General features: G+C 39.3%; 1 protein-coding gene across 1 annotated transcript; it reads right to left on the bottom strand.

Moving 5' to 3' along the window:
- Nucleotides 1–29,761: 29,761 nt before the first annotated feature.
- Nucleotides 29,762–65,304, bottom strand: HPRT1 (hypoxanthine phosphoribosyltransferase 1). Its single transcript, XM_012764782.2, has 9 exons — nucleotides 65,109–65,304; nucleotides 55,304–55,410; nucleotides 53,594–53,777; nucleotides 45,622–45,687; nucleotides 41,647–41,664; nucleotides 38,744–38,826; nucleotides 31,487–31,533; nucleotides 31,279–31,355; nucleotides 29,762–30,398 (listed from the first exon to the last, which is right to left on the bottom strand). The coding sequence occupies exons 1-9, from the start codon at nucleotides 65,133–65,135 to the stop codon at nucleotides 30,351–30,353; spliced, it is 657 nt and encodes a 218-aa protein (XP_012620236.1). The 5' UTR covers nucleotides 65,136–65,304; the 3' UTR covers nucleotides 29,762–30,350.
- Between the last annotated feature and the right edge of the window lie 6,785 nt (nucleotides 65,305–72,089).

The raw sequence follows: 72,089 nt of genomic DNA, 5'->3' as shown, positions 1-72,089 counted from the left end.
AAAATAAAGTGTTTCCAGGATGTGTTCCAGGCCCAACTCCTCCGGCCCTGCTGCCCTCCCCTCATCGGGTCCTTCGGTTCAGCCTTCCCAACTTGCTCAATTTTCTCACCCTATGCCTGTGTGTAGCGCTGCTGCTTGGTTTGGGGGCCCACCCATTCCTCGGGCCTGTCTGTACATGGAGTCCATATGCCACGGAGAGTGACATGTTAGCTGAAGAGAAGGCTTCCCTCTCCCTGCCCCAATCCACCTATCTTTTAAGACCCATTCCAAGTGCCTCCTTCTTTGGAGGACGTCCTTGACAACCCCACCCATGCTGAACCTCCTCTGAATTCCTGCCATGCCCAATGTCCAGGCCCTTGCTTCTGGGATGTAGATTTTTTCAGGTGTGTCTCCTACAATTCAGCAGGAAGCTGCAAGAGGCCAAGAACCAGACCAGGCTCTCCTTCTTTCCTGAATTCCCCCTGGAGCTTAGCGCTGTGCCTGGTGGATTGATGGGAGTGAGCATAGAGTTGGCTCAGGGATAAGACTACCCTAGTCCTTTGCCTGGGACAGTTCAGATTTAGGCCTATTGTACTGTCATAATTATTAGCTGCATCTTCTTTCACTCGTAAAAAGTGTCCCATGATAAAATAATTGTCACCATATTTATTTCGAGAATACCTAAGAGGCTGTTGTCACAGCAGAGTCTAAGTGGCTCCTGATATAGGACAAAATATTTATACAACCAAAACAGCATAATATTGCAATTCCATGCTCTGTCGCTTGGAACTGAACATGCTCCTTACAGAACTCTGGAAAGTCTTGCCTGCTCGAGTGCATCTGGCTCCCACACTCTCTAGCACATGAAGCATTAAAGCCACAGTCCAGCCTGTCACAAGACACAGGTATTGTTTCTGCTTATTTCACGCCCTGAGTATGTAAAATAGCACCGTTATGCCCCACAAAGACTGGGAAAGCACACAGGCTCAGTCCAGGACCAGAAAAAACCTGCAGGCAAGCACGAACAAACCAGGAGTCCAGTGGATGGGGCAAACTGCTGCTTCGTGGTTCTTTTCAGAGTTATTTAGTTTGTGAAAGTCTGCCTCACAGGGGCAACCAGAAAAAAAAGAAAAAACACCCTAATCTCATCACCCTCCCATCTCTCTCTTCTACCTCTGTCTTCCCAGAGTCATGGCTTCATCCTGCCACTGTTCCTGGCACTTAAAATGGGCAACTCTGCCTGGGATACTCACATTCTTCAGAGCAGAGTGCCTGCAAGACAAACACATCTCCCTCTGGTAGATTAAACATGGCCACAAACTCTTTGATATTCCTCCCGTTGAGATATGTCCCTCCCCTTAAATCTAGGCTGGCCTCAGTGACTTGTTGCCCAGTGTGGCTGCAGTGGCCTTGCAGTTTCCACGGGGTTTCTTGGAGCCTCGAGCTTCCATGTAGGAGTCTGCCTACTCTGAGGGCACTGCCCTGGAGAAGCCACATGGAGAGATGGCACGGACAGGTCCTGAGACTACAGTAAGAACAGAAAGATACTGGGCAGCCCTAATTGTTCCAGCCTCCAGTGGTTCAGGTCATTCCAGTTGAGTCCCCAGATATCCCAAGTCATCCCCACCACACTGCAGATTGATGAGCAAAATAAATGATTGCTGTCTTTTTTAAGAGACTAGGGTTTGGTATGGTTTGTTATGTCATAATTGATAAGCAGAACATTCCCTCTTGCCAGTATTGATTTATTTTTATTTTTGAGCTTTATTGAGGTATAATCCATATGCAAAAATCACATATATTTAATGTATACATTTTGGTGAGTTTTTGCCAATATTGATTTATCATTTCTTGTAGCATAAGTGTGATGCTATATTAAGCTCTATACAGATGTTTGTATACCAGTGTTCATAGCAGCATTATGTACAATAGCCAAAAGGTGGAAATGACCCAAATGTCCATATCAATGGGTGAATGGATGAACAAAATACCCATACAATGGAATATTTTTTTTAACTTTGAAGAGATACAGAAAAGAAATAATACAATGGAATATTGTTCAGCCTTTAAAAGGAAGGAAATTCTGACACGTGCTACATGGTTGAAACTTAAAGAGATTATGCTGAGTGAAATAAGCCAGAAACAACATGACAACTATTGTATGATTACACTTACACGAGTATGTCTCCATGTGAGTAGTCCGACTCATGGAGACAGGAAGTAGAACGGGGCCTGTCAGGGGAAAGGGGCGGAAGGCGAAGGGAAGTTAGTGTTTAAGATACAGAGTTTGAGGCCGGGCACGGTGGCTCGTGCCTGTAATCCTAGCACTTTGGGAGGCCGAGGCAGGTGGATCATTTGAGCTCAGGAGTTCAAGAGCAGCCTGAGCAAGAGCAAGACGCTGTCTCTACCAAAAATAGAAAAAAAAGCCAGGTATGGTGGCGCATGCCTGCAGTCCCAGCTACTTGGGAGGCTGAGGCAGGAGGATCACTTGAGCCCAGGAGTTTGAGGTTGCTGTGAGCTAGGCTGACACCACGACACTTTAGCCCAGGCAACAGAGTGAGACTCTGTCTCAAAAAAAAAAAAAAAAAAAAAAAAGATACAGAGTTTGAGTTTGGGATGATATAAAGGTTCTGGAGATGGATGGTGTCACTGGTTGCACAATGATGTGAATGTACTTAATGCCAGTGACCCATACACTTAAAAATGGTTAAAATGGTCAATATTATGCTGTGTATTTTTTTTACTGCATTAAGAAGAAATAGGGAAAAATAAATTTATGTTAGAAAGGTCAATTAATTTAAGAAAAAATATTAAATAAATAACAGCCTAGATGATATTCGACTGAAACAACCTGTTACCACCAGTATACTGCCCCAGTCTGTTTTGTTGTAGAGACCAAAAAAAATTAATCATTCAATCACCCAATCAGTGCACATGAATTCTAAGGATTCACTTGTCTGGATGGTCTTTAAAAAGGCTACTTTAGTGGGCAATATATTTAATTAAATATATCAGGTTCAGATGTCACATTTCGCCTAAATGATCTCAGCCATCATGGGCCAGGAAAGCACTTAGGGGAGCAGCCTGGGTAGGGTGTCACAGGTCACAAAAAGGGGGGAGGGTGTCCACACAGCACAGTGCCACATTGCAGGGTATTAGAAACTGAACTGGATGAGGAGGCTGTCCCTGCGGGAGAGACAGCACAAGGCAGGCTGACAGAACCTAGACAAAAAGTCGGCATCAATGCTAGGGGCGGCACGGCACGAGGTGCCACAGTCCAAGTACAGTGAGGAGGGTGTCTAGGCAGGGGAGTGGCCTGTCGAGGGGTTCAGATCCCTAGCAGGGTGAGGAATGTGTAAACACATGGGGTAGGTTTAGCACTGGGTGTCAGACCCCAAATAAGATGCAGAGGGTGTGCACTGACAGTGCCAGCCCAAGGGAGAGACCTAGTCCAAGTGAGGTGTGGAGGGTGTCCACGGAGATGTCCATCAGCCAAGGGGGGTCTGAGCCTGAGTGTGGTGAGGATGGGATCCCTGGAGAGGGATGACCCTGCTGAGGACCCTCCACAATGGGGGCAGGGCCACCGTGGGGCGTCAGAACCCAAGCGGGAAGAGGAAGGTAACACGCAAGGTGCTTTTCCAACATAAGGAGTCAGGGTAGGCAGCGTGAGGTGTGTTTCTTTGCAGAGGAGCAGCCTGGCAGGGGGTCAGAGCCCACCTAATGAAGAGGGAGTCTAAGCACAGCCAGGCAGAGGGAGGCAGAGGCCACGTGAGTAGGAGTGAGTAGGACGTCCACGTGGAGACCAGCCTGTCCTGAGGAGTCAGAAGCCAAGCAGGCTGAGGAGAGCATCTCCCCAGAGGGACAGATTAGCACGTGGTGTCAGAGCTGCTTAGCACAGAGAGCCAGAACCCAAGTGGAGTAAGGAGGGGGTTCACCCAGTATGGGATGGCCTCCCATGGGATCTCCAAGCCTAAAGAAAATGGGGACGGCATCCACTGGGGACTGGCTGGCATGGGGAGTTGGAGCCTGAGTGAGTTCATGTGAGGGGAAGGCCCAGTGTGGGCTATCAGGGGCTGAGGAGGACATCCTACCCTGCTGGGGTAGGATGTCAGAGCTCAAGCAGGTGAGTGAGATCGTCCCTGTAGGGAGAAGCAGGGTAACCTGGCATAGGGTGTCAGAGCCTGAGCAGGATATCTATGCCATGGAGTGGCCAAGAATATTGTTTCAGAGCCCAAGCAGGGTTAAGAGGGCAACTATGTGGAGGGCAGCCTGGCATGGCCCAAACCTTGGCCCAAGTGGGCTGAGGAAGGCATTACTATGTGCAGTGGGTGGGACTGGCATGCATTCTAGAAGATCTGATCTTAGTAACAACGCAGTTGAAGATGGGAGTGATGTGCCAAATCCAAACCAGAATAGTTAAGTGAAATTCTAGATAAATGACAATGCCACCACCCCACCCCCGCCTCCTTTCCCTACTGAGCTCCCAGAAGCCCACTTCACATCCCCCAGGGAGGAGACCGAATTTTACTCTATGTAGCAGACAACTCTAGTGCCTCTTGTCTCCTCCCCTTGGGCCACTGCTGATCTCAGTTGCTTAAGTGCACGGTTTCCTACAAGATCAGCCTGACCTCTCGCTGGCAGCGTTTGCCCTCTAGGGAGCATTAGGTCTCTTCTGCTTTCAGTTTCAAAGCCTTCTCTTAACTTTTAAGAGCAGGCTGAAAGAGTGGTCAATTAACCAATTAACACCCCACAGCGGACCTTCCACAATGGGGGTGGGAGCCAGCCTTTAAATGCTCTGGCTTCCTGCTCTTCCGTGGGAAATTCTGGGAGGCTTCTCAGTGCTTCTAAGGAAGCTCTGGTGGGCGCAAATCCCTCCTTCCCACAGGGCTGACCTAAATAATACCCCTTTATCTTGGCCCTTCCTCTTTCCCTGTGTCCCTCTCTCGGCTCCCTCACTGCAACTTCGTGGGACCAACTCCCAAATAAACTACCTGCTCTCAAATCCTTTTCTCAGCCTCTGCTTTTAAAGGACCCCAAATTAAGATACTCTACATTTGGAGATGCCATCATGAAATGGCTGTGTTCTGGTCCTATCATTGTAGAGTGAAGCCAGTGGGCAGGTCCCATCCATGCCATGGAGCCTCCCATCAGCATTTTAGCGTCTCAGCCCTAAATATGGACAGTCAAGATCAGAGCCCAGAGCTGGGACGACAGCAAAGTGAGCAATGTGCTCTGGCTGCAAAATGTAAGAAGGCCCTCACCCTCAGGTGCCAACCCTGCAAACTTGTGCAGTCCTGAGAGTTAAGGCCTCCCTACATTTCGCACCCTGGGTGCCCTGCCTGCCTCACCACAGTTCTAACTCTGGCCAAGCTGTTAGTAAGAAGCCTGTTAAAATAAACAAATAGAAAACAGAAACTCAAATGAAAAGGAAACAATGCAAACAACAAAAAACAACTTTTAAAAACCCACAATCTCCTCAGAGACACAGGATGATTTATGTATTCATCAAGAAGAAAAAAAGGGGGCATTTAAAGAACAAGAAAGAACTCTTGGAAATTAAAAGTTCAGGAGATCTCTCAGAGAGTAGAACAAAAAGGCAAAGAGTAGGAAAATAGACCAGAAAAGAAAAAGGACGGTAGGAAAGTTGAACAGAAAAGAAAAGGACATTAGAGAATTGTTCCAGGAAATGTGACTAATAATAGTGCTGGAAAGGGGGCACGCAAAAAGGTGAGAAGATATTATCAAAGAAATAATATATAAAAATATCCAGAACTGAAGAACATCAATTTCCAGTTTGAATGAATAAATACCCAGCATAGTGAATAAGAAAAGCCCCACATCAAGTCACTTCTGTGAAAAATTTAAAAACAAGGATAAAGAGAAGATTCTAGGAGCTTCCAGAAGAAAAAATAGATTACATACAAAGCATAAGGAATCAGAATGACTTTTGGATTTTTCCAGAGAAATACTGTACTGGCAGCTAGAAGATAAGGAAGCAATGCTTTCAGTATTCTGAAAAAAAAATTAATATCCAATCTAGAATTCTATACCCAGCCAAATCAACAATTAAGTGTGAGGCTAGAATATAAATATTTTCAGACATGCAGGGTCTCAAAAAATTACTTCTTATGCACTTTTTCTCAGGAAGCGACTGGAGGATGTATGACCCCCAAATGGGGGAGAGAGACTTCAGCTTCTGTCGATGGCAGGCTAGGTAATTTGGACTAACACTACTGCCAAAGACATCAAAGAGAGTGGACAAAATAATTTTAAAATACACTCAAAAGTATAAAATACTTAACAAGTATTTTTATGGTCTTGAGGTGTCCCTGGGGCAATTCCGGACCCACCCACACCAACTTCATCTAAATGTCATTTGCTCAACAATGTGACACTACCAACTGATGGAAATAAAAATGAAAATATTTCCTCTGAAAAAATCAGATCTTAAACTGGTCAAATCCTTTTATTTTCCATATTTGTGGAGGGGAAAACCATTGGATTCAAATCACCCTTAGTGTGTGGGGAGAGAGAGAGTAAGGAAGAGAAAGAGAGAGACAGAGGGAGAAAAGGGACACTCTAATCTCTTCTTATAACTACACTAATTCCATCATGGGGACCCCACCCTCATGACCTCATCTAAACTTAATTACCTCCTATCTTACAGCCCTCATGACTTAAACACTCACAAAAGGCTCTACTTCCAACACTGTTGCATTGGAGAACAGGTTTTCAACACATGAATCTGGGAGGACAAATTCAGACCACAGCACTTCTCAATGGCCCTACCTTCTAATGCCACCCCATTGGGGGTTAGGGTATCAATATATGAACGCTAAGGGGGATACAAACATGCAATCCATTTCAGACACTACAAGCAAGAGTCAGTAGAAATAACAGCTAATAGAAATAAATGCAGAACTCCAGATACCAGAATTTTCAAGCATGATTGTAAAATAATGATGCTTATTTTGTTGAAGGAGAAAAAAGCCAAGCTTCACAATTGTGCAGGAAACTGAAAACTATAGAATGAGGCATACAAGATTTGAAAAGAAAGAAAAGGGAAGGAACGAATGAATGAAAATGTGAGGATAAAACCAATTAAGAGGAAGATATGGGATACATCAAATAGGGAATGCAACACAGGAGAAGTTCCCAAGATGATGAGGAAAGAAGATACCAGCATGACTCCTGTGCACTAGACTGAGTGGGGGATGGAAGGCCTCAAGAAGGTTGTTTTCCAGGAGGAAAAAAAGCAGAACCAATGGATTATCTAATGTGTTTCCTTTATGAAAAACTGGATTAAAAGTTGTTTTGCAAAGTTATTGGGCATTATGGAAAAATTTAGCCAAGGATTTAATGATACTCTAAAAGGATAGCAAGAGAAAGTAAAAAATAGAGAGAAGGAAAACGAAATATTGTACAACATAGGATATATAATCATAGTGTACTACCTCACTGAGCAGTGAACAATATTTATATAGTCAGGGTTTTTTTTTTTCTTTCTTTTTTTTTTTTTTTTTTTGAGACAGAGTCTTGGTCTGTCACTCTGGGTAGAGTGCAGTGGCATCATCATATCTCACTGCAACCTCAAACTCCTGGGCTCAAGCCATCCTTCTGCCTCAGCCTCAAAAGTACCTGGGACTACAGTGTGTGCCACCATGCCCAGATAATTTTTCTATTTTTTGTAGAGACAAGGGCTCGCTCTTGCTCAGGCTGGTCTCCAACTCCTAAGCTCAAGCAATCCTCCCACCTTGGCCTCCCAGGGTGCTAGGATTATAGGTGTGAGCCACTGCAGCTGGCCTGCTTTTTGTTTGTTTGTTGTATTTTTAAAATGTATTGCTATTATTATTTCAATAGATTTAGAAGGCACAGCGTTTTTTGTTACATGGATGAACTGTGTAATGGTAAAATCAGGGCTTTTAGTGTACCCATTACCAGACTAGTGTACATTGTACCCAATAAGTAAATATTGATCTCACACCCCCCCAAAACCACCAAATATAAAGTACACAAAACTTTTAAAAGAAAAGTACGTAACCAAAACCTGTGTACCCCTGTAAAACTCTTAAATAAAATTAAAAAATAAAAATAAAGAAGATATGCATATACAAAAACTTCATTAGAAGGACAGAGTAAAAATAAATGTGTGTGTGTATAAAATAGTGAAATCTTACCTTCAATAGTAGCTAGTCAATAGAAATATTTAAAATGTAAAACCAGGAAATATTAATAGCAGCATAAGCACAGCATTTTATTTGTTTGTAAATCTAATTCCTCATTTAATTTCTTCTTTGCCCCATGGGTTATTTAGAAGTGTTAATTAGTTAATTTACTAAAATTGGGGTATTTTTAAACATTTTACTGGTTTCTAATTTAATTTCATTGGGGTCAGAGAACATGCTCCAGAAGATTTCAATCTTTTTAAATTTTTTAAGATTTATTTTATTGCCCCGAATATGGTCTATCTTCATGAACATTCCATGTGCACTTGAAAAGAATGTGTGCATTCTACTGTTGTTGGGTATACTGTTCTGTAAATGTAAATTCCATCCAGTTGGTTGATAGTAAATTTCAGATCCCATTACATCCTTACAGATTTTTTTTGTCTCCTTGTTCTATCAGTTGCTGAGAGATTGGTGTTAAAATATCTATGATTGTGGATATGTCTATTTCTTTAGTGCTGTCAGTTTTTGTGCATGAACTTTTTTGCTCTGTTATTAGGTGCATACATATTTAGGATTGTCATGTCCCTAGTGAGTTGCTTCTTTTATCATTATATATCTTTGTCTCTGGTAATTCTCTTTGTCTTGAAGTTACTTTCTCTCATATTAATATAACCATACCAGCTTTCTTATACTTAGTCTTTGCACTGTACATCTTTTTCCATCCTTTTACTTTTAACTTCTCTGTGTCTTTATAGTCAAAATGAGGTGGGTTGGGCAGGGCAGCTCATGCCTGTAATTCTAACACTTTGGGAGGCCGAAGGGGGAGAATGCTTGAAGCCAGGAGTTCAGGACTAGCCTGGGCAACATAGGGAGACCCTAAAAAATTACAAAATAAAAATTTAGCCAGGCATGGTGACATGCATCTGTAGTTCCAGCTACTCGGGAGACTGAGGCAGGAGGATCGCTTAAGCCCAGGAGTTCAGGCTTCAGTGAGTTATGATTGCTCCACTGCACTCCAGCCTGGGCAATATAGTGAGACCCTGCCTCAAAACAAACAAACAAACAACAAAAAAACCCACCCATCACCCAGCTTCAAAAATGATCAGTTCATGGTCCATCTTGTTACAGCCATATCCCCATCTACTTCTCCTGGCTCTTGTATTATTTTGAAACAAATCCCAGACATCAGGCCATTTTATCTGTAGATTTAGTATGTCTCTAAAAGATAGGGACTCTTTTTGTAAAACATAGCCATAATACTATTATTCTACATTTTAGAAAACACAATAATCCCTTCAATCAATATTCAAGGCGGTGTTCAAATTTCCACTTGTCTCATAAGTGTCATAAATGTATGTATATTTTAAGGTTTGTTTGAATTGGGATCCAAATGAGGTCCAGACATCGCTACTGGTTAAAATTCCTTTAAGTCTCTTTTAATCTATAGATTCCTCCTTCATGTCTTTATTCCCTGCAGTTGATCTGTTGAAGATGCCAGGTTGTTTGTCCTGTAGTTTCCCATAGTCTGCAGTTGGCTAATTGCATCTCTGTGAAGTCATTTAACATGTTACTTGGTCTCCTGTATTTCCTGTAAATTTTTAGTTGATTTTAGAGGCTTGAACACATTCAGATTTGATTTTTTTTTGTCAAGAATACTTCATAGGTGGTTGAATACTGTACCCCAGAATTCATGCCCATCTGGAACCTGTGAATGTGACATTTGGAAATAGGTTCTTTGCAAATATAATCAAGTTGAAATTAGGTCATACTTGTTTTTGACCCTGATCAAAAATGTGACTAGTGTCCTTATAAGAGGAGAGAAATTTGGACATATATACACATGGAGGAAAGATGGCCACGAGATGATGAAGGCAGAGACTATAGTTTTGCTGGAAGCTAGGAAGAGGCAAGGAAGAATCCTCCCTTCAAGCCCTAGGAGGGACCATGGCCCTGCCGACATCTTGATTTTGGACTTTTAGTCTCCAGAACTTTGAGACAATAAATTTGTTGTTTTAAGACACCCAATACTTTGTTACTGTAGTCCTGGGAAATTAATGTGGGTGGTGGTCTGTTTCTCCATCAAGAAACACAAAATATCTAGTTTTATCTCCTTTTGTGATGCTGGCAACCACTAGTAAGGAATTCTGTTATTCTTTTCTTATTTATTAGCCAGAATTCTTCCATAAAAAGAAATAGCCCCTCATGTACTATTCCAGTATTCAGTGGTACAGTTTGTACAAAAACAATATAAATGCTTGATTGTTTCTTTTTATTTTTCTGTCTTTATCTTTCTTTTTTTTATCAATAATGAATTGGTTTGCTAGCATCTTCCAACAGTGACTAATTAACTGAATTTTGTTTTTATTTTATCCTTTTGGTGCAACACAATGTTCCGGGCTCTTCTTGTATACTTCTTGACCCAGACCTTGAATTAGGCATTTCTCTAAGGAGCCCTGTTCCTTTCAGTGGGAACTGTTGTTTCAAGGCCACACTCTGGACCTTGCATACCCTACTTTAAATTACAGCCTGGCCCTTCCTTCCCTTTATACTGCTATGATTTTACAAAGTACTATTCTCCTAACATAGTGTATCACGTATACATTATGTTAACTGCATATTGTAAGCACTGCAAGAGTAGAGATTTTGTCTTGCATGTTGTCGCTGTTGTTGCTCACTGATGTATCCCGAGTACCTGAAACAGTGCCTGCCCGTGTTGGTATTCGTTAGATATCTGTTGAATGACTGAATGGATTGCACAAGCTTAGGCTGGACTGGACCATACATTTGAACTCATGGATGCCAAAGGTACCTGCCATAGTAGGTCTTTCGTGAGGATAGACTCAAATATCAATTCAATCTCTTTGATGATTATTGTATTTTTTTTCAGATTTCCAGTTTTTTCTTGGTTCAATTCTAGTAATTTATTCATTTTATTTAAGTTTTCAAATTTATTTCCATAAAATCTCCACAATATTCTCTTAGAAAATTTTTATTATAAAAAATATCAAAAATACATGGATGTAAGGGAGAGTACTATAATGAACCCCATGTACCCAGCATCAACATATGGACATTCTAGTTTCTTCTATACCTGCCCAATTTTTCCTACCTCCCATCCCACTGAATTATTCTCAAGGAAATCCCACCATTTTATAACAAATATTTCAGTATGTATCTCCCAAAGATAAAGACTAATTTCTACTGTTTTTCTTATGATCTTTAAAATCTCTATTATATCTACAGTTATGTTCCTTTTCTATTAATATTTTGAACATTTTTATGTCTTTTCTCTTATTTCCTTTTTAAACTTTTAATTTTGATATAAGTTTAAACCTACAGAAAAGTCTTGCAACTAGTATGAAGAATTCCTGAATACCCTTTACCTAGATTTGCCAGTTTTTTAAAAATCTTGCTTCATTTGCTTTCTCTCTCTCTCTCTCCTCTCCCCTCCCATATAGCAATATATTTGGGGCTTTTTCTTCAACCATTTGCGAGTAAGTTGGAGATATGGTGCTCCTTCCCCTGTGAATACTTCAGTTTGCATTTAACCTTGATTTATTACTATTATCTAATTTATAGTCCATACTCAAATCTTAACAATTGTCTGAATGCTGTCCTTTATAGTCATTTTTTTCACAGTTCAGGATCACACATTGCATTTAATTGTCTCCTGAATCAGGAAGAGTTCTTCAGACTTTGTCTTTCATGACACTGACGTTTTTGAAGCTTATATAGGCCATTTGTTTTATAGAAGGTCCCTCCAGTTGGGTTTGTGTCATGCTTCCCCAGGAATAGACTCAGGTTGTGCATTTTTTGGAGAACTGCCATAGAAATGGTGCTTCTTGTTCTTTGGGCAGCATAGCAGGAGGCACATACTGTCACTTTGTCCTATCATTGTTGATGTTCTTTGATTATCTGGTTACAATGGTGTCTTGCCATTGTAAAGTTACTGCTTTCCCTTGTAATTAATAATTTGTGGGTGACAATTTGGAACTATATAACTATCCTGTTTTTCACTGAGCCTTCATCCACTACTTTTAGTACCCACTGATGATTCTTGCCCCAAACAGTTAACTACGACTATAGTGGTTGCCAAATGGTGATTCTCTAATTCCATTTCTTAGCTGGCTTTCTATTGTAAGAAAGATCTTTTTCTTCTCCATTTATTTGTTTGTTTCAGTACAAATTCATGAATTCTTATTCAATGGGTTATAATCCTTTCCTATCATTACTTGATGTTCAACTTGTCACAGATTTGGCCAATGGATGCCCGTTCAAGCTACCTCCTGTGTCCTCTTGTCATGTTCCCATTCTTTTGTAAGCACCTCCTTACTTTCTGAAACCATAAGACATTCCATGCTCATACTGTATTTTCCTTGCTTCACAGCTGGAATTAACCATTTCTCTAAAGAACCTAGGTTCCTCTTAATAGAGAATGGTATCTAGAAACCAAGATCTGGGAGCTAGGTGTGTTTATTGCTACTAGGCTCACTGATTCTAGGTCTTCTCAGAGGACAGAGCTAGAAAAAAAAAGACAAGCATACATAAATGTGTGCATACACACATATGTGCATATCCATACATACATCCATATCAATTTATACATCTATCTAGATTTATAAAAACTCATGAGTTCACAGTGGTGTCCTATTCCAATTCAACACCACAAAGTTCATTCCATCTTTCCTCCTTTTTGTAATTGTAACTCCCTTCTCTAACAGTAAGAAACCCAGCTCCCTTTGTCCATGAGATAGTTACTTAATCCTAGAATGTATACAAAGTATTTCAGAATTGCTGACTCGTGCCTCTGCAAAAAAGAAGTCTGTATCTATTTAGAATTATTATTATTATTATTATTATTTTAGACAGAGTCTCAGTTTGTTGCCCAGGCTAGAGTGAGTGCCGTGGCGTCAGCCTAGCTCACAGCAACCTCAATCTCCTGGGCTCAAGCAATCCTGCTGCCTCAGCCTCCCGAGTAGCTGGGACTACAGGCATGCGCCACCATGCCCAGCTAATTTTTTCTATATATATTAGTTGGCCAATTAATTTATTTCTATTTATAGTAGAGACGGGGGTCTCGCTCTTGCTCAGGCTGGTTTCGAACTCCTGACCTTGAGCAATCCGCCCGCCTCGGCCTCCCAGAGTGCTAGGATTACAGGCGTGAGCCACCGTGCCCGGCCTAGAATTATTTTTGTTTCTATGCTGAGGACATAGAGTCCAAGTATGGTATTTAAAACTTACTTGGGCTAGTTCATTTATTCTATTTGTATTCCATATTAGGATTCCACCCATCCTTGTTTCCTTTCTTTCTTTTTTTAATGTGTATATGAAAATATTAACATTGTCCCAAAGGTCAGAGCTATACAAAAGCAGATACTTTCAGAAGTGTCATTAGTACCCCAAATTCTCTCTATGTTTTTCACTCTATCACCACCCATGCCTGCATGTATCAAACTCATTAGTTTATCTTTCATATGTTTTCACTCACATAAACAGATTTACACATATTTATTTCTCATTCTTTCTTATATATAAGGTAGCATATTATATGTGTGTACGTATATATTCTTCTGAACTTTTGTTCTTTCACTTAGCAATGAATGCTAAAAATCCCTCCACATCTGTTCATAGAGATCTTCCTCATTCTTTTCCACAGCTGCATAGTACTCCGTCATTGAACCACTTTTCTATGCTATGTTTGAGTATTTAGGTTATTTGTAATATTTTGTGTAATTACAAGTAATGCTTCAATGAATAACTGTGGATATGTATCTTTGTATTCTTATGGAAGTATCTTTGGGGTAAATTCCAGGAAGTGGAAATCACTTGATCAAAAGGTAAACACATACATAGTTTTGTTGGATGTGCCAATTTTGTACCAACTGACATTACCAATAAAAATGCATGCGAATAGCCCTTTCCTTGCAGTCTCAACAGAATTTTATTGATCTTCTCAAAGAATCAGCTTTTGGTTTCCTTTATTTTCTCTATTGTTTTCCTGTTTTATATTTCATTGGTTTCTATATTTTTTTATCCCATACTTCATTTCAATATGTCCTTATTTTCACTATTTCCTTCCTTCTGGTTATCTGCATTTTTTTTTTAAGTTCCCTAAGATCAAAGCTGAGATCATTGATTTAACACCTTTCTTCTCTTCTAATATAACACTTAGTGCTATAAATTTCCCTCTAAGTACTAGTTTAGCTGTATCCCACAGCTTTTGTTATTGTTCTGTTTTCATTTTTCACTCAGTCCATAACCTTTCTATCCCTTTTGATTTATTCTTTTTTTTTTTTTTTTTTTTTTTTTTTTTTTTGAGACAGAGTCTCACTTTGTTTGTTGCCCAGGCTAGAGTGAGTGCCGTGGCGTCAGCCTAGCTCACAGCAACCTCAATCTCCGGGGCTCAGCGATCCTCCTGCCTCAGCCTCTCGAGTAGCTGGGACTACAGGCATGAGCCACCATGCCCGGCTAATTTTTTTTTTTTTGTATGTATTTTTAGTTGGTCAATTAATTTATTTCTATTTTTGGTAGAGATGGGGTCTCGCTCAGGCTGGTTTCGAACTCCTGACCTTGAGCAATCCGCCCGCCTCGGCCTCCCAGAGAGCTAGGATTACAGGCGTGAGCCACCGCGCCCGGCCTCCTTTTGATTTATTCTTTTTTTTTTTTTTTTTTTTTTTTTTTTTTTGAGACAGAGTCTCGCTTTGTTGCCCAGGCTAGAGTGAGTGCCGTGGCGTCAGCCTAGCTCACAGCAACCTCAAACTCCTGGGCTCGAGTGATCCTTCTGCCTCAGCCTCCCGGGTAGCTGGGACTACAGGCATGCGCCACCATGCCCGGCTAATTTTTTATATATATATCAGTTGGCCAATTAATTTCTTTCTATTTATAGTAGAGACGGGGTCTCGCTCTTGCTCAGGCTGGTTTCGAACTCCTGACCTTGATGATTTATTCTTGATGCATAAATTATTCAGAAGCTATGTTAGTTCCATACATTTGTGGATTTTCCAGAGATCTATTATTGATTTCTAATTCAATTTTATTGTGGTCACAGAGCATACTTTGTATGATCTGAATCCTTTAAATTTATTGAGTCTTGTTTTATGATCCAAAATATGGTCTATCTTGGTAAATGTTCCATGTGCACTTGAAAAGAGTTTTCTGGTATTGTTAGTTGGAGTATTCTATACATGAAAATTAGGTCAATTTGGCTGATAATGTTCAAGTCACATATCCTTACCAATTTTCTATCTACTTATACTATCCAGTTAGTTATTCAGAGAGGGATATTGAAATCTTTAACTACGGTTGTTGATTTGTCTACTTTTCCTCACAGTTCTATGATTTATGCTTTGTGTATTTTGATGCTCTGTTAAGTACATAAATGTTTAGGATTATTATGTCTTCCTGATGAGTTGACTTCTCTTATCAATGTAAAATGACCTTTTTTCCTAGCAGTATTCATTGCTGTGAAATCTATATCAGTTATTAACAATGTCACTCCTGTTTTCTTTTGATCATTGTTAGCATACATCTTTTCCTACCCTTTTACTTTTAATATTCTTTTTTTTTTTTCTTGAGACAGAGTCTTGCTCTGTCACCCCAGCTAGAGTGCAGTGGCATCATCATAGCTGACTGCAACCTGAAACTCCTGGGCTCAAGCAATCCTCCTGCCTCAGCCTCCCAAGTAGCTGGGACTATAGGCATGAACCACCATTCCTGGCTAATTTCTCTATTTTTTTGTAGAGATGGGGTCTTGCTCTTGCTCAGGCTGGTCTCAAATTCCTAAGCTCAAGCTATCCTCATGTCTCACCCTCCCAGAATGCTAGGATTACAGGCCTGAGCCACCGTGCCTGGCCTTACTTTTAATATTCTTAACCAGAAAAAAAGAGGAAGCAGAGCAGTTGTACAGTATGCTATTATTTGCATTTAAAAGGCAGAAATATCTATGTATATATTTGTTTGTATATACATAAAATAGCTGTGCAAGTGAGAAAAACTAAGTTTATTGGTTAAGTGTTGAAAAGTGCACTGGTTAAATGGGAAAAAGAGATGGGAAGGAAACTTCACTTTATATCTTTTTACACTTTAAAAATTTTGAATTATGCAAAAACATTACCCATTCACAAATTGAATTTAAAAATAAACAAGAGAAACAAACATACAGTTCTCTCATAAAAAGCATATCAGAAAAAGGAAAACAACCAAGTAAATAGCAGATGGAAAAGACACACTTCATCTGGTGAGTGGATTAGTTGCTAGGGCTGCCATAGCAAGTACCGCAGACTGGATACTGGCTTAAACAAGAGACATTTAGTTTCTCACAGTTCTGGAGAATAGAATTCTGAGATCAAGGTGTAAGCAGGGTTGGTTTTGTCTGAAATTTCTCTGCTAGGCTTGTAGAAGACTAACTGTCTTCTTCTGTCTTCACAAGGTCTTCCTTCTGTGTGTATCTGTGTCCTAATTTCCTCTTCTTATAAGGACACCAGTCATGTTGGATTAGACTCCACCCTAATGACCTCATTAATTAAATGACTTCATTGATTAATGATCTCCTTAATTAAGTTATAATTACTTCTTTAAAGACCCTATCTTCAAATATAGTCACTTTCTGAGATACTGTGGGTTAGGACCTCCACATATAAATTTTTGAGGGGACACAATTCATCCCCCAACAGTGAGTCACCAGAAAGATTTACACAACTCAATAGCAGATTATACTATTAATATTAGCTAAGATTTATTACAGCAAAGGATATAGGGGGGAAAAGCAGCGGGAAAGAGACACATCAGAGGAGTCCAGAGAACCCCAGCACAGGTTTGCAGTGTCTCTCTTCATCTGAGGTGAAGCCACACAGGATGTGCTGTCTTCCTGTCTAGCAGCAAACCACAGGACACACACATAATGTCTCTGTTCAGGGAAGCCTGATTTGAGTCTCAGGGTCTGAGGCTCACATGGGGGCTTGTCACGTATATATTAATACATCCTGTTGGCAAATGGTCATGGCAACTGCAACTCAGGACCCCAACAATGAAACCAGGTTCACACACATCGTCAATCCTCACTGTGTGCAAAGGAGCCCTGACAAGCTGGTATGGTATGGTTTATTGCTCCAGGTGTACACAACAAAATCACTAGTGACAAAAAGAACACTCTGAGGGCCACGTTCCAAGTGGATAGCTAGGGATCAATCATGGTTCCCTTGGAGACACACAAGAAACGTGGCAGCAGACATACTATGTTAACTCTTTCCTCACAACACCCAAACATAAGATTTCTCTATTCCTACCCCCCACCACTTGCAAATTGGAGCGGAGGTACAGGATTTAGGGATGGGGAGTGGGAGAGCTAGGGATGGGGCACCATTTGGCCTGCAGATTATATATATATATGCAGGAATCATTTGTTTTAATGGAAAGTATTACCTTTACCATTAAAAATTATGAAGAATGGATACCTCTACTTTTATAGGCTTTCTTCCTAATTATGTCAACCTTTCCTGTGCTTAGAATAGAATCCAAAGTCCTTTGCATGACACACCGAACACTATGTGATCTCCCCCCCCCCTTACCTCCACAACTTCATCTCCTACTGCTCTCTTCCCTCATCCCTCTGCTCCAGCCACGTTGGTGACCTTGAGGTTCCTCACACACCTCCGCCCTGTCCTGCTTCAAGGCCTTTGCTGTGGCTGTTCTTTTTGCCTGGAGTGTTCTGGGAGGTTTTCAGCATGCACCTCCTCACCTCCTGCATGCCTGTCCTCAAGATCAAGTCCTGGGAGGCTCCCTGGGCACTGCATCTAAAACAGCAGCTCCCCCGCTGTTCTCCACCCCCTTTCTCGGCCTCAGCTCTCCTCACACCTGGAAATATATCCTTAACCTGGATATTTACCTGCCCCTTCCTATCCCCCAAGGAGAATGTCTGCACCGTGGGGGCTGGGACTGCTTCTAGTTCCCTGCTGGGGTCTGAGGCCTGACGCACAACTGGGGCTCAGTAAGTACCTGTCAAATGAATGAATGAATTGGATATAGACAGACACTGGGTGGAAGAAGGAAAACATCTGGAGCACAATAAGAGTCCTTACTTTTACCTCCAGAGTATAGAGGAAATGCTCAACTAAATTAGCTTTTCTCTCAGGCTTTGAATGTGCAAATATTATATTGAATATAATAAAATTTCTTTTAGAAAGATGATTTTAGTTTCTCTTTAAGAAGCTAAACTTGGCTGGGCACGGTGGCTCATTTCGGAGGCCAGAGGTGAGAGAATCGCTTGAGGCCAAGAGTTTGAGACCAGCCTGGGCAATATAGTGATATTGCCACCTCTCTAATTAAAAAGAGTCTAACCCTAACAGTTTCCTTCTTTTTTTCTCATTATAAGTAACATATGGTTTTTTCTTGTTTTTTTTTTTCTTCTGTTGGTTGTTTTCTTGTTTTTACAAGTAACATATCTGCAAAAGAAAATTAAACAATGCAGGAAGGAATAAAGTAGAAAGTGAAAGTCCTCTAGACTGGAGGTTAGGAGAGGAGGGCCAGGGATCACACCTTTTCACTGGGGCAGCTGTGACACAGCTGCGATGGGCTACATCACAGCAGCTGTGTCAGCAGGGCTCATCAACCTCCCAGGGATGAATTGGCCACACCATACTGTCTTGCTTTGCTGTTTATGTCCTTTTCCTGTTTTTCTACAAAAATATCCTTGAATGTATATATATATTTTTAAAGCTTTTGGTGTATTTAAAAAAGTCTTTTGTCTGTCAAATGTTACTAATGTTTTTCTCCAAATTATTACTTCACTTCTAACTTTATGGTGTTTTCCATGATTCAGAAGTGATTTTCATTATATGATAAATTAAAAAATTATTTTGGAGGGACTTTTTGATAAAAGACATTCTTACTGGAAATAAGTGATATCTCATTGTAGTTTTGATTTGCCTTTCCCTGATGATTAGAGATGTTGAACACTTTTTCATGTGTTTGTTGGCCATTATTCTGTCTTCTTTAGAAAAGTTTCTGTTCATGTCCTTTGCCCACTTTTTGATAGGGTTGTTTGATTTTTTTCTTGCTGATTTTCGTGAGTTCTAAGTAGATTCTAGTTATCAGCCCCTTATTGGATGTGTAGGATGCGAAAACTTTCTCCCATTCTGTAGGCTGTCTGCTTTCATGACTATTTCTCCCCATTATATGCTGAAATAAAAAAAAAAAAGAAAAAAATCTTTTTTTAGAGACAAGGTCTTACTCTGTCACCCAGGCTGGAGTGCAGTGGCATGATCATAGCTCACTAGAATCTCAAAATCTTAGGTTCAAGGAATCCTCCAGCCTCAGCCTCCTGAGTAGCTGGGACTAGGTCTGTGCCACCACACCTGGCTAATTTTTAGATTTTTTATAGAGAGGAAATCTCACTAAGTTGCCCAGGCTGGTCTCAAACTCCTGGCCCCAAGTGATCCTCCTGCCTCAGCCTCCCAAAGTGGTGGGATTATAGGCGTGAGTCACCATGCCTAGCCTCTATGGTCAATTCTGTCAATCGTTTGCCTTTACTGTTTCTGCCTTTAATAGCATGCTTAGAAAGGTCTTCTCCACCCCAGGGATTATAAAAGTGTTCACCTGCATTTCCTTCTAGTACTATCATGGTTTGATTTTATTTATTTATTTATTTATTTATTTATTTATTTATTTATTTATTTATTTATTTTTGAGACAGAGTCTCGCTTTGTTGCCCAGGCTAGAGTGAGTGCCATGGCGTCAGCCTAGCTCACAGCAACCTCAAACTCCTGGGCTCAAGCAATCCTGCTGCCTCAGCCTCCCGAGTAGCTGGGACTACAGCCATGTGCCACCATGCCCGGCTAATTTTATATATATATTAGTTGGCCAATTAATTTCTTTCTATTTATAGTAGAGACAGGGTCTCGCTCTTGCTCAGGCTGGTTTCGAACTCCTGACCTCGAGCAATCCACCCGCCTCAGCCTCCCAGAGTGCTAGGATTACAGGCGTGAGCCACCGCGCCCGGCTTGATTTTATTTTTCATTTAAATTTTCAAGGCAACTGGAATTTATTTGGTGATAATAGACATTTATTGAGTGCTTATGATGTGCCAGGCTCTGTTCCAAGCACCTTACATTGATCATCCCATTTGATAGCTCATTAATTCCAGAGGTAGGTGCTGGTAGAAACCTTGTTTTCACAGGCGAGGAAACTTAGGGACAGGGAGGTTGGGCACTTACTTACCCAAGACCACACAGCTGGTGAAACCTGGTCCATCCAATGCTAAGTCTTACACAGGGTTGTCGTAAGGACTAGAGTTGGTATACGTAAAAATTTCTGGAATATAGTAGGCAGTCAATAGATGACGGAGGGGGGGAATGGGCATTTATTGAAACCTTAAAATCTGTACCCCCATAATATGCTGAAATAAAAAAAAATAAAAAAAAACAAACAAAAAATATAGATGACAGGGTTTACTATTATTGCAGAGTTCTCATAAACAATTTTTATGGCTACAGATCATTTTTAAAAATGATTTTTTTTTTTTTGAGACAGAGTCTCACTTTGTTGCCCAGGCTAGAGTGAGTGTGAGTGCCGTGGCATCAGCCTAGCTCACAGCAACCTCAAACTCCTGGGCTCAAGCAATCCTTCTGCCTCAGCCTCCTGAGTAGCTGGGACTATACATATGTGCCACTATGCCTGGCTGACTTTTTCTATATATATTAGTTAGCCAATTAATTTCTTTCTATTTTTTGTAGAGACGGGGTCTCACTCTTGCTCAGGCTGGTTTTGAACTCCTGACCTTGAGCAATCCGCCCGCCTCAGCCTCCCGGAATGCTAAGATTACAGGCATGAGCCACCGCACCCGGCAGATTATCTTTTTAAGTTAAGTTTATTTCTAAACTATTATTCCTTCAGAAGCATGAAAAGCCTTTAGAACTCCATGGGAATAAATGAAACTTTTATTTCAAGAAAAAGTTGTCATAAAAACAAATTTTGGAAGGATGTACACCAACATGTTTAGTTTCACTGGGTAATAGAATTCCAGGGTTTAAAAACAAATCATGTCAGCCAGGTGTGGTGGCTCACACCTGCAATCCTAGCGCTCTGGGAGGCCAAGGTGGGAGGATCGCTCAAGGTCAGGAGTTCGAAAGCAGCCTGAGCAAGAGCGAGACCCCGTCTCTACTATAAATAGAAAGAAATTAATTGGTCAACTAAAAATATACAGAAAAAATTAGCCGGGCATGTTGGCGCATGCCAGTAGTCCCAGCTACTCGGGAGGCTGAGGCAAGCAGGATCACTTGAACCCAGGAGTTTGAGGTTGCTGTGAGCTAGGCTGACGCCACGGCACTCTAGACCAGGCAACAGAGTGAGACTGTCTCAATAAAAAAAAAATCGTCTCTGTATACTAGTTTTCTAAAAGAGTGTATTTTAAAGTATTTTTTTGATTATTAAAACAACCACAATAACTGGTATATATAATTTTTGACCACAGTTGAGATCTATAGAAAATAAATAAATAAATATAATTTTAAAAGGCTATGAATGCAAGGAGATTCAGTAGTATCTAGAGGGTGACAGAGTTAGAAAGGTTTCTTTTGGAACCTGGGAAGAACAGAGGATAGGAAGGATAATAGGGAGAGGGTGGCTCTCCAGGAGCTGTAGGGGGAATGGGGAAGGGAGGTCTACAAGGAGGCAGCGGGTTAGAGGGGTTTATGCACCACTTCTATTATATAATTATATGAAAGGCTGGGTGTGGTAGCTCTCGCCTGTAATCCTAGCACTTTTGGAGGCCGAGGCAGGAGGATCACTTGAGCTCAGGAGTTTGAGGTTGCTGTGATCTATGATCACACCACTGCACTCCAGCCAGGGTGACAGAGCGAGACCTGGTCTCAAAAAAAAAAAAAAAAAAAAAAGATGGAGACTGAAAGGAAAGATGTAAAATTGTTAACCCTGGTATCAGGGTAGTGGGGGTGATGGTTGAATTTTATTTTTTTTCTGTATTTTTATCTTGTATATGTTTTCTATTCCCTTTATATATTCCTTTTCCCTCCATACAGATCCATAACTTTTAATATCAGGGGGAAATGTTATTTATCAAGAAACAAAGGTAGACAATGTATTTCCCAGTGCAGGAGGATCATACATTAGAGGTAGCCAGGGGTGCCAACTGTAGCACAGAGGCCAGCGTGGAAGAGCATGTGACAGGAACATGAATGTTGCAAAACTTCCTCTCTCTGCAAACTTCCTCTCTCCAGCGTCCTGTTCTCCAGTGGCCTCTTGCTGCTACTTTCTCTGTCACGCCCTTGATCCATTCCCCCTCCCCCTTCTGATTGGTCATATTTATAGAATTACCCGTTGCTTCTAAGAGGGAGACTTACTCACATTTTAATATCACGGACACTGAGATACCCCTACAATCAGTGGCATGTTGTAGGGGACGATGTGGCTGCCACAAGGTCCTCCCTCCTGAACAGAAGATATTTCCATGTCGGCTGAGAATGCTCCAGCAGACAACCCTCAGTGAGTGGCCAACTATCTTTGGAATCACCTCTGTTAAAGAAAGCCACCTCATGGCCGGGCGCGGTGGCTCACACCTGTAATCCTAGCACTCTGGGAGGCCGAGGCGGGTGGATTGCTCAAGGTCAGGAGTTCAAAACCAGCCTGAGCAAGAGTGAGACCCCGTCTCTACTATAAATAGAAAGAAACTAATTGGCCAACTAATATATATAGAAAAAAGTCTATATATATTTTTTCTATATACATATAAAAATCTATATATATGTATGTGCCGGGCATGGTGGCACATACATATAGTCCCAGCTACTCGGGAGGCTGAGGCAGGAGGATTGCTTGAGCCCAGGAGTTTGAGGTTGCTGTGAGCTAGGCTGACGCCACGGCACTCACACTCACTCTAGCCTGGGCAACAAAGTGAGACTCTGTCTCAAAAAAAAAAAAAATCATTTTTAAAAATGATCTGTAGCCATAAAAATTGTGGCTATAAAGCGAGACTCTGTCTCAAAAAAAATAAATAAATAAAGCCACCTCAGCTGACGAGATGCCCATTCCTGAGATAACCCACAACCAATGACCGCTCAACATGGATATAAAGACCCAGTGAACTCACCAAAATGCAGGGCTGTGCTGAAGGGCCATCCCAGCTTCTCCAGCTCCCTGTGGGGTTGGCTGAGGCCTTTGTTGTGACTGCATGGCAGCCCGACCTCTCCCTGTGACCCACCAACACTGCTTCCGTGTCTGTCCCCAGGAGTGTCGTTCCCAAGAGCACTCTCTCATAAACCTCCTGCACACTCACCTCCTTCTCAGAGCCTGCTTCCCACAGAACACGACCTGCAATGCATCCTAGCTTCGTTGGCAGCATTTTCCCTTTCTTAGTGGTACCTAAAATAATGGTACATCTAAGTTCTTGGCACTTGAGGCCACAGTTATTGCTGGTTGCCTACCCAACACCAATTCCCACTTCTTCCTCATCAATTCCTGATTCTGTTCAATGTGTCCCAAAGGAAATGGACTCTCAGCTCCAGAAGTGCACCTGATTGGGCAAAGGGCAATCCCAGCTCCAACTGCCAGTGACTGGTTAAAAAATGGGCATGTGGGCCCATTTTGGCCAGTGAGACTTATGGAGAAATTTTTCATCTTTTTTTTTTTTTTTCTTTTTAAGACCAAGTCTCACTCTGTCGCCCAGGCTAGAGTGCAGTGGCATCATCATAGCTCACTGGAACCCTGAACTCCTGGGCTCCAGCGACCCTCCTGCTTCAGCTTCCCGATTAGCTGAGTTCACAGGTACGAGCCAATACACCCGGCTAATTTTTCTCTTTTTAGTAGTAGAGATGGGGTCTCACTCTTGCTCAGGCTGGTCTCAAACTCCTGAGCTCAAGCGATCCTCCCACCTTGGCCTCCCAGAGTGCTAGGATTACAAGCATGAGCCACTGCACCTGGCCTGATTTTTCACTACTTTTAAGAGAGTTGACACAGAAAAACTTTCTCAAGGAAAATTGCACTCAGATCACTGTTGGCAGCCTTCACTTGACCACAAGGACTGGCCTTAGGATGAAGGTGCCACTATGGACAACAGAGGATTGGGATGGAAGTCACATGAGTCCTTGGCATCAGAAAGAAGCAATTGATCAAACTGATCAGGATACCCCTGGACTTCCAAGTTATGTGGGTAGCCAATAAACCCCCTTATTGTCTAAGCCAGTTTGAGCAGACCAATGCTGGAAGTCTAGAACATCCAAACTGGTGCAAAGACTCTTAAGATGACCTCAGTCCACCTGTCCAGTTTTCTCCCTCATCACTACCCTCTATATCCTCTCTGCCACAACCAAATTGGACTACTCACCATTCCCCACACTGCCCCGAGATTTTTCTTACTGACACCTTTGCCCACTCAGACCTTCTGGCTGAAACCTTTACCCCAGCCTTCCTTCTGACAGCTTCTTCTGTGAATTCCCAAAGCATTAGGTGTGCCCTTTTTCTTCCAGCACTGAGTGCAGCGTTGCCTTGCATTAGTCACCTGACCTTAAGCCCCTTGAGGGCAGGCAGTCAGCATTCACCCAAAGCCCTCAGACAACTAGCACAGAACCTGACACACAGGAAGACCCTAGAATTATCTACTGAATAGCGACAGCGCTGAATGTGGTTGTTCCTTTAACCACTTGGGTACGGCGCTCACCAGTGGCGAAACCTTGCCCACAGCCGGCACTCATAGTCCGCACGATAGTTTTTGCTGTGTATTGACAACGAATCCGGTTTTGCTCTTGTGTGATCAGGAAAGTTTTAAAGCACTGAAAGCTTGTTTTAGGCCGGGTGCGGTGGCTCACGCTTGTAATCCTAGCACTCTGAGAGGCCGAGGCGGGCGGATTGCTCAAGGTCAGGAGTTCGAAACCAGCCTGAGCAAGAGTGAGACCCCGTCTCTACTAAAAATAGAAAGAAATTAATTGGTCAACTAATATATATATAGAAAAAATTAGCTGGGCATGGTGGCGCATGCCTGTAGTCCCAGCTACTCGGGAGGCTGAGGCAGGAGGATCTCTTGAGCCCAGGAGTTTGAGGTTGCTGTGAGCTAGGCTGACACCACGGCACTCACTCTAGCCTGGGCAACAAAGCCAGACTCTGTCTCAAAAACAAAAGCTTGTTTTATTTTACAGGCAGCTTTACTTGTAATGTAAATCAGAATAGGTAACATAGACATATGTTTTCATTACGTTATTTTTAAATGTTCACAATTTTATTTTGATAAATGAAAAATTAGAAAAGTCGTATCACGGCTGTCGGCTAAAGTTGCTGTGCACGTTCATCTGTGGCTATCGACTATAACCGACGCTCGTACCGAAGTGGTTAACCTGTGTGACCTCAGTTGTTTTCTATGAAGACTCAAGAAAAGGTTATATAGCAGAGACTAAGTATATGGAAGAAAAAATATAAAAAAAAAAAACAAATAAAAAAAAAAAAAGAAAAGGTTATGGCTCCTGATTTACAAGTAACATATGTAAACCAATGTTTTGAAATCAGGGAATCAACTGAAGGCAACCTCTTGCCTTCAAGTTTTGAAGGCCAGGTGGCCTGTTGTGAACCTTGTGTTAAAAACCAGACAGAACACACGAATAACTGGAACAAGGGACCCAACAGTTACCAGAATGTTTTCAGAAAGGTGACTTCAGAAGTGCCAAGCTTCAGGAAGACCCAGACTGAGAAGGGATCAGAAAATTTTAAGAAAGTGGTGGTGAACTGCCCCTTTACAGCTTACGCACTGGCCCTGGTGTCAGAAAGTTCGAGTACTGGTTATGTACCAGATATGTCACATTGGACAAGTTCTTTATTGCCTGTGGGACTGAGCTTCCTCATCTAAAAACTAGGGGTAATAATAGTACCTATCTAAGGGGTTGCTGTGAATACTGAAGCAATACATGCCAAATGCCGACACATAGTAAATGCTTGGTGAAAATGTAACTGCCATGAAAATCATGGAAGATGGCACTTACAGGGAGGGTGGGAAAAAGAGTGGAAAGTAGGGGTAGTGGGAACAGAATAGGAGGGAACAAAATGCCTGAGTAGACTTTTCTGTACAGCTCTCTTACTATGTTTCATTACAATAATTGATCACTTCAGTACGAGCATCGACTATAGTCGACAGCCACAGATGAACGCGCACAGTGACTTTAGCCGACAGCCGTGATATGACTTTTCCAATTTTTCATTTATCAAAATAAAATTGTGTTAGCTTGTATGCCTAATGCTAAAAAATAAATAAATAAATAAAATTGTGAACATTTAAAAATAACGTAATGAAAACATATATGTCTATGTCACCTATTCTGATTTACAAGTAAAGCTGCCGGTAAAGTAAAACAAGCTTTCAGTGCTTTCAAGCTTGCCTCATCACACAAGAGCAAAACAGATCGGTCGTCAATACACAGCACAAGCTATCGTGTGGACTATGAGTGCTGGCTGTGGGCAAGGTTTCACGGCCGGTGAGCACCGTACCGATGTGGTTAATTAAAACTAGGATATGCGGGCTGAGGGCCTAATTGGAAATATAAACACTACTGAACCAAACTGCATTATAAATGACAGCCACACTGAAAGGGATGAAAGGGAGTAATTTTGGAAAACAGTATTTTGATTGGATACTGTCAGGCTTAGGATGAAAAGATCTGTACACCATGGAGTCTAGCTGGTAAATCTGATATGGGCACATGTTACTACTTATGGTACTAGGGTTGAACAAATTAGTGAATAAAATGTACATAATAAGACCCACATTTCCCACTGTTGAAGAAGTGACAAATAAAAAGGGGAAGGATAGGATGAAACCAGTGGTGTGCATTAGAGATCTCTTTAATATGTATACAGAGAGATAAAGAAATAGATGAAGATGTGTGTGTATGCATGGGTTAGTATGCATGCTTTTATCTCCTAGTTCTGTGCCCTGGGAGAACCTACAAGGAATGACATCCCAATAGCAATTAGCAGAGACCCTGGTTTCTAACAGCATTCTCCAATAACGGAACCAGGGCTCCTTGGAGTAATGGCTGATTCTGGACCAGGACAGGGAAAATATAATGCCAGATGAGCCTGTAAAGTCTTGTAGTGCCAGAAAACAGGGAAGTGGTTGAAAAATGGTGGAGGAATGACAAAAGGACACAGGAGGCGATGGGAAGATTTGGGGCAAGAAGTTCCAGGCAGAGGAAGGCACGTACGTGCAAAATAACTGAACCTTTGACTTATGTTCAGAGCTCTCGGATATTGTCATAATTAAAGGAACAGAAAAAAATGTTAGGAAAGGAAGTTCTACTGAAAAACTACCAAGTTTCAAAGTCACTTCAGTCATTAATCATGACGTCCATTATTAAGTACACCCATATTGAGTAAAGAGAAAACTTGAAACTTAACTTGACAGTGTTTATCAGTAAATGCTTGAAGTTTCAAATAATAATGAAAAACCATTAAAAATCATTACTCTTTCAAGTGGTTTGAAGTGTCTATAAAATTCACATTTAAAAATGGCAGAGCACATATAATCCTTCATGCCAGAAAATTATTTTGTCTGAAGCTGCCCACAGGATCATAAAATAAACCAGCAGAAAAATTTGAAGAGTGTATTAGAGAAACTATGCAACAGTCTTTGAAGATGTTTTCTAGTGCCAGAGGAAGTCAGTTTACATTCTTAAAGATCAGCTGTGACCTTAAAAAGCTGTGTTTAACGTACAAGTCATTTGGAATTATTACCTTCAAAGAGCTTAATGTTTTCCTCCATGTTATCAATGTATTCGCTTTTACATAAGAGCTGGGTGGGCACTATGAGTTAAATGGCAATGAATTAAGAGGGGAGATTTTTGGAATAAAATTGCCTGGGTTCATATTCCTCATCTGCCACTTACTATCTGTGTGATCCTGGGCAAGTCATGCAACCTCTCTGAACCTGCATGTCTTCATCTGTAAAGTTGGGATGATTAAAGAAAACACAAACTACCTACCTTATTGGGGTTATCATAAGGATTCAAAGGTGCTTAGTACAGTCCATTGCATATAGTAATAACTTGATACATGTTAGCTATTCTTAATAACAAAGGTTTTTTTGCTCAACCTGAAAATATAATTTGCTTCTAATTCTAGGGAATACAGATATTATAAGTTTAATTTTAATTGTTTTTTAACTTCCTATCATTTATCCAACAGATTTATCGAGCAGTACAATACTTCCAGGCACTCTTGTAAGTGCTGAGGATATAGCAGTGAACAAGACTGGCAAGGTCCTGCCCTCCTGGAGGAGGGACAGACAATAAATAAGTAAAGAAATAAAGGAAAAGATTAATTAGGTGGGTGGCTCCACCATGGATGTCTCCAGATAGGCCACACAGACAAGGTCAACTACAGTCTGACCTGTCTCGGAGAAACGACGCCGTGTGATCCTACCCGGAACATGGTAACATAAGCAGTCTTATGAAGTGCTGTCCCAAGCCCATTCGTTACCTCCCTATGCTGTGGCAGCTGCCATGAGGCAGTTTCTCATCTGCCTCCCTCGTTCCAGTAAGGCATGGGATTTTCAACATTATCTCCCCACCCAGGGTAGAGCTGTAGGCTATAAAATCATTTAGCTAGAGCTTAGAGCTGATTCCTCCATGACAGAGTGACCCACTGTTCATATCATTTGTGGAAAATATATAGCATGTTATTAGGTTATACCATTCCAAACTGTCAACTGCCAACTATTTTTTTTTACCTACAAAAAATGGTAATTTCATGTGGTTCAATCTGATAGAAGGCAGTAAGTAAAATCAAGAAAAAGAGAAGGGTAAAGAAGCTCAGCAGTGGGAGGCAGGATACAGTATTAAATAGGACAGCTGGGTGGACCCCAGTGAGGTGACATTTTGGGGGAAGGAGAGGACTCAGGAGTTATTCTGGATATTGCACTCACATGTGGTAACATCTACCTCAAACTTACAGTATTATAAAGACCAAATGAAATAACGGAAGTGAAAATGTTTTGTAAACTAGGAAGTTCTAGGACTATAACAAGTTAATGTTTAGTATTAAAGTTCCTTACTTTGTTGCTGGGAATTACAGCAAATTTTTAAAGGAATAAATATAGCTAGATGGCTTACAAATTGTTGTTCATACCTCACTTGGAGCAGAGAAGCAATTAATATTTTGGCTTAAAACTTTTCTCCTGCTCCCAGAAAACAAAAGGTTTTGTTGTTATTCTTTGGTCAATAAAGCATTATTTACCCAAAGAAGGTAACAGGACATGTCTGAAAACAATCTGTTGAGATGTAGCACAGAATACAATCCACACAATCTGACAGAACTCCAAGAGAAAGCCATGTTACTTTAGCATAGTAAAATGTATTAAAGTATACCATGTATCTGAAATTGAATGTAAGGTAAGAATTTGGTAAGAATTTTGCTAGCTCCCCTAACCCATTCTACCATATAATCATCATTTGCTGTGTTTGGTAAAGATTATAATTAAACTAGCTGCTAAAACTTAACAAACAAGGAAAACATAACCAACAGACAACTATACTAGGTTAATTTGTAGAGAAATAATAGGTATGCATAGTTTCTTTTAAAGAGACAGCCCTTATTTTAAAGATTTTTACACTGAAGAATTCAAAAAGCAGTAAATTTTTTTAAATTTATTAATTTGCATTTAAAAGTAACTGCCAACAAAGATCTCACTGGTAATAATCTGAACAAGTGGGAAAGTACAGTCAACACTACTGAAACACTACTAAAACAATTCTGGGACACAGGTTTATTTAACAGAACAAAACCTCTTAGATGCCGTCACTGATGCAAAAACTGCTTCTTGTCTGAACACATGGTGGTATAATTAACAATATTCAATCACTCCTGTTCTTTCTTTAATATATAAAAAATTAAAATACCAATTAAAAAACTAAAATATCTTCTCTTTAAGTGTTTCTTACAGATACAATTTCAATATTTCACTCAATAGTGGTGTGGTTTAAGAGATTTTTCTCATTCACTAGTTAAACAACAATCCACCCAATGGGAACTGATAGTCTATAGGCTCATAGTGCAAATGAAGAGTTCAGGAATGCAGCAACTGACATTTCTAAAGTACAAAACAGATAAAATTCTTAGAAGGTACATGCAAAAAAGCTCTACTAAGCAGCTGGCCACAGAACTAGAACATTTGATAACTTCACTGGCGATGTCAATAGGACTCCAGATGTTTCTTTCATCTTAGGCTTTGTATTTTGCTTTTCCAGTTTCACTAATGACACAAACATGCTATAAAAGAAAAATCCAGAAATTCACATTAAAAAAGTATATTCTGAAACACGGGTATATACATACATAATGAGTGAGATGTGCACCATCTGGGGGATGGTCATGATGGAGACTCAGACTTGTGGGGGGAAATGGGCATTTATTGAAACCTTAAAATCTGTACCCCCATAATATGCCGAAATAAAAAAAAAAAGTATATTCTGAAACAAAAGGCGAGAACAGCATTTTGTATATAAGAATAGTATTATGCTGCCAGGGTTCTTACTAAACAAATACACATAATACTACTATACTTTAAACTAGTAACTTTTCAGGAGTGTGCCTTTTGAAAACAAAGCACTAGTTTGTCCCATTAGTTTGATTTGTTTCTTGTCAATATGTAATTCTGAAAGACAAATAAGGTAGAGAATTTTAAGCATATCAAAGTAGGGGGCCAAGGTAGTGGTAAAAAAGATGGAGTGAAAACCTGCTTTATATAATGCTGATGGTCTTCCTAAATCTTCCTCAACCAGTTCATAAATGCATCCATAGGACTCCTGCCTCCAGAGTAAGAGGCGGGTATTCGAAGAAGAGTGAATTAAAAGATTTAAACTTGATCATTTATTTCTTACTTATTACCACATTTATCATCTGGATAATAATGGGACAGTTATTGTATATTAAAGCTGTTCAACTATTTCAGTCAGCAAGAAGTATCACCCTAGCCTGGCCAAGTTCCAGTTCTAAGGATGACTGTACTTGACTATGGCTTTATGTGACTAATGAGAACCATCAGTCTATTCAAATTATGAGGTGCTGGAAGGAGAAAACCATTCTTCTCTTTCCTAAATTTTCATGTGGGTTTTGAAAAATCAGAGTGAGAAAAAGAAGCATTACTTACATTCAAATCCCTGAAGTATTCATTATAGTCAAGGGCATATCCTACAACAAACTTGTCTGGAATTTCAAATCCAACAACTAAAAAGAATCATAATTAATCATTTAGATACAGAAAACATCACTTTCAAATCTAATACTTGAAATACGCATTCTCTACATTTTGTTAGGTTAAAGATGGTTAAATAATTGACAAAAAGTAATTCACTTACAGTCTGGCCTATATCCAACACTTCGAGGGGTCCTTTTCACCAGCAAGCTGTTAATTACAAAACATGACATGTGACACATGGAGAGACTACATAGCATTTCAAAAGAGAACACTAATGTTTCCAAATACTATTTCATCCACACTGAGCATACCACAGTCATTTTTAACATAACACTGGGAAGGGGCAGCAATGAGTTCACACTAGAGATGGTGCCCTTGGTTATCTCCACTTGGAATCTACTGATAGATGGTTCTGAGAGCCGCTCCCTGACTACTCACTTGTCCATCGAAGGGCAGCGAATTAGGATGAATGGGGAGTACCAATGAGCAGAGAGGTAAAGATAGGGCTCTTAGTCCAGAATCCCTAGAAATACAGTCCCTAAGCTGTAAAGGGTGTGGGAGAAGTGAGCATTACCTTTTATCACAACTTTTACTACTTGGCTTACAAAGAGGAACTTTAGGCTAAAAAAAATTAACTAGTGTGCCAAAGGAATCAGTATTTTTTTGAAAGTAAAAGTTGGAGGTGGAGTAAGTCAATTCTACCAAAGATAATTTTTATAACCCAAATGCTACCTGCTGAAAAATTTTCAGCCATTAAAAAAAAGCCGTAGGCTGGGTGCGGTGGCTCACGGCCGTAAACCTAGCACTCTGGGAGGCCGAGGCGGGCGGATCACTCGAGGTCAGGAGTTCGAAACCAGCCTGAGCAAGAGCGAGACCCCCATCTCTACTATAAATAGAAAGAAATTAATTGGCCAACTAAAAATATATATAGAAAAAATTAGCCGGGCATGGTGGCACATGCCTGTAGTCCCAGCTACTTGGGAGGCTGAGGCAGGAGGATTGCTTGAGCCCAGGAGTTTGAGGTTGCTGTGAGCTAGGTTGACGCCATGGCACTCTAGCCTGGGCAACAGAGTGAGACTCTGTCTCAAAAAAAAAAAAAAAGAGCAAAGAAGCAGAAACTCAAATGTTCATCAATAGATAAACAAATAAAATTTGGTATGTTTGTACAATATAATATAATTTAGCCATAGCAAGGGATGAAGTACTAGTACATGCTACAACATAGGTGAATCCTGAAAACATTATTCTAAGTGAAATAAGTCGGATATTGCATGAGTCCATTTATATGAAATGTCTAGAAGAGGCAAATCTGTACAGTCTTTCTGTAGAAAGTATATTAGTGGTTCCTGTAGGCTGGAGGAAGGAAGAATGGCTGCTAATTGGGTACAGGGTTTCTTCTTTTGGAGGTGATGACAACATTCTATAATTAGATAGTGGTGATCAATACACAACTCTGAAAATACTAAACCCCCTGGTTTTAGTTTATATATTTAAACCCACAAAAGAGTGAATTTTATGGTATGTGACTCATATCTCCATAACAAAAGTAATCATTTCCAGCAGCAGCAACATATAACATACTAAAAATATTACTATCCTTCCTACATTCTAAAAGGTACAATTAAGAAGCTGTTTGCTACAATGAGATCCATCACACTATAACCAACAGTGAAACAGTGCTTTGCAGTTAGAGATTTTCAAATACATTATATGTCCTTGAATCACAGTCTCCCTATGAGAACAAGATATAACAATCACCCCCATTTAAAGATAAGTAAATATGTTCAGAGAGTTTAAGTACAGGATGGTTGCTCTGGTTAAGCAGGAGTGAAAAGTCAGACTGAAACCCCAATACCATCCCTTTCTCACTCTACTGCTCTGCCTAGAACCTGAAAACTGAACATGGGAACAGCCTGAGAAGTCATCTAGGCCATTCACTGTCAACAGGAGATACTGCCTCCAAGGTAGCCAAAACTAATACTTGGCAGGGAGGGCAAAGAACTTAGATATTACAATGATTTATGACCCTCCAAAATTCAACCCTACCTGACAATCTTATTCCTTAGTATTTAATTTCTCTCTTTGAATTCTCTTGGGTATCATATGATCAGCACTGACAGAGTTCACAGAAGATACATGACATGTATGTGAGATCAGTGCTACAAAACTATGGTGAACAGATGGCTGTGATTAAAGGACTTTTTCTCATCCACTGCTCTATCATGAAGTTATTGCGAGAGGTATTCTGCGGGTGTTTGTTGGCTGCCTTGTGGATGTTTATTTTTTTATCTTGAGTCTATATTTTATTATTTAATTCCACAAAAGTTATTTGCCCCATCATTAGTTATGTCAAGTACAGTCATGCATTGCTTAACAACAGGGATACATTCTGAGAAATGCATCATTAGGCAATTTCGCCATTGTGCAAACATCATAGACTGTTATTTACACAAACCTAGATAACATAGCCTACTATACACCTAGGCTATATGATATAGCCTATTGCTCCTACTTACAAACCTGTACAGAATTTTACTGTACTGAATACTGTGTGCCACTATAACACAATGGTATTTGTGTGGATAACCATAAAAAAGGTAAAGTAAAAGTGCGGTATTATCATCTTATAGGACCATTGTCATATACATGTGGTCTATTGCTGACGAGAAACATTGTTATATAAGTACATGACAGTAAAGAAAAAATGTCAACAAATTATCAATGATTATCTAAAAGTTAATTTTCAAGAAATTAAAATTTTTTTAAGAATCTGATTATACTTCTATTATTAGGTATTTATATAAATTGCTAATTTGTATATATTTGATATATTAATATAAGTAAACAAGTCATATTAAAAGTGACTCAGTAAATTAAAAGTACAGGTTTCTCAAAATTTTTGTTTTGAAATATTGATTCACAGGAAGTTACAAAAAAGTGCACAAAGGAGTTCCTACAAGTCCTCTATCCAGTTTCCTCCAATGATAAGATTTCACATACCTATACTATATTATTACAACTAGGACATTGATGTTGGTGAACTGACCTTATCCAGATTTCACCTGCTTTACATATATTCATATGTATGTGTATAGTTCTATGCAATTTTATCGCAAGTGGATTCATGTAACCACTATCACAATCAAGATATTATACTTTGCATCATACAGGCTTCCTTTTGCACCCACGAACCCCTGGCGATTGCTAATCTGTTCTCCAATTCTATAATTTTATCATTTCAAGAATGTTGTATAAATAGAATCATACAGCACATAACTTTTTTTTATTTGTTTTGTTTTTTGAGACAGCGTCTCACTTCACTGCCTTGAGTAGAGTGCCATGGCATCACCCTAGCTCACAGCAACCTCAAACTCCTGGGCTCAAGCTACCATCCTGCCTCAGCCTCCCCAGTAGCTGGGATTACAGGTGTACACCACCATGCCTGGCTAATTTTTCTATTTTTAGTAGATACTTTTAGACCAGCTCTTGCTCAGGCTGGTCTCAAACTCCTGAGCTAAAGCAATCTTCCCACCTTGCCCTCCCAGAGTGCTAGCCACCGCACCCGGCCAATACAGCATGTAACTTTTTGATACTGGCTTTTTATCAGCACAATTCCCTTGAGGCTCATCTAGGTTGCTGTGTGTATCAATAGTTTGCTCCTTTTACTGCTGAGTGGTATTCCATGGCATAGGTGTACCACAGTTTAACCATTCATATGTTGAAAGGCATTTTGGTTGCTTCCAGTTTGGGGCTATTACAAATGAAGCTGCAATGAATATTCATGTACAGGTTTTTGTGTGGATATAAGTTTTCACTTCTCTAGGATAAATGCCCAGTAGTATAACTTCTAGGGGTCTTATAGTAGTGCTATGTTTAATTCTAAAAGAAACTGCCAACTTGTATTCTAGAGTGGCCATGCCATTTTACATTCCTATCATTTATCAGCTTTTTTATTTTTTTTTATTATTTTTTTTTTGACTTTCACAGACATTAGATTAGTTTATTGATCATCTTGTGATGCTATGCCGGAGTCAGGCTGCCAAGCCACAGTATACAGGGTCAGAATGGCCTGGTTAGCAAGACGGCTGCAGACATGGTTCTCCAGGCCCCTTAGGAAGGAATTTAGAGCAAAAAACGGTGGTCAAAGTTTAGTCCTCAACTTGTTTTCGGCCATGCTCTGAGCCCCCATTCTTTCTGTAGCCTTAACATGGTATAAAAGCATGAACCATCTTCCATTTCTTTGAGGTCTTAGTTCATGAGACTCCCGGGTACTTTAATAAATTTGGATGCCGTTTCTTCTATTAATCTGCCTTTTGTGAGATGATTTTTCAGCAAAACCCCTGAGGGTGAAGGTCAGGTTTTCCCTTGGCACCAACATCTTTTCTCTTTTCCCCCATACCTTAAACTTGCAGGCTTTCCAAATACAGTCAGTTCTGGTTATTCTTGGTAGGTTGGTCCACTAGGACCCCATTATCAGCACCGGAGGCTAATCCTCACAGGCAGTCTCAACACCGGAGGCTAATCCTTACGAGCAGTCTCAGGCAGCCGTAAAGGCAACAACATGCTGGGATGTCAAACAGGCATGCCTGAGAGGTTGGATAGGAAAAATGGCGGCCCCAGCTTTTTTATTTTTTAAGTTTAAAAGTTTAGTCACAGCCGGGCGCGGTGGCTCACGCCTGTAATCCTAGCACTTTGGGAGGCTGAGGCGGGTGGATTGCTCAAGGTCAGGAGTTCGAAACCAGCCTGAGCGAGACCCCGTCTCTACCAAAAATAGAAAGAAATTAATTGACCAACTAAAAAAATATATACAAAAAATTAGCTCGGCATGGTGGCGCATGCCTGTAGTCCCAGCTACTCGGGAGGCTGAGGCAGTAGGATCGCTGAGCCCAGGAGTTTGAGGTTGCTGTGAGCCAGGCTGACGCCACGGCACTCACTCTAGCCTGGGCAACAAGTGAGACTCTGTCTCAAAAAAAAAAAAAAAAAAAAGTTTAGTCACTCTTAATCCTGCATTGAATAAAAAGAATAACCTTTGTGGTTACCCTTTTCACACATAAAACACAGATACACATATATGACATAATCAGATATAGAATGTATCTGTGGTCTTAAAATTTCACTGTGGAAAGGATTAGGGGAAAAAAGGTTGAGAATTACTGATTTATGCCAACTGCATTACTAAAAAATGGCCAAGTCATTCTTTGAGCATGAACCACCTGCAGCAACACAAAATTCCTCTCTATCTCAATTCCACAACATACTCCAGGAAAAAAAAAACAAAAGAATATCTGGAGTATTTAAACTCTATGCCAGGCTGGGCGCGGTGGCTCACGCCTGTAATCCTAGCACTCTGGGAGGCGGAGGCGGGCGGACTGCTCAAGGTCAGGAGTTCGAAACCAGCCTGAACAAGAGCGAGACCCCCCATCTCTATTATAAATAGAAAGAAATTAATTGGACAACTAATATATATAGAAAAATTTAGCTGGGCATGGTGGCGCATGCCTGTAGTCCCAGCTACTCGGGAGGCTGAGGCAGAAGGATTGCTTGAGCCCAGGAGTTTGAGGTTGCTATGAGCTAGGCTGACGCCACGGCACTCACTCTAGCCTGGGCAACAAAGTGAGACTCTGTCCCAAAAAAAGAAAAAAAAAAAAAAAAAGATGAAGTGCTGAAATACAGACCCAAGACGAATATTCATCAAAAAAAAGCTAATGGTGTCTTTTTAGTGGTCCAGTGCTGGTATTATTCACTATAGGTTCATGAAATCTGGTCAATCTATTACAGCAGATGTCTACTCAAAAAATAAAAATAAATAAATAAATATAAAAAAATAAACTCTATGCCACAGCAGGCTGACATTTAAAACCCTAAAGAGCACATAGAGAAATCAAGTATACTGATTGCTTTAAAGAATACTTCGTGGCCTATAATGCATCACACACTTATATAGTACCTCTCCCAAATCCATTTAACACATTAACTGCCATCTGAGTTGTATTTAACTCACACTAGTTCTGAGCCCAGGGCCTCGTGAAGCATATGTAACTCACATGTCTCTTCACCTTGGGTGCCATGTGAACTATTTTTCACGCTGCATATAACTCACAGAAAACAATAAAAATAACAAATTTTTAATTAAATTAGAAAGTATCATTTTGTTTTTGAAGTTATTATTCTATTTTTGTGATAAAGCACCATGTTCCCAAAGAAAAAAAAAATTTCTAGTGTGGCAGTCAATGTGTTAAAAGAAAAACTCAATGACATACACTTGCACCAGCTATTACCAAAAAGTCCCTAAGTGTGAGCTGACTATCACGTTCTGATTTGGAAAAAAGAAGAAAAAAATAAAAGCCCATAAAGATAAACGGCTGACATATGACTCATTAATAGGGTTACTCTGATTCAAAGACACCTGACAGATCCTGTAATCCTTTAAAAGAAGTTTGTAAAAACCTGTTAAGCATTTAGGAATAAAATAAAAGATCATTCACTACCTGGCCCCTAAACAAAAATTGCAGACTGATTAAAGACTTAAAAATAAAAAATGAACTGGGTGTGGTGGTACACTCTTGTAGCCCTAGCTACTCAGGAGGCTGAAGTAGAAGGATCACTTGCATCCAGGAGTTTAAGGCCAGCCTGGGCAACATGGGGAGCCCCTGTCTTTTAAATCAATTAAGAAATAAATTTCAAAAGTATAAAACCCCAATTTTTGATGTTTGTTTGATGTTACTCTACTAAAAACTTAAGGGTGTTTACATGAACTCTGAGCTAGGTTCCCTGGGTTCAAATTTCATTTCTATAGCTTACTAGCACTGTGCCTTTGGGCAATTCTTTATGTCTCAATATCCTTACATGCAAAGCGGGAATAATAATACTACCTCAGAGTTGTTGGGGGATAAAATCAAAATTAGGAATAAACACAGGTAGAACTACTACAAAAAGCAAAAGCCAAACAATATAGGTAAGCAGAGGAGGTAAGGTTGACTTAGAAAAAAGGAAGCAGGCATTGTAAAATTTCACCATGGACACAAAACAAGATATAACATGCATCACTCAATTCCAGGAGCTCCAGATCTTCAAGGATCACCCCTTCCATCCCCCTCCTCACCCCACTTTGGGATTCTTAGTCTCAATTTTGCAAGGAGGCCCCAGATTCTCTGCCATGCTACTCAGGACAAGTTGATATAATTAGTATGCTGAAAAACCAAATGTTAATAATATTAGGCAAGGAGGTGGCAGTAACGAAGGGCTTTATTAACACACAACATAATTACTTAAAAGGATTATTTCCTGAGTCTCAGTTGAGATTACATTGCTTTTTGAAAATAAAAGAACAGTTAAGAACATTTATCCTTCCAAAGAAACAATCACTTTATCTTCCTTCAAATGAAGAAAATATTCTATGTCAAAATGTCATACATACCTTGCGACCTTGACCATCTTGGGATTATACTGCTTGACCAAAGAAAGCAAGGTTTGCATTGTTTTGCCAGTGTCAATTATATCCTTTAAAAAAAAGACATTTAAATGATAAATAAAACAAGCATAGCTTTAAATTCAGAGTCACTATATAAACACAAAATACTAAAACCCTCATGTGTAACTGGAATACTGCCATTGTTTTCCGTGCAGTAATTCTCACCAGAATTCACACACAGATACTCTGAAATTTATAAATCATCTGGCCCTCAGCAGTTATACAAGATCACTGTGGCAGGCTGGAGCAAGATTCTCCTGCTAGTTTTGAAGAAGTCAGCTTCCATGTTGTGAGAGGGTCATATGCCAGGACATGAGGACAGCCTTTAAGCAGCTGAGAGTGACCCCTGGCCAGTAGCCAGTGAGAAAAATGGGCCCTCAGTCTTACAATCATAAAAAACTAAATTCTGCAACAACTTGAATGAACTTGGAAGACCATGAGCCCCAGCAGACACCCTTATTCAGCCTAATGAGACCCTAAGCAGAGGACCCAGTTAACCCGTACTTCGGAAGTATAAAAAACATGCATGAAAATGATTAGATATATATATGTAACTTTAAGGATAGTTGTCATACCTCTAAGAATGAAGGGAAAGTAAAAAAATGAGGCTTTAGCTGTATTATGATGTTTAATTTCTTAAAATAATAAGATCTGAAGTAAATATGGCAAAATGTTAATATTTTGTGATGGGTACACAGGTGTTGAGCATATCCTTTTCTGAGTTCAAAATATTTCATAGCTAAAATTAAATGTAGCCAGGTGCGGTGGGCTCACACCTGTAATCCTAGCACTCTGGGAGGCCAAGATGGGAGGATTGCTTGAGCTGAGGAGTTCAAGACCAGGCTGAGCAAATGTGAGACCCCCCTCTCTACTAAAAATAGAAAAATTAGCCAGGCGTGGTGTCACAGGCCTATAGTCCCAGCTACTCGGGAGGCTGAGGCAGGAGGATCACTTGAGTCCAGGAGTTTGAGGTTACTGTGAGTTAGGCTGACACCACGGCACTCTATGCAGGGCAACAGAGTGAGAATCTGTCTCCAAATAAATAAATTAAATGAATAAAATTAAATGAAACGAAATGCAAAAGGTCCAAGTGAGTTGAGGAAGAAAAGGATATCAGGAAAGGCTTTGTGAAAGTGACTTTTGAGCTGGGTCTGAAAGCATTTAAACATGGGATATAGGATGACATTTCAGGTACAAGAAATAAGAAGCAAAGAGTGGAAACAACCTAAGTGCCTATCAACCAATGAATGGATAAAGAAAATAAAGTACAGCAAGTGCCCAACTTACAATGGTTTGACTTCTAAGATGTTTGACTTTACAATGGGTTTATTGGGGTATTAAATGCATTTTTCAACTTATGATGAGTTTATCAGGATGCAGCCCCATCATCAAGTTGAGCAACATCTATATATTCATACAGTGAAATACTCCTTAGCAATGGCAAGGAATGAGAACTGACACATTGCACAATATAAATGAACCTTGAAAATTTTGTGCTAAGTGAAAAGAAGCCAGGCACAAAAGCACACATATTATATGATTCTATAGGCAAATCTTACAGAGAGAACAAGTAGATTATCAGTTTGCTTGGTGCTAGGGAAAGGGGAAATGGGGAACGATGACTAAGGGAATCAGGTTTCTTTGTGAGGCAATGAAAATGTTCTAAAATTGAATGTGGTGATGATCGTATAATGCTGTGAATTTAATATAAACCACTGAAATGTACACTTTAAATGGGTGATGGTACAATATGTGAATTATATCTCAATAAAGCTGTTTTTTAAAAAAGAAATAAGTAGCAAAGAACCAGGGGCAGAAAAATGGAGGTATAGGCTCTAGAAAGCAGTAAAAAGTATAGAGAAAAATGAAAGAAAGTTGCTAGAGAATGAGGCTGGTATTGTATATTGAGGTCACACTGAAAAACTAAAGAATTTAGTCTAAAGACTAAAGGATGGAAGAATAGGGTCTGATTAGGAGGCATGATCACAAGCTGTGCTTTAGAAGTTTGTAGAATTCAGTAAGGCAAAAAGATCTGAATAGGAAGACCACAGATGAAATATATACACACACACACACACACACACACACACATACACATGCTATTAGACCGTGGTAAGTGATCAGGAAAATTAAAGTACTGAAGAGGGATAGGAAGTTGACAGGGTGGTAACATGAGATTTTGTATAGGATGGTCAAAGAAGACCTTAATGAGAAAGTAACTTATGAATAAATTCAAGGGCTCTTAAAGCTTAGCCTACATCAGAATAACCTGGAGACTTGTTAAAGCATAGCTTACTGGGCCTCATCAAAGCGATTTTGATCCAGTAGGTTCCTGGCTGATACTTTTTGTCTAGTGATCACACTCTGAGAACCACTGAGCTACAAGAAGTAAAGATTTGAATCCTCACTCCAGCTAACCTCAGGAAACTGCTTAACCTCTTTGTGCTTGTTTCTTTAGCACTTAGGATGGTGCCTGGCAAAGTAAGCAATAGATAAATGTGGCTATTATTATATACAAAATGCTTAGGACATAATAGCAAATGGAAAATATTAATATTATTACATAAGACAATATTTAAGATAATTTATATATACATATTAGCTATAATATGTTTATAAAGAAAAAAATTCAAACCTAAAAAAAGTAGGAAATACACAAAAACTTTTCCATTATCACTAAAAACAAATTACTATGTAGTCTTTACAAAAAACTAGTCTTGCTCCTTTAGAACACAAGCCCACCATTAAAACTGATGAAGAGGAATTTCTTAATCTGGTTTACCTTTAGGATGATACACACTGAGTTAGAAAACCATAAACACTATATTAAAAGTAAATGTAGAACTTACTTCAACAATCAAGACATTCTAGAAGAAAAAAAGAAATGAGTATCAGTACAGTGAATCAGACAGTATTTACAATTATAAGTCAAATCACATCATAACAACTCTAAGGAATTATTCAAATTTTTGTTTTTAGATACTTTACTACATCAAACTCCTGCTTTAAACAAGTGAGCCACCTGCTGGGATTTGGAAGTCTTCAATACTGAAATTTTCATTGCAATGGAATTTTTACAAATAAAATTTGACCCATGTATTTTTAAAAAGTTTTCATTACTTAACAGGAGGTCTAATCTTGGGCAAGTCTTGAAATTTCTCTGGGCCTCAGTTTCCCATGTGTAAAATGAGAAACTAAAATTAGTTGGCCTCTTATAGTCTTCTGACTCTAATATTCTAGAGAACTATAATTTGTACAGTAACTCAAAAATCATGTAATTTAACTTACCATATGGAATCCAATTCAAAACCCATTTTCTCATTAGGCTAAAACTGATCTGCATTTCCTGGCTGTGTACATATTCTTGGACTATACTAAAGAAAATACCAGTGCTTCCTCTCACCATAAACTGTCACCCCTCTTTTTACATCTCAGAATTTTATAGCTGGAAGAGTCTTTATTTATTTGTAGTTCTTATCATATTCTATCATATAACTACAGCATCAGAATTTTAAAGTTCTAAGACAGTGGTTACCAAAGTAAGGCACACAAGATCTACTGTGTTGCAATAACAACTACAACCTTTTTTTTTTTTTTTTTTGAGACAGAGTCTCACTCCATTGCCCTGACCAGAGTGCTGTGGCATCATCATAACTCACAGCAACCTCAAGCTCCTGAATTCAAGTGATCCTCCTGCCTTAGTCTCCCAAGTAGGGTGGACTATGGGGGTATACCATGATGTCTGGCAATTTTTTCTGTTTTTAGTAGACACTGGGTCTTGCTCTTGCTCAGGCTGGTCTCAACCTCCTGAGCTCAAGCAATCCTCCTGCCTTGATCTCCCAGAGTGGTAGCATTACAGGTGTGAGCCACTGCATCCGGCCTACAACTTTTTTTAACTTCACCTTGTTTAATCTATATTTTTGTATGTATTTTACAACATATATAATATTACTACTATAATTCATGTATAATTTACAAATATATATATTAGGGGCAAAAAAAAACCCTTTTTATAGCTTAGGCATGCAAATAAAAGTTTGGAGATCACTGCTCTAGGTATTAGAAGTTAAATGTATATAAGCAAGTAAAGCTTCAACCTTTCCATGTCTTGAAGCAGTTTATCACTGCAGGCAAGATCTCTCACAAACCTGAATAGGACCAAGTACAGAATGAAGTAAGGCTAGCCCATACCTTTTGGCAAACAATTTACACTACTTATCTCACTCTGACCCATCCTCAGTGAAGCAGCTACTATAGACAACTACAGCCTATTGGTAGCCTATTTTATAAGCAGGAAACAATTACTTTGTATTCAAAGTGGAGCTCGGGAAAAGGAGAGAATATAAAACAGAAAAAAATCAGAATAATTCAAAGGCATATAGCAAAAAGCATAACATAATTACATTTTTTTTCAATTTATTATTATTATTTTTTAGAGATAGGGTCTTGTTATATTGCCCAGGCTGGTCTTGAACTCCTGGCCTCAAACAATTCTCCTGCCTTAGCCTCCCAAAGTGCTGGGATTACAGGCATGAGCCACCATGCCTAGCCCATTTTTACAATTTTTACGAGGCCCCATACAATGAAAAAAAGCCACATAACTGTTCAAATGAATCCCAGTATAGTGCAAGGAGTGGATACTAGAGTTAGACATTTCTTGATCCAAACTGTGGTTCTGCCATCTAACAGATGTATGACTTTGAGTTTCAGCTTCCTGATCTACAGAATAGGGATGATAATATCTTCTTCATAGGGCAACCATGAGAATTAAATGAAATATAATAATATGACAATTGATGCTTAAGAAGTTAGTTCCTGGCCGGGCGTGGTGGCTCACGCCTGTAATCCTAGCACTCTGGGGGGCTGAGGCGGGCGGATTGTTTGAGTTCAGGAGTTCGAAACCAACCTGAACGAGAGCAAGACCCCATCTCTACTATAAATAGAAAGAAATTAATTGGACAACTAATATATATAGAAAAAATTAGCCGGGCATGATGGCACATGCCTGTAGTCCCAGCTACTTGGGAGGCTGAGGCAGAAGGATTGCTTTAGCCCAGGAGTTTGAGGTTGCTGTGAGCTAGGCTGACATCACGGCACTCACTCTAGCCTGGGCAACCAAGTGAGACTCTGTCTCAAAAAAAAAAAAAAAAAAAGAAGTTAGTTCCCTTCCTTTCCTTATATCACAACTAATTGTCTCTTCAAAAGACACTGCAATTTAAATCTTTAGCAAAACTGAATATAATCAACTAATGGATCAATAATTGTTTTACCGCCTATATGTGGTTCTTTCTCAACATTTACTGTACCCTAGCTAGCATATCCAAAGGATAACATATTCCTACCAGTAATTGTGGCTCAATGCAATTGTGATTTGCACAATGGGTTGGAGTTATAGTTTGAAAAACAGCACTGAATTATGAGACAGAGAAACTGAATTGTAGTCTTGGCTCTAACGCTAAGTAGCTGCATGACCTTGATTAAGTCATAACCACAGACCTTCTTAGCAAAAGACAGTTTACACAAACAAAAGTCCAGAGAGATTAAATATTTGTCTAACACAAAACTGTAGTATCTAGAGTATAATCCTAATACTGTTTTTAAAATAAAACAATGAGAACTGCTACAACTGTTGACAGTTTATTTTATGTCAAGTAGCTATATCCCTACTTAATAAATGAAAAAAATGAGGCTCACAGGTCAAATGACTTGCCTAAAGTCATAAAAAAAATAGCCAAGCAGTGGTGGAGTACGGATTTGAACAGAAGTGTATACAGGATCCAAAGCCCATATTTTCAAGTACTAACTGAAGAAAAAAAATTTATATGCATATGTATCTGCACACACATAAAATAAATATCCCCAAAAGACAAAATGTAACAAAGTTCAAGTAATTCCATAATCTCACCACCAAGAAATAACTTCAATTTATATTTATTGATTTTTCTACAAAAAAGTGCTTTACTGTGACTATCATGGAAAAAAAAGTTATTTTAGAAACAAATACCTATTTAAGATCACACAGCTACATATATAGTAGGAGAAGACATTAAGTGGGACAGACGAGGTCAAACTAAATCACAGGAAGCCTTGAAGGCTAGGTCCCTTCTAGTACTACAAACTGATTATAGGCATCTAATGGCTTCTAAATACAGACAAAGCATGCTGAAAGCAAAGGAGGACAGGTCTGGCAGTGGTACACAGAATGGACAGGAGGAGGAAAGAGTCAATAGAGTCTATTTTCTCCTCTGAAGTTTTCAAAAGATACTGAGGATAACAATATTAGTTTGGCATGACCCTGATAAGGGACCACAGAATTTCACACAACTTTTATATGATAATGCTTTCTTATACTTAGTTAAGTAAGATGTGAATACTAAAATCTAAAAGCTAGAGGAAGAAAAGCGCTTTGGAGTCAAACGTACCTGCATTCAAATTCAAGCTCTACTGAACCCACCTTCAGCCATTACACAATACTGCCTTGCTATCTTATAAGAAACTATGTATGAGTCTATTTTTTAAAACAAGGCTATCTTTTTCCCCATGTATATTTTTTTAAGGATTCCAAATTAGACTCCCACAGAGGTAGACAGCAATACTTGGCAATATGGACTTTTAAGTTTAATACTGGATTCTGCTTTTTAAGTTTAATATTGGATTTGCTATATGACCAAGGAAAGATAATTAACCTAGATTGTTTCCAAGGGTTAAATAATCACTGCTTAGTTATACTATCTAAACTGTCTCTTAGTGATTGATTGAAAGCACAGTGTTACTAATTGAGTCTTGGTATGAAATGCTCTTTTCTTCCCCTTTGAGATACATACCTTTCCAGTTAAAGTTGAGAGATCATCTCCACCAATCACTTTTATGTCCCCTGTTGACTGGTCATTCTAGTATAAAACAAACAAACAAACATACTATGTATATGTATATCCTTATGTACACACACTTCAAATTATCCAATGGGAACTAGAAGATTTAAAGTTAGCTATCTAAAGTCCATAGCATGATATTCTAAATGGTATGAATTACAAGAATTGTGTTTCCAGAAATAAATGACATGGTAACTTTCAGTAGAGATTAGTAAAAATTAAAAAGTCCAAATTGGTCACTACTGATTAAACGTTTTTAAGAGTTCTAAAAATAGTGCACACCCATTTTTATGTGGGCAGTATTATAACAGCTACTCATCTTCACTCATGGTGACTTCTGAATCCTGAAGGAAGTTATTAGCAAGACAGGTGTCTGGTTCTGGCCCTGCACCATTTCCATGAGTCAAGCAAGTTGTAGGGGCTGGTCTATATCACATCTAACCCCAACGATATGTTCCTCAAAAGTCTAGCCCAGGGCCAGGTAATCTTCAGCATTGTTTGGGAAACCAGGTCTGATTAGTAGTCCTTTAATGCACACCTCTTAGGCTCCCACTTTTCTGCTATCACAGAATCCAGGAGAAACCCTTACCGGAGTTTCCACAGGGAATGCTCAATACCCACTGTATGGTGGTGATAATGACTATAACTTGGCTGTGCTGGATTCAAGACAAAAAATTGGTGTGAAAGAGCAGGTGAACAAAAGAGTTATAGCAATCACAACAGTATAGTACCAGCACAGTAACTGAAAAAGAGATCAAGGAACAAAGGAGAGCCCAGAAACAGACCTAGAAATATATGAGGATTTAGTATATAACAAAGATGGCATTTCAAGTCAGTAAGGAAAAGATGAATTATTCAATAAATGATGTTTGGTCAACTAGTTATCCATTTGGAGAAAAATTAAAGCATGGTCCCTACCTCATAGCATACATAAAAATTAATTCCAGATAGATTAAAATCTAAATGTAAAAAATAAAGCCATAAATAAACTGAATGAAAATATCAGAGAATTTTTTTTCACATTCTTAGGGTAAAAACCTAAGCATGACATAAACTCAAACCGAAAGAAAAGATCTATAACAAATATTCCTATTAAACATTGGGCTCCAACAATAAGAACCCATAGGAAAATGGGGAATGAACACAAATAGGCAATTTATAGAAGAGAAACCCATAATATGCAAAATAATACCTATCTGAAAAATAAATACTAAAACAATATGATTCTACTGTTCACCCATCCACATGGCAAAACTTAAGCCTGATTTGTTGAAGGGAAACAAGCACTCCTGTTGGTGAGAGTATAAACTGGTAGAGCCTCTTCTGAAAATGAGATAGCAATACCTATTAAAACTGTAAACATGCATGCCATTTCACCCAGCAATCCCACTTCCAGAAATCAATACTACAAAAACACTTACAAGTATGCAAAGGTACATTCAAGAATGTTCACTGCATCAACTGTTCACAAAAAACCCAATATGCCCATTAACAGGGAACTATTTAAATTAATCAAGTTCACTCACATAATATCATACAGCTATTAAAAAGAATCTAATCTAATGCATGCCAACATGAAATGCTTATTAAAAACACCAACCTCTTTTTCACCCAAAAGTTGGGGGAAAAAAAGAAAAGAAAAAATATGAAAAAAAATTGTAAAATAAAAAACACCAACCAGTATAACAATATGTTACCTATGAAACCACTTTTATTCGGCATTTTGAAAAATTTAGAATAGCAATTACCTCTGAGTAGTGAGAATTGGGATAATGTGACTTTTTACTTTTACATATTTTGATTTTTCTGATGTTTTTACATACATGTCCAATTTTAGGGAATGTTACTTATGAAAAATACAACTGGGCCAATATTATTCAGTGTTGCAAACTAAATATATGACTTATCAAAAACCCTTGCACATTACTGCTCATCTTAGGGAAATTACAAACACCCCTTATTCTAACTAATTTAAAACCCAGCATTTCAAATGTACAGAATTGATTAACAGAAAAAAGATACTTCAAATGAGAGTGAATCATGGTAAATGAGTTACACTGTAAATCTTGTTAAACACTGACATCTTCTGTAAAAACCTGGTATTACATTCTGACTCCAGTTGATCTTTTTTACAGAGGGAGAGGAGTAAATACCTGAGAACTAAAAAGTGTGGAGTCATATACACCTACTTGGGAAAACAGCCATAATCCAAAGGCTATGTGTGATAGGGCAATAGACAAGAGAACTCTAAGCACCAAGACACTGTTGCTCTAGTAGTAGCATCCAAATCTTTGCATTCCTGTTTGTATGAAGGTTTATAGCTTAAGTCTCTTCCAAGGCTTTTTTTCATGGAAATAGCCACCTTTTAAATGGAGGCTAATAAAGAAGATTCATTTAAGAGTTAATGGTATAGTCTACTGTGCTGGAATACAGGTATAAGTGCCCAAACGGTACACAAATGGCATCCATGGATAAATTACCTCACCCAGGTGGCCAGAGGAACTGTATGAACCTCCCTCCCTTCCTTCCTGTCCATAGTATCCCTTTACTGAGCGCTTCTTACATGGTTCATCTTTAATTATGGTGAAGTCTGGGGATAAAAGGACTGGCATGGGTGAGGGGAGAGCCCCCTCCACAGTTGTTCTGCCCTCTCCTCTACCATCCTATCTCCTTACTCATTTCAGCCAGAGTCCAGTTTGTCCTTAATTCAGAGTGTCACTGTCAACTACAAAAAATTCCCAGAGAAGCTCTTTGGGTCTACAAATACATACCATTACCATTTATGTTTCTATTCTGTCTACCTTGCCAGTCTAGGTAAAAAACAAGAAGGATAATAGGAAAGAACTTTGTTTATGCCTATTTGTCCATCCTTAGGAATTCTGAAAACCTCTATTGTAATCCTAGCACTCTGGGAGGATGCGACAAGCAGATCATTTGTGCTCAGGAGTTCGAGACCAGCCTGAGCAAAAGCAAGACCCTGTCTCTACTAAAAACAGAAAGAACTTATCTGGACAACTAATATATATATATATAAAAAATTAGCTGGGCATGGTGGCACATGCCTGTAGTCCCATCTACTCAGGAGGCTGAGGCAGAAGGGTCACTTGAGCCCAGGAGTTTGAGGTTGTTGTGAGCTCGGCTGACGTCATGGCACTCTAGCCCGGGCAACAGAGTGAGACTCTGTCTCAAAAAGAAAAAAAAGAAAAAAAAAAAAAGAAAGAAAAAGAAAACCTCTAGGTACAAATAAGAACTGCAGCTTGGTATAGGAAAAGAGGAAAAGCTGTATAAGAATACATAATTAATGGGCTGGAAAAGAACTGCTTGGAATAAACAGGCAGGTTGACATTGTAAGAAGAGAGGCCAATCACCAAGGCTGGATTCACAAGAGGGCATGACTAAGGTAGAAGTCCTGGCTCTACATTCCCTTAGCAGTTAAGCACTAATAGCTTGCTTTTTGCAATGAACTTCAGATCATTCTTTAAAGACTCTAGAATGGAGTTTCTTATTGGGAAACAGTCATTCTCTTGATTTTCAGCTAGGCCCAAGTCAACCATACTAATCATATTTTCTTTTCACATCATAATCTCGCAACCATTCCCTGTCCTTTGCCTTTCTACACCCTGATCAAATACCAAGACAAGTGAAAATATTAGAGTCATATATTTTTAGAGGTAGACTGTACCTCAGATGAAAAATGGTAGATATTCCATTTTCTAAAATACATGCAGAGAAAAAGTTAAGTCTGGAAGGATATATAAATACAGGTAATAATTTATTTACCTGTATTTTACGAATTCCTTTAAATCAGGAGTCCTCAAACTTTTTAAACAGGGGGCCAGTTCACTGTCCCTCAGACCATTGCAGGGCTGACTATAGTTTAAAAAAAACTATGAACAAATTCCTATGCACACTGCACATATCTTGTTTTGAAGTTAAAAAACAAACAGGCAAAGACACTCGCATGTGGCCTGCGGGCCGTATTTGGGGATGCCTGCTTTAAATGAACACACTGCCTTTTAAAAAAATAAATAAAATATTATCAGTTAAAAAATGATGCTGATCGGCTGGGCATGGTGGCTCACGCCTGTAATCCTAGCACTCTGGGAGGCTGAGGCGGGCAGATTGCTCGAGGTCAGGAGTTCGAAACCAGCCTGAGCAAGAGCAAGACCTTGTCTCTATTAAAAATAGAAAGAAATTAATTGGCCAACTAAAAATATATAGAAAAAATTAGCCGGGCATGGTGGCACATGTCTGTAGTCCCAGCTACTAGGGAGGCTGAGGCAGAAGGATTGCTTGAGCCCAGGAGTTTGAGGTTGCTGTGAGCTAGGCTGATGTCACAGCACTCTAGCCTGGGCAACAAAGCGAGACTCTGTCTGAAAAAAAAAATGATGCTGATAGAGCAGGGCTCTTTACAGATCATCTAGTTCTGCCCTGTCCAGTACAGTAGCCACTAGCCACATGTTGCAATTTAAATTACTTAAATATTCAGTTCCTGTGTTGCACAAGATATATTTCAAGTGCTTAACAGCCACATGTGGCTAGTGACTCTGTACCAGACAGCATAGACATAAAACATTTCTGTAATCATAGAAAGTTTCACTGAACAGCACTGCTCTGATTAAATCAAAGATACCATTTAGCATGGCATAGTAACAGAAAAGATTGAAAAGGTAGTGCTGATACTCAAAAACTCAATATTTTCAAATACATTATTTTCAAACCTTCAGAAATTACTGCGTCACATCTTCATGCTCTCTCTATATATATATATTCGATTTTTCTTATGTTTTTACATACATGTCCAATTTTAGGGAATGTTATGTATTTTATATATATATATATATACACACACATAGAGATATAGATAGGTTTACAGAAGATATGCTCTAGATAATCTAGTGTCAACATCAAAGTGGTATACCTACATTTAACTTTATTCTGGAAAGAAAAAGCATACTTCAAAGAAAATGACTAAATACATACAGAGAAAAAGGTTAAGCTGAAAGCTACTAACTTCTTATAAGTGTCTCTTATGAAATACACAAAATAAGAGTAAAAAGATAAAGAAAAGACACAACTAGGGGGCAGGGTGAGGAAATGGGGAGATATAGGTCTGTAGACACAAAATAGCAAATACGTAGGATAAACAAGTCTAGATCCAATGTACAACACGAGGACTATAGTTGTACTGTATTTGGGACTCGTGCTAAATGAGATTTTAGCTGCTCTTACCACCAAAACAAAACAAAAAAAAATGGGCAACTATATGAGCTGATAGATTTGTGTGCTTGAAAGAATGAGGATGTACCTTCACAATAAAATAAAACAAGTGTCAAAGTGAAATGTCACAGGTGTCAACTGTCAAACTTAGTACTTAAGGAAATTGGACATTTCATAAAACAAGTGTCAAAGTGAAATGTCACAGGTGTCAACCGTCAAACTTAGTACTTAAGGAAATTGGACATTTCATACTTAATAACCTAGTACAAGTCATTAGAATCCAAGAAGGGGGTTGGGTGAGAGGGAGTGAGGGATAAAAACTGACCCATTGGGTAAAATGTACACTATTCTGGTGATAGACACACTAAAAGCCTCAACTTAAACCTTATACAAGGTATTTATGTAATAAAAACATTTGTACCCCCCTTAACATTTAAGACAGAAGAACTATAGGAGAAAAAATTAACAATTCAAAATAATAAAATATTACAAACAAAAAGTGGTAGTGATATTTGGGATAACTTAGATCAGCATGTAAAATTCATACTAGCATCAATGTTACTGATACTGCAAACAATTTGAAATTTCCATTTTATGGTTTTATCAAATTAAGCTACCTAGTTTTTTATGAGCACATGTGAATATCTTCCATGACAAGCTGTTGAATTATTAAATAGGGTAGAAATGTTACTTCAAATCAACAGATAGCCTAGCACTCTGGGAGGCCGAGGCAGGTGGATTGCTCGAGGTCATCAGTTCAAAATCAGCCTGAGTAAGAGCGAGACCCCGTCTCTACTATAAATAGTAAGAAATTAATTGGCCAACTAATATATATAGAAAAAATTAGCCGGGCATGGTGGTGCATGCCTGTAGTCCCAGCTACTCGGGAGGCTGAGGCAGTAGGATTGCTTGAGCCCAGCAGTTTGAGGTTGCTGTGAGCTAGGCTGACGCCATGGCACTCACTCTAGCCTGGGCAACAAAGACTTTGTCTCAAAAAAAAAAAAAATCAACAGATAGTATTCTGGAGCGGTTTCTTAATTTCTACTGCTTAATAGTAAATCTACACAGAATTTCATATAAAATATAACATTTTTTTCTACGTGAAACTAATCTAAAAACATCCTTTGCTTATGTTTAAGATTTCATGCTTTTAATCAATCGAGGAGTTCAGCTTAATAATCCTCTAAGATCTAACACTTACCACTGTTGGTTAGTGTCTGTTACCAAAAAAAAAAAAGAAAAACAAAAGAAAAGAAAAAAACAAACAACAACAAAAAATAATAAGATCTAACACTAACAGGAAAAAAACCTAAAGTAGAAAATGGAATTAAAATGTCAAAGTGTTTCTACCACTCCAAATTGCTCTTATAATTATAAAATACTTTTAGAAAGAAAATATTAAAGTCCCTGTCTTTTTTTTTTTTTTGCTTGTTTCTGTTTTTCAAAGAAAGAACATTCTGTGCAAATCCCTAGAGATGAGTCATAAAGTAACAAGTCTGATTAAGATTGATTTGCGGGGTGAGGGGATTGAGAGGGAAGCTACAGAAGACCCAAAAGATAAATCACACCATGTACTGTAAGTACATGTTTTGCTGCATTACAGGCTGGCCAGCTATAATACCAGCAGCTGTACTGACCCGAATTAAATCCTAGTGTAAACTACCAATCAAGAAATCAAGCACTTCTACTGAGCAAAAATCGCAATTTTATATTTAAATAAGCCTTTAATTCAAGTATGACTTTGACAAGTTAAAAGGAACTTATAAGTAGGAAGTAATGTTATGACACATGGGCATAAAGGGTTTTAATGGGATAGGGAAAATGTCTATAATACTTAAATAGTTGCCCAATCACCCATAGGACTGATGAAAACATGGAAAAGGTCAAAGACTTGGGTCATTCAAAGAGATGATTAATGGAGAGAATGAAGGTTTGAAGTTAAATGTAGATAAGTGGTCTTATTCTCAATAAAAATGTGAACATAAGGTAAGTTTCTACCAAGATGAATTGCAACAATGATTCATGAAACAGCAATGACACTGGACATTTATTCTAATCTTCAAAGAAGCTATGAGAAATTCCTATTTTAAAGGAAAAGAATAAGTCATAGGAAATACCATCCTGACATGAAACCAGAAACAAAGTAATAGTCTGAACTAATAAAAATAAAATGTTCACAAGATCAAAGAAATTGTGGATTAAATTCACTTGTAAAGATCATACTGATTTAGTTTTATCCCAGAGTGTCAATATTCTGATGCATTTCAGATTCTGTGACACGGGCAGAGTGACTGTGGGTCAATCGTGGTTTCTTCAATGTGTGCTTTCTGGGAAACAAGTATTGACCCACATTTATCACACCTATCTCCAAATGACTTATAACCCTATCCCAACCAATCTAGCTCAAGAAAGGATATTTGCCACCAAAAAGTATATATAGTCAAAAAAGCAACCCAAATCCCAATGTCAATTCCTAAAAGGAGTTTAAAGATACCTGTAAAATAAGTATATAGCCTTCAAGGTGACTAGTTTGGAAAAGACAATATTCACTTTGATGTAAAATACTACTGAATATGTTTTTAAAAATCACACTGTAAACAAGTGAAATGAATGTGTAAAAAGTTCACAGAGCTTCAAAGAAAGCATAAGAAAACCTATAGTTGCTATATTTTCTTAAAAAGAAATCATATATTAACATACGTACACAGTAGCTCTTCAGCCTGATAAAATCTACAGTCATAGGAATGGATCTATCACTATTTCTATTCAATGCTTTGATGTAATCCAGCAGGTCAGCGAAAAATTTATAGCCCCCCTTGAGCACACAGAGGGCTACAATGTGATGGCCTCCCATCTCCTTCATCACATCTCGAGCAAGTCGTTCAGTCCTACAGAAATAAAATCAGGAATTTAATAGAAATTTTTGTACATTTAAACTTTATAATAAACATCTCTTAAGCATTAAACTTCCACAAGCACACCCTATGCCCCCATGAAGCTTTGCTTCATAAAGCAAAAAAATTGATACTTTCAAAAAACCAAGTATACCATAACATCTATCATAAATTTTAAAAATACAAATAAAAACAAGATAACCATTTTCACCTATTAGACTGGCAAACTCTGAGCAAATGAGATTTCTCTGATAATATCAACATTGGAAGAGACTGTGAAGAAAAGGGCACTCTCATATACCTCTGGGAGTATAAAATGATACAACTTTTTGGAGGATAATTTGGCAGTAACGAAACATTCAATAAACACCTTCCTTGACCCAGAATTTCTACTTGGATAAGGTTGAACAAGTGCTAAAATATGTGTAAAAGGATGTTCCCTCTAGTATAGTCTATAAGAGTGAAATGATGGAGACATCTTGAGTGTTCATCAATAATGGACTGGTTAAATCAGTTATGGTATATCTATAAAGTGGAATGCCATGCAACTTTTAAAATATGAAATAGCTCTAGATGCACTAATATAAAAAAAGTCCAATATATTTTTTTTTTGAGACAGGGTCTGGCTATGTCGCACCAGCTAGAGTGCAATGGTGTCATCACAGTTCATACTGCAACCTCAAACTCCTGGGGTCAAGCAATCCTCCTGTCTCAGCCTCCTGAGTAGCTGGGACAACAGGCATGCACCACCACGCCCAGCTAATTTTTCTATTTCTTGTAGAGACAGGGTCTTGCTCTGGCTCAGGCTGGTCCCAAACTCCTGACCTCAAGCAATCTCCCACCTCAGCCTCTCAAAGTGCTAGGATTGCAGGCATGAGCCACTGAGCCCAGTCTCCAATAAATTTCAAAACTATATGATAGTATATATCCATGCATTAAAAATATATGTGTATATATACACATTTGCATAGCTAATGCTTAGGGAAAGAATGTGTAGAGGAGGCTGAAAGAAGTGAAATTTACTCTTCCCATTTGTAGCCTCCATAGTTAGAAATGTTTTACAACACAAAAATATTGATAATTTTAAAATAAAAAAGAATAGCTAGACACACAAGGCAAGCATTCATTCATACACTAAGTGAGGTTTTTCAGTGTAATTCATTTGAGGGGAAATTTTCAAGCTAGATGTGCATAATAATTAAAACCTGACCTTGCCCAGACCATTACCCTGTTCAGGACTGAGAAATCAAAGACTCTATGACTAGAATTATTTTTTCCAATCTCCCTTTAATATTTACTTTGTTCTACTCCCTACAGATTTCCACTATACCGTGAATTATACCAGGTAATTAGTAAGGTCCCCTCTTTTTTTTTTTTTTTAACAAAGAGGACTTTAAAAATAGAAAGCATCTATTATTTAGCAAGTTGGCCTACTTTATGTTCAAATATCAGCTACCCAAAACAGTTGTGGATGTTTGAAATTAATATCTAAAAAAACTTCAATTCAAGATCTTACTAACCTGTCCATAATTAGTCCATGAGGAATAAACACCTTTTCCAAATCCTCGGCATAATGATTAGGTATGCAAAATAAATCTAGGTCATAACCTGGTTCATCATCACTAATCTGAAAAAGAAATATAGCTGTTTCAATGAGAGCATTACAGGATACAAACATTTGTCTGGATTTAGATATTTCAAAAACTCTTCATCTATCAGAGAAATTTAAGTATGAGATGATATCAAGAACTGCTAACTTTGTAGGTATAATGATAAATTATAGTTATATAAGAAAATAACCATGTCTTAGTCAAGAATGTAGAAGTAAAATGTTATGTGCTATTTCCTTTAGGTCTTAAAGACAAAGAAAAATTTTAAAGAGCTAAGACAAATGTGGCAAAATCTTGATAATATTCTAAACATAGGTGATGAGTATATCACCTATGATTCATTACACTGTTCCATCCATTTCTGAGTATATTTGAAAATTAAGCAAAAAAATTTAATACACTGTAGTCTAAAAAGTTAAAATATCACACTGAACAAGAAAAAGTGCTGTCCTCCATCCCAAATCCAAATAACTTCTCTCATCTCACAGCAGGGGGAAAAGAATCACCCAAAAAAGCTAAGTGATATTTTGAAAACCCAAACTCTTAGAAGTGTGAGATTGTTACAGTCAACTTGTGGAGTTAGACACACTAGATACTAGATACTCCAAGGTTGTTCAAATGGGACCACATATTGTTTGTCTTGATATGCCTAGCTTCTGGCATACAAAATATTTAATAACACTGATGATATGGTACCTCTGGTGGTAAAATGTACTATGATTACAGCTTTATAAATATTATATAAGTATGTATACACACAGATAAAAAGACTGTAGCAAAATCATAAAAGCTATTATCTTTCAAAGGGGAGTTATAGCAATTTTATTTAGTTCTTTATTTTTTGCTCTATACTCCAAATTTTCTTCACTGAGTATATATAACTTTCTTAAAATATAGTCTTTCATATAAACTATCTTTGGCACTATATGTTTTTATATATACATATAAAAAAGCATGGGGAAATTTTAAAAGATACATTAAATTAAAACAAAATATACTCACAAAAAATCAAAATACAAAAATATAAAAGAGGGTGAAGGAAGAAAGGGGGAGAAATGCATAAATGGTGGGTAAGGAGAAATATACCAAATGATGGTAAATAGGGACTTGCCATTTTCTACACTTTTTTTTTTTTTTTTTTGAGACAGAGTCTCACTTTGTTGTCCAGGCTAGAGTGAGTGCCGTGGCGTCAGCCTAGCTCACAGCAACCTCAAACTCCTGGGCTCGAGTGATCCTTCTGCCTCAGCCTCCCGAGTAGCTGGGACTACAGGCATGTGCCACTATGCCCGGCTAATTTTTTATATATATATATCAGTTGGGCAATTAATTTCTTTCTGTTTATAGTAGAGACGGGGTCTCGCTCTTGCTCAGGCTGGTTTTGAACTCCTGACCTTGAGCAATCCGCCCGCCTCGGCCTCCCAAGAGCTAGGATTACAGGCGTGAGCCACAGCGCCCGGCCCATTTTCTACACTTTAATGTTTGTTTTTTTCACTGTCATTAAAAATGACTAATTTCCAGTCACCACTATATTCAAAGTTTATTCAGAGGAATAAACCAGAAAGAATTGTAACACTCTATCTCACATGATATTCAAGATTAAATTACCTTTCAAACCTCATTCGAGAAGCTGATTATATAAGCTTCGGCAATTTTCAAGAAATACTAGTCAAATCATAATTAAATCTCAGTGTATCAGTTAACACCTATTGAGCACCTCCGCTTTCAGTTGGCATTGTATTAGTGCTTAGAGACAAGCAGTTTGACTTTTAATAAATTTCAAAAATATATATTTAAGATTTATAACATTACTCACAGAATTCAATTATATTTTGAGGTTGAAAAATTTGAGGTCTGTGTTGTCTCTCTTCCAGTCCCAAAAGGTCAGAATTTATTTTGAGTTCTCAGACTTTGGTGGAAATCTATTTATTGTCAGGTTGGCCCTTAATACCTGTGTACTACTTCAACTCCTATGCACATGGGCAGGAGGCTGGTGATGAACATTTTCAGGTAAATGGACTGGAACATGACCCCAGGCATTGCCAGGTAGGGGCATGGTGCTCTGCAGTGTGGGCAGAAGTCAATACTGGCTTGCTTTTCATTAAACATGCATTACTTTCATAAACAGGAAAAAAATCCATTCTTGGGGGGAAAAGATTATGCCAGATCCACTAAGATTAACTGCTAATATATCTACTAAACTTTTATATAATGTTTATATCAGAACACATTTACTACAAAAAGAATGGAAATGGGATATTTATGTCACCTATAGGAGGATTCCAAGAATATTTTTCTAAGTGAGTATTGCTTTTATAAATTTTATGGACTGAAATTTAGTTCAAGTTTGGGAGAAAAAAGACAGACCTTGCTAGATTTTTATAAGATGACATAATACATATTCATATCAGGCTCATCTGAATATATCTGCTATCATCTGACAAGAATAAAAGTGTACTATTTCATAGTGCTTTAAAATCAATAATATCCAGAGTGCCAAAATGACTTTCCTGAAGCTTATTCACCCCCTTCCTCCCAGTTACTCACTGCTTCTGCCATCAGCACAAATGAGGACCCAGGACTCTTTGAAATACATATTGTAAAGACTACTGTAACTGTCAAAATGGCTCAGTGCCTCGCTACAGGTTCCACAGGTAACCTAAAATGTCAAAAAGTCTTGTTTTTTTCAAAGAAAGCCAATGTGAATTCTGCCCAGGGTTCATTCCAGACATGCAGTTTAAGAATACGGACAGATCAGCAGTGATATGCTAAAAAATAGGAATTCTATCTCTGTCATCATACCAAATTGATTTCCAACCAAAATAGATTTACATATCACATTTATGTCAAAGAGTTGGTTTGTTATTTTTTAATTGAATCCTAAATTTGGTTTGTTTTTTTTTTGAGATAGGGTCTTACTGTGTTGCCCAGGCTGTGTCATCATCATAGCTCACTGCAACCTCAAACTCTTAGGCTCAAACCATCCTCCTGCCTCAGTTTCGCGAGGAGTTGGGAACTGCTGGCATATACCACCATGTCCAGCTAATTTTTCAAAATTTTTTGTAGAGGCCAGGTGCAGTGGCTCATGCCTGTAATCCAAGCACTTTGGCAGGCTGAGGTGGGAAGATCGCTTGAGGACAGGAATTCAAGACCAACCTGAGCAAGAGCAAGACCCTATCTCTACAAAAAAATACAAAAGTGGGGTCTCATGGTTGCCCAGGCTGGTCTCCAACTCCTGAGCTCAAGAAATCCTCCTACCTCAGCCTCCCAAAGTGCTAGGATTACAGGCGTGAGCCACCTTGCCTGGCCAAAAGATTCATTTATGGTTTATTAATTCAAGCATTAAAATGTCAACATAACTTTTCCCAAAAGGCAAAAAACACAAAAATTCATAAAACTTACATCACCTGAGGTACTTTAGGCATGAATTCACAACTTTGTTAGAATTCACTATATATACATGGGGTATAATTACAGGGGTCCTGATTTAATAAATATATAATTGGCTATGCATAGATAGTTGTCAGAACTGGGCAATGGGTACATGTAGGGTCATTATACTATTATGTCTACTTGTGGATGTTCAAAATGAATCATAATACAAAGTTAAATAAGGGGCAATTCGTTTAAATGATGACAAGGCACCAACATCAACTTTTCTCAGGCTGGGCGCGGTGGCTCACGCCTGTAATCCTAGCACTCTGGGAGGCCGAGGCGGGCAGATTGCTCGAGGTCAGGAGTTCAAAACCAGCCTGAGCAAGACCAAGACCCCGTCTCTACTATAAATAGAAAGAAAATAATTGGCCAACTAATATATATAGAAAAATTTAGCCGGGCATGGTGGTGCATGCCTATAGTCCCAGCTACTCAGGAGGCTGAGGCAGCAGGACTGCTTGAGCCCAGGAGTTTGAGGTTGCTGTGAGCTAGGGTGACCCCACGGCACTCACTGTCACTCTAGCCTGGGCAACAAAGCGAGACTCTGTCTCAAAATAACCCAAAACAACAACAAAAAAAACCCCAACTTTTCCCAATTTGATACTTAAGAAAAAGTCCCATTCCCAATTTGATACTTAACAAAAAGTCCCAATCCTCTTAATTCATATTTAATGATCAAATATTAGAATACTAATTTTAAAATGTTAATGACATTCAGAACCTGTATCCTCATCACTAATACTCAAATATTTGTTGAGTATTTACTATGTTGTACATACTAGAGAGGATTAAAAAATTTGATATTGCTACCCTCATTGAGCTTACAGTATAACAGATAGGTAGGTTTCATTCTGAGACCTCTTCTCTTGGCTTGTAGGCCTTCTCATGGTATACTCCCATGAACTCTTCTAGCAAGCTCTCTGGTGTCTCTTCTTAGAAGGGCACTAATTCCATCAGACCAAGGCCCCACACTCAATTACCTCATCTAACCCTAATTACTTCCCAAAGGCCCCATCTCCAAACACCATCACATTGGGGGTTAGGGCTTCAACATATCAAGTATGTATCAATTTCGGAGAGAGGGCATAAATGTTCAGTTCATAACAAGCACCTAACATAAACACAGATTGAATCATAAGAAAGGTCCTGGATAGCTCTGGAGGGTCCTAGAAGTGGTAACAAATTGAAAATGTGGTTTCTCTCCAGATCTACCTTTCCCACTATAGCCACTTCTGGCTGAACTAGAAATCAAAGGACGGGTTATTAATAGCTCTGAGTTACTTACTCTTTACCAAGACAGTTCAGAAATCTGCATCTCTCCTCAGAGCTCTAGGACACAGCTCTCAAATTATAATCTATTTGTGATATACTTGTCAATGATAAAAATTCATGTAGGTATTTTTATTAATATGAAAAAGTATTGAGAAATATTAACATTCTACCTTTTGTCTAGAATCAAAATCAATACTATCAGCCGGGCGCGGTGGCTCACGCCTGTAATCCTAGCACTCTGGGAGCCTGAGGCGGGCGGATTGCTCGAGGTCAGGAGTTTGAAACCAGCCTGAGCAAGAGCGAGACCCCGTCTCTACTATAAATAGAAATAAATTAATTGGCCAACTAATATATATATAAAATTAGCCGGGCATGGTGGCGCATGCCTGTAGTCCCAGCTACTTGGGAGGCTGAGGCAGCAGGATTGTTTGAGCCAGGAGTTTGAGGTTGCTGTGAGCTAGGCTGACGCCACGGCACTCACTCTAGCCTGGGCAACAAGCGAGACTCTGTCTCAAAAAAAAAAAAAAAAAAAAAAAAAATCAATACTATCATAAATTGCTAAAGTAATTTTACTTTCCAGTAAAACTGGTAATAAATTCTTAATGATTATGGGTGTCACATCTGTAACAATGGCCTTCATATTTGAAAATTTTTGTTGTCCACATATAAAATTTCTAATTATGAAGCTATTATTATCTAAAATAACAGCAAGCAAGGAAATTAACCCAAGCTAAGAAAACACTTGCAACATTAATTCATCATTTGCAACGAGCCATTACTTCAGTCTCTTTGTATTCCAAAAAATGACAATGTTCTTTTAAAAAAAGACAATGTTCATGGGTCCAAACAAGACTAAATGGAAGCAAGAAAGTCTTAAAATGAGCTATGTGAATTAATATATGTACAATAGATAAAACACATTTGATTTTTATTCCTAGTAACCAACATTTACAAGCTTCTAGAATGGGCAGAAATTGCTATGTGGCATATTTTTACCTTTCATATTCAGATACATTAAAATTCTCAAAAAAACCTCAAAGCACATGATAGTGCATCCTCTTGGGATAATTTGTGTTAACTCAGGCTATCATAAAGCCAAAATTATGAATTACTGATGAAAATATTCCTAAATGTAAAAATAATTTAAGCTAGTATGTTCATCTACCAATTTCTTGACTACCCCAGGGAGGGATAAATTATTACCCACTTTAGGCAAGTCGACTCATAACTACTATATGTGCAAGGCCATGAATTTATCCAACACTGCAATCTTTCCTTTTATTAGTATCCACAGTGGGATAATAGGCACATTTACTCTGGACACACAAAAAATTATACCTATCAATTATTAGAAGCACAATGTTGAAGATAGTAGTTCTGTAACTATTTGAACTGTTTGAATTCTTTTTTTTTTTTTTTTTGAGACAGAGTCTCGCTTTCTTGCCTAGGCTAGAGTGAGTGCCGTGGTGTCAGCCTAGCTCACAGCAACCTCAAACTCCTGGGCTCAAGCGATCCTGCTGCCTCAGCCTCCCGCGTAGCTGGGACTACAAGCACGAGCCACCATGCCCGGCTGATTTTTATATTATATATATTAGTTGGCCAATTAATTTCTTTCTATTTTTATGGTAGAGACGGGGTCTCGCTCAGGCTGGTTTTGAACTCCTGACCTTGAGCAATCCGCCTGCCTCGGCCTCCCAGAGTGCTAGGATTACAGGCGTGAGCCACCGCGCCCGGCCTGAACTGTTTGAATTCTTATTAGCAGTAAATATTTTAAATGTTAGTAACTTGGTAGTTGCTCGCAGGAAAATAATAATTGAGTCTCAATATTGATGTTAATGGTGGTGATCGATACTTTTATACCATTCAAATCTTACTGAATCTACACAATATAAAATTACAGAAAGGAAGAAGAGTATATACTAGCACAACTTCAGCATCTCTTCACCACTAGGGAGAAAATGACATGGCCCAGTTACTGCCCAATGAACTGCAAAAAAAGAGAAAACTCCAAGACACCTCTTCTCTGCTGATAGAGTTGATCCTTTCCCCACCCTTTGCAATACCCAGATACAAACAACGGACAGAAAACAATTAGTGGCCAGGTGTGGTGGCTCACACCTGTAATCCTAGCACTCTGGGAGGCGGAGGCGGGTGGATTGCTCGAGGTTAGGAGTTTGAAACCAGCCTGAGTGAGACCCCGTCTCTACTAAAAATATAAAGAAATTAATTGACCAACTAAAAATATATATACAAAAAAAAAATTATCTGAATCTTATGTGGACTTCTAAAAAAACCAAAAAAAACAAACAAAAAAAAAAATTAGCTGGGCATGGTGGCGTATGCCTGTAGTCCCAGCTAGTGGGGAGGCTGAGGCAGCAGGATTGCTTGAGCCCAGGAGTTTGAGGTTGCTGTGAGCTAGGCTGACACCACGGCACTCACTCTAGCCTGGGCAACAAAGTGAGACCCTGTCTCAAAAAAAAAAAAAAAGAAAACAATTAGTATACATGTCACAGAAACCCCCAAACTGAACTGATCCATTTCTCAGTGGTCACAAAGAATAATTTGGTCTATATACCGACAGATTAATGTCAGTCTAAATTCTGTTGATAACTGTATAGTTGAGGGCAAAAAAGCACCATTTAATCAAAAATGTAAAAAATTATTGGCAGGGTGAGATTTAAGTTCAGGTACTACAGCACTGCATTTCTAGCACTACCATCCTGAAATTCAGAAGATATTATATTCACATAAAGCACATCTGATGTTTCACATTAATTTGCAAAAATCCAGAAGTTTTTCCTGGAATTTCAAGTGTGTCCAAGTTTACCCTAGCAGTTTAAAACAATAGTTACAAACACCATGGTATCAGGCAGATCTTGGGGCCAATTTCATCTAAGTGATCTTAGGCAAGTTACTTCACCTATCTGTGTCTCCAAGGTCATACTAGTGTTTATCTTCCTAACAGGGTACCTATTATGTAACTTTGGGCTATTTACATTAGATAATGCCTGCAAAATATTTATCACTATGCCAAAACCAGAGTAAATATTCAATAAATATCTACCATTGTCATTGCTAACTTAAAAGTTTAGAGGTTAACTTCTAAGAATCTGAGGCCAGACAACTTTGGTTCAAATTCTAGCATTGTTGGGTAATCTTGGGCAAGCTATTTAACCTGAGCTGCATAAATTTTTTAAAAAGATCAAATCAGTTAATATACACACAGGGTTTAGAAGAGTAACTAGCACAGAGCACTATTTAAGTGTTTGTTATTGCTAACATGCAGACAATTTAAAGGAAGGAAGTTTTTAAAAAAGGAACAGGAATTTGCAAACTAAAAATACAATGAATATCTTGATGTTCAAATAAAACTAACAGCCAACTCTAGCAATAACTAACTCACTATTTACTAGGGCAGGCATCCTATCCCAATGCTTGAAGCACCTAACTTCCTAAGCGACTGAATAAAAACAGCATCCATTGCCATTTTTTGGGTATCTATTATTAGCATCCGAGAGAGACATAGGTTTGAGTCACAGCTCTTCCTCTTAATAACTGTGTGTCTGTTAACCTCTCTGAGGCTTCAAAGATTCCTCATCTATAAAATCGTAATAATCATACCATCGTTACAGGATTGTTTTTAAAATTAATTAGGACTATGTATGTAAACACAATGATAGCTATTATCACTATTCCCAGTCAGGGACCTTACAAGGGTTGTTTATTCACATAGATTGTCTTATAATCCTTTCAATAACACCAGGAGGTAGGCAGCACCTCAGATATACGTAAAAAAAAAACACTTAAGCACAGAGAGGTGAAGTAAGCTGCCCAAGGCCACACAGCTAGTAGATAGCCCAACCAAGCAGGATTCCTGGTCAGACTTCATTAATAACACTACTCTTTACCTTAAGTCACAACACTTAAGATATGAAATAGAAGCCTTTCTTTCCCAGAGCTCAAGTGGTTAATTATTCAATGTATTTATTCAACAAACCATTATTGTGGACTTCTGTGCTGTTATAGTGGTTACCGTGGTGATTCCCGCCCTTATAAAGCTTTAGTGGGAGAGACAATCAACAGGTAACCATAACCACATAATTGCTAAAAACGATAAGAATCATAAAAAAAAAGTCGGCTAAGGCATTTAACAGGCAAGAGGTTTGCCGATTTTTTAGCAAGCACGATCAGAAAGGTTGGGGAGGGAGGGCAGTAGCTTGGCTAGTTGAACAACCATGAAAAAGAACCAATGAGGGTGGAGACAAGATGCCAGACGCTGATAAGCTAAGAACGTTCTTGAAGGGAAGAAGCAGACTCTCATTTTTTATCCCCTGCAGCATCAGACAGCATGAGATCCGGATTCTAGCACATCTGAACTCAAGGCCCGGCATGAAATGATCTCAGGTCTTTCCACTAGTTTCTTCATGTGTAAAATAGGCATGGTTGCTGCTACCGGAGGTGTCGTGAGGCTGCAATGAGGCAATGCGTATTCCCACAAAAATGAATTATAGAATCTGCAGGACGAAATGCAAAGCCCATTCTCCCACATGCCTCCCCATGCTGTTGTTTTCCAAGCCGAGGCCCCCCCCCAGAGGTGCCCTGAGGCCCTCGCCACCACACCCCAAACTTCCAGACCAGGGCCTCTCCTGAGAAAGCCCCCACGCCCTCGCCCCGCGCGATCATTCCCGGATCGGCCCACAGCCCCTCCCCACAGCACGCTCGAAGCGGCACATGTCAACCAAAACGCCATTTCCACCTTCCCTTCCCACACGCAGCCCTCTTTTCCCAGAGCTCTCCTGAGGAAGGACCCACCCCGAACCCCGCCATTCTGTCCTCCCTGCCACCCTCGTGTGACGTAAAGCCGAACCAGGGAAACTGGGGCGGCCGCGGTCGCCGGGGCCGGGCGGCCAGAGCCCGCACTGCGGACCCCGCGACTCAGGGCCCGGCGGCCGCCGCCGCTCCGCCGCCGGCCGCGTGGGCCTGGTCCGGGTTGGCGGGCCAAGGTGCTCACCACGACGCTGGGGCTGCGGGTCGCCATAACGGAGCCGGCCGGCACGCGGGCTGACCGCTGAGGAGGAGGAAACCTTCGGTGGCTGAGCAGAGGAGGCGAGGCGCAGCAGGAGGCGGCGCCGCGCGGGAAAGCCGAGAGGTTTGCCTGAAAGCTCCTCACGAGCGCTGCCACCGCTGGAAGATGAAGAGAAGTAGGCTCCGCCCCCGCCCCGCCCCGCCCCGCCCCGCCGGCGCCCCCGCCCGCGCGCCTCCGCTGGCGCCTATCGGTTTCCAGGCTCACGAGGTGTCCGTGGGAATTTTCTTCCGGAAGAAGCGGAGACTACCCGTGCGCAGCCTCTATCCCTCTTTCCCTCAACCTCCCTTTCAGAGGCTCCGGGATCCCCAAACCTACCGCTGTCCGCGTTTTTTCCAAGTGGGCCTAAACTGGGTGCCGGCTCTTCGGGTTCCAGTCACCATGTGGCTCCTTGAGCCAGGCATCCCCTTCCCAAGACCTTGCACTACATTGTGGCTTTTCTTGACTTGTGGCCCAGTTCTTACAGAAATCCTTAAGGTGTAAGAGTTGAGACCCGGAGTCCTATAGTTGGCCAGATCAGGGTATAAATCCGGGGGAACACTTAACTGCTTTGTAACTTTGTGCAAATCAGACTCCAAGCCTCTATTTTTGCCTCAGTAAAATGAGCATATTAACAGTACATTCTAGGCCCAGCGTGGTGGCTCACGCCTGTAATCGCGGCACTCTGGGAGGCCGAGGCGGGTGGATCGCTCAAGGTCAGGAGTTTGATGCTGCAATGACCTATGATTGGGCTACTGCACTCCAGCCTGGCTGACAGAGAGACAGTGTTTCTTAAAATTTAAATTAAAAATGAGAAACGGCTAGGCGGGGTGGCTCAAGCCTGTAATCCTAGCACTCTGGGAGGCCGAGGCAGGAAGATTGCTTGAGCTCAGGAGTTCGAGACCAGCCTGAGCAAGAGCAAGACCCCATCTCTACTAAAAATAATAAAAAGAAAAAAAAATAGGCATGATGGCTTGAGCCTGTATTTCCAGCTACTCAGGAGGTGAGGTAGGAGGATCACTTGAGCCCAGGAGTTTTGAGGTTGTAGTGAGCTATGATGACACCACACTGTACTCTAGCCAGGGCAACAGGGTGAGACTCTCTGTCTCAAAAAAAAAAATGAGAAAAATGATTCCTGCTCAAGGGTTTTATGAGAATTGTAAAAATCATGTATGTAAAACACCTAGGTGAATATGTGCCACATAGTAGGTGCTCAAGAAACAGTCGCTGTTATCATTTTAGCACATAAGAATGTGTGAACTCTACTTCCCTAGTTCGTTTGCCTTTGGTATCTATCATGGAGAGGCAGCAGGCTTTGGCCTGAGAAAGATCTGAGTTGAAATCCTGAGTTCCCCACTAACTAGCATAATGACTTTGGGCAAGATCCTTGATCTCTGTGTACCTCAGTTTCTTTGTATGTCCAATGAAGATAATATTTCTATCACAGACTGTGTCGAAGATTAAACAAAGTAATGTATACAAAAGTGCCTAGCATAGTGCTTGGTTCAATACATGTTAATACCAATGTTATATGTTCCATAATTTTGCCTTAAACAATTCTTCACTCTATTTATTATCCTTGCAGCCTCTAACACTTCTTATTCATTCTCTTATTATTCATTTATTATTCATTCATTGATGGACATTTGGGCAGTTTCCAGGTTTGGGCTATTACAATAGCAGCCCAAATGCTGCTACGAACATTTTTTACATATCTTTTGGTGAACATATGAATGCATTTCTATTTGGTACAGACCTGGAAGTTCATATTAGCACATTTTCATTACTTATACTTTTTTTTTTTTTTTTGATACAAAGACTCACTTTGTTGACCAGGCTAGAGTGATTGCCATGGCGTCAGCCTAGCTCACAGCAACCTCAAACTCCTGGGCTCAAGCAATCCTACTGCCTCAGCCTCCCGAGTAGCTGTGACTACAGGCATGCACCACCATGCCTGGCTAAAGTTTTCTATATATATTAGTTGGCCAATTAATTTCTTTCTATTTATAGTAGAGACTGGGTCTTCCTCTTGCTCAGGCTGCTTTCCAACTTCTGACCTCGAGCAATCCGCCAGCCTTGGCCTCCCAGAGTGTTAGGATTACAGGCGTGAGCCACTGCGCCCGACCTCATTACTTATACTTTTAATAAACTTTGTGTTCTACCAGGAAGTTACTTCAGAGAACTTCTGGTTATATATTCAGCCCTGACACATGTGGACTCAGCTACTCACATTTGTTTCTAAATTAATTATCCAACAATTCAGAATCCTTCCAGCTTGCTTCTGGCTTGCAGTTCCTTTCTCCAAATCCTGTGGTACCAGATACTCCTGAATTTTAAGTAGATTTGAAATAAATAGTGATAGCCAGGTGATAGTAAAAACAAAGAAAAGTACTATTATTTAAATCCTGTGACAATTCTATGTGACAACTTGAAGTTTTCTTATCTGTGTCTTAAGGTGGAAAACAGCAGAGTGCAATCTGCAAAATGTACGACTTTTTTTGGTAAGCAAAAATCTGGTTCATATATGAAATGTTTTACTGAATTTGGACATATTTAAAATTGAAATGTATTTTTTAAAAATTTTAATTGTTTTCAAACTAAAAACAAAATCTAGAAAATAATTATTACTAATTATTACATGATTATTCCTGAAAATAATTTTGTCATATGGAGGCGAGGGATGTTAAAAATTATCTGCCACGAGTGTCGAATATGCTAGTATGCCACTGTTCTTTACTAGAATATCTGCATTCAGGAAGAAATAAGAAAAGCATGGGTGTAACCCAAGATTCCCCTTCCTCATTCCTGTCTGTCCAGAACAATTTTGTAATCTACTTGTTTGAACACAATTATGAATTTTTGTGTGATTCACAGCCAATCCCAACTACGTTTCTGCTCTACGAGTTTCTACTAAGAACCTTGTTTTTAACCATGGTGCTGTGCTCCTCTAAAATTTGTATTTCCATAAAAAAAAACTTTTCACCACAAAAATACCTACCTTAAATGTTGAATTTTTAAACTGAGTTGGTAATAACTTTCTCAATAATGTCAGAGTTTCACTTTTGTCAGAATAAATTTCCATAAACTTCACTTTTAATCCATAAATTGGATGTAAAACTGAACTATTATTGGAATTAACTAATATGATGGTTAATTTTATGTCACCTTGGCTGACTGCAGTGTCCAGGTATTTGGACAAACATTTTTCTGGATGTTTGTGGAAGTTGTTTTTTGGATGAGATTAATATTTAAATTGGTGGCTTTTGAGTAAAGCAGATTACATTCCATAATGTAGGTGGGCCTCATCAGCTTAAGGCCTTAATAGAACAAAAACTGACCTCCCCAAAGAAAGAAGGAACTCTCCAGAAGATTGCCTTTGGATTAGAACTACAATTCCTCCCCGAGTCTCTAGACTGCCAGCCTGCACCATCAGATTTTGGGCTCACCAAGCCTCCACAATTGCATGAGCCAAGTCCTTAAAATAAATCAATCCCCCTCCATATAGATAAATATCTAGATACATATAGATAAATATCTAGATACATATAGATATATCTATATATGTGTATACTTCCTGTTGGCTCTGTTTCTATAGAGAACCCCAACACAACTGATTTTCTGTTTGAAGTATCTAACAATATCAATATAAAACTGGCATCATTTAACTGTTTGTGAAGTTCTGCTAACTGAGTTACTGATCAGAAATATTGCCTCACTTTTTGTCATGTACAAGGAAACTTGGAATGGAAAATGAGCAAATGAATTTTGAAGAAAAGGCACTTGATCTAAACAAAAGTCCTTCACAGAGCAATATATAAATATCTCTCTGCAACTGTACCTCATTAAATCAACATCTTTGGGCACAGTCTTCTTAAAATAACTACAAACCTTTGAGGTAGATGCTGATGCTTTCTTGGTATATTTATGTCTTCTGGTTTTCATGTAGTCAGTGACATCATTGAGCCCCAAGAGTAGATGATAAATGTTGACAAATGTTTTCTGCATATAACACATTCATCATCAACTTTTTTGAGAAACAAATTTGGTATCTAATTATTGATTTATTATTATTATTATTATTATTTTTGAGACAGAGTCTAGCTTTGTGGCCCAGGCTAGAGTGAGTGCCATGGCGTCAGCCCAGCTCACAGCAACCTCAAACTCCTGGGCTCAGGCAATCCTCCTGCCTCAGCCTCCCAAGTAGCTGGGACTACAGGCATGTACCACCATGCCCGGCTAATTTTTTCTATATATATTAGTTGGCCAATTAATTTCTTTCTATTTATAGTAGAGACAGGGTCTCGCTCTTGCTCAGGCTGGTTTTGAACTCTTGAACTCAAGCAATCCGCCCACCTGGGCCTCCCAGAGTGCTAGGATTACAGGCGTGAGCCACTGCATCCAGCCTAATTCTTCATTAATTATGCACTTTAGGTTTTGAACTCATATACTTAAAGAGTTGATTGCAAAAATTTTTTAAAAAGCATTACCAAACAATAAAATAGTGGGTTGTAGATTTTCACCATATAATGAATGACACTGTACCAAGAGAATTCAGACTACCTGCTATATGTTCTATGGCAGGACTTCTCTGCCTCTATTTCCTGAATATATTTTACATACATGTAAATATATAATTTCCTATATCCACTGGCCCACCAACTGGTGGCCTGGCAGCTTCTTGTATCTTGCAGGCTTTGGCATGGATACAATTGGCTGGTACATCAGGTATTCAGCAAGGAACACAATTGCAAATACTCCTCCCACCCCCACCTCGGACTAGAATGAGTTAGCTGTTCCTAACTCCTAGTGTCCGAGTGTACTTGCTTTTTTATCAGTGAACGCCTTGCATACTGTCCTTGTTTTATTACATTTGGAAAAGATTAGGCAAAGGGAGAAGGGTTATCACTGGTTGTCCTTCAGATTTAAGCTCAATGCAACTATTAATGCTTAAACTTCATTAGAAAATGAAAAATCTGGAACAAATGCTAAATTGGACAAAATGGTGGAATAACAGACATAAACTGGAACCGCCCCAGACAAACTGGCCTGTATAGTCCTCCTACAGTGGTATAAGGTATTTGGATGCTTTTCAATGCTGCTCATGGAAGCTCTTAAACTGCAGCATGTCAATCTCTGATTGCAATTTGCTTCCTCTTCAGTTCTTGCTGGACACCCTAATTGTGCTTCAGACTCATGGAGATCTCCAATTCCACAGTCTATCATCCTGCTCCTGGCATTCCTGTACTTTCCATGTCCATTTGTATCTCACCTGAACCACTCTCTCCCCAACTCCTGGTTCAAGCTTTGTACCCCTCTGGTTCAGCTCTGTCGAGATGGCTAAGCTACACCCTGGCTCAACCCCACACCCTGTTTTGTCTACTCATACTAGGCTGCTGAGTGCTGCTGGAGAAAATCCCACGACTGTGGAGATTGGTACCTCTACAGATTCATGGTCTCAAATCTCAACTGGTCCCTAAACACTCCTCTGTAATCCTTTATAAATCCTTGGTCAGCTCCCCTTTTTATTACCCTCAATAATGTTCTGAACATTCATCCCCATTCAACCCCTACCATCCCCACTCTAGAAAGACAGACTCAGCCCATTAACTTATGAAGACATTGAAGGATTCAAGCATGAACTACATCAATGTCCTTCCATCCACATCTACACTACTTCTTCCCCTCTTTCCTCCAGGCCCAGAGGTGAGGAGTCCCTCCTCTGGCCAGCAGATTCATCTGTAATCCTGAATTCTGTCACCTGGTATTTGCCTCCATAAAATAGCTACTTCTATTCTCCCATAGCTTTTGTTTATCCTCCCTTTGGTTTTCCCCCTTAGGCTTTATAAAGACTCAAGTTTTTTCCTATCCTAAAAGTCAATAAAGGAATAACTGAATGAATGAACATGTTTAAAGTCCTCCCTTGATGGTGCACCTCCCTCTTGTTACAAGTAGCTTCTTGAGTTGTCCACATTCTATCCATTTCCTTACTTCCCATTTCCTCCTCACATTCGGTATGGTCTGTCTTCTGCACCCACCACTGTGCAGAAACAGTTAACAGGGAACACCACTGACTGCTATCTTGCCAGATCCAATGGACACTTTTTTGGCATTATATAACTGTCCTTTCTATTGCTTTTGATATGATGTATCATTTTAATCTTATATCTCTCCATTTTGTTAGCTTCTGGGACACCACCTTCATAATTCTCCTACAGTACTTCCCTGTTTCTTCTCTGCCCCTCTGTCTCTCTCTCACACTTTTCAGTATACCCTTCCCCAGTGTTAACATAAATAGAACCACATTCAGTACAACTACCAAAATCAGAAAATTAACATTGACATGCTATTAACTAATAAAATTTCACCAATTGTCTTGTTAATGTTATTTTATTTTATTTTTTGAGACAGGGTCTTGCTCTGTCACCTGGGCTATAGTCCAGTGGTGTCATCATAGCTCACTGCAACTTCCAACTCCTGGGTTCCAACGATCCTCTTGCCTCAGCCTCCCAAGTAGCTGGGACTACAGGTACATTCCACCATGCCTGGCTAATTTTTCTAGTTTTCGTAGAGATGGGGGTCTCACTCTTGCTCAGGCTGGTCTCAAACTCCTGACCTCAAGTAATCCTCCTGCCTCAGCCTCCCAGAGTGCTAGGATTACAGGTGTGAACCACCATGTCCGGCTAAAGTTATTTTTTTTTTAAAGATCTCAATTGGCTTTATTGTGATTCTAGAATTGGACAACGTTTCATTTCATAAAATAGAATAAATGTTCCCTCATTAATAGTTTTTTTCTGGACTAGGATCTGATCCAGAATCATGTGTTGCATTTCATTGTCAAGTCTCCTTAGTCTCCTTTATTCTGGAAGAGTTCCTCAGTCTTTGTCTGTCATGATCACAACATTTTTAAAGGGCACTGGCCCTTGAAATTCT

Source organism: Microcebus murinus, chromosome X (assembly GCF_040939455.1).
Source record: "Microcebus murinus isolate Inina chromosome X, M.murinus_Inina_mat1.0, whole genome shotgun sequence".
Classification (NCBI taxonomy): domain Eukaryota; kingdom Metazoa; phylum Chordata; class Mammalia; order Primates; family Cheirogaleidae; genus Microcebus; species Microcebus murinus.
This window is presented reverse-complemented; position numbering and strand designations above follow the sequence as displayed.

Excerpts from the sequence above, each read along its gene's own strand:
- HPRT1 (XM_012764782.2), bottom strand. The coding sequence starts at position 65,135 with ATGGCGACCCGCAGCCCCAGCGTCGTG. Across the intron at positions 53,778-55,303 it reads CATGGACTAATTATGGACAG|GACTGAACGACTTGCTCGAG; the intron begins GTTAGTAAGATC and ends TTATTTCTGTAG. Across the intron at positions 31,356-31,486 it reads TGTTGGATATAGGCCAGACT|TTGTTGGATTTGAAATTCCA; the intron begins GTAAGTGAATTA and ends GATTCTTTTTAG.